This window comes from Arachis ipaensis, chromosome B5 (assembly GCF_059453495.1).
Source record: "Arachis ipaensis isolate K30076 ecotype BB chromosome B5, ASM5945349v1, whole genome shotgun sequence".
Taxonomy (NCBI): domain Eukaryota; kingdom Viridiplantae; phylum Streptophyta; class Magnoliopsida; order Fabales; family Fabaceae; genus Arachis; species Arachis ipaensis.
This window is the reverse complement of record NC_142440.1, coordinates 67985956-68058044: the sequence shown is the minus strand read 5'-3', so window position 1 is coordinate 68058044 and position 72089 is coordinate 67985956. Positions and strand designations below refer to the sequence as shown.

The following is a 72089-nucleotide window of genomic DNA, read 5'->3' as shown; positions in this document are numbered from 1 at the left end:
TCTTCCATTGTTAGCCAATTTGAGCCTACGATTAACCTACTTTGTTCTTAATTTAGCACAATACAAGCCTTAAAGCGAAAAACAATAAAAGTCCCTATTTGGATCTTTGATTAGCTTAGGCTAGTGTGTGTATCATTCAAGTGTGGGAACCTTGGGACATTGGGGGAATAAAAGGGTAGTTTTGTATTTTTGTTGTAAATATTAGGAATTGGGTACATGCTCATGTATTGATTAAATGTATAGACCTTATGCATTGATGTTCTTGTGAATAGTTTGAAAGAAACAAAAAAAAATGAGAAAAACAAAAGAAAAAAAAAAGAAAAAAAAGAAAAAAATAATATGGAAAAGAAAAAAAATAGAAAAAGAAATAAAAAGGAAAAGAAAAAGGAAAGAAATAAAAAGGAGACGAAATGCCCCAAAGCAAAGCTCAATAAGGGTCAATGCATAAGTGTTGTGAAATGAAAAGAAAATGCATGAGTATGTTAAAAAGTGAAGAATGGGTAGTTAGATTGGTTTTAAATTGTATAGGATGTCATATGTTAGGTGGGAAGTTTAAGCTTATCAAAGATTCAAATTTCAAGCTCACTTAACCAAATATGCATCTTTACCTTGACTCTAGCCCCATTACAACCAATGAAAAGACCTCATGATATGTGTATGCATGCATGAAATATATGTTGATTGTTAGAAAAAAAATAAATCTTAGAAAGCATGATTAGGGGAGAATTGAGTGAATCAACCCTAAACACTTGAGCGAATAGAGTGCAAACACATCCGGTGAGGGTTTGATGCTCAATTACATGTTTTCACCTACAATCATCACTTTTCATGCAAGTTTATAAAAATATTTAATAACTCGATTCAATTGTAGATTAGACTTGCTAGTCCTTAGCCCTTGTGCATATATGCTTCTTGGGAATTGATTTATTTTGACCAAGCAATTGCATTCATTTGGATAGTTGCATATAGGTAGATTGCATTTAATTAGTTTGCATTGAATAAATGTCGATACCATTTGTTTCTCTCTTTGATCAAGCATGAGGACATGCTTGGTTTAAGTGTGGGGAGGTTGATAAACCCCATTTGTAGGGTTTATCTTGTGTTGAATTTAGAGCATTTTGATAACCTTTCCTCACATTTATTCAATGAAATAGCATGATTTTGTGATTGTCTCCCAACTTGTGCTTAAGTGTGAAAACATGCTTTCTAGGCCCTTAATTAGTCAATTTTAATTCACCTTTGATTCCACTAGATTCCTTGATTTATTTGTTAAGTGATTTCAGGTTGAAAAGGGCTAGGAATGGATCAAAGGAGTGAAGAGGAAAGCATGCAAAGTGGAGAAAATCATGAAAAGCCAAAGATTTGGAAAACGCCCATGGACGCGCGCGCGCACCATGCGCTTAAGCGTGCATTGCGAAAAGCTCCATGGACGCGTACACGTACCGTGCACGTACGCGTCGGTGGCCGCACATGATTTTTAAGTATAAAACGTGCCTAGCGATTTCTGAGAAGCTGTGGGGCCTAGTTGCAACCAACTTTGGCGCCAAAAGTGCTTTAAAAGACCAAGGATTGAAGGGAATTAACAACTTTTCATTCTTTTGTTCATTCATACACATTAGGATTAGGATTAGTTAGTTTTAGAGAGAGAAGCTCTCACTTCTCTCTAGAATTAGAATTAGGATTATGTTTAGTTCTTAGATCTAGGTTTCAATTTATGCTCTCTTCTACTTCTACTTCTTAATTCTTTGTTGTTGCAATCATCATTCTTCTACTCTTTTGTTGTAATTTTCTTTATGTTGTTCTTATACTTTGTTGTAGATCTACTCTTGTCTCTTCTACTTTCTTCCAATTCAATTAGAGGTAATTCATAATAATTGTGTTCCTTTTGCTTGTTGTTATTGATTTCTTACATTCAATTGTTGTTAGATTCTACTCTTGTTATCAATTTACTATGCTTTTCTTTTGTGCCTTCCAAGTGTTTGATGAAATGTTTGGTTGGACTTTAGTGTAGATTTTATTCCTCTTGGCCTAGGTAGAGTAATTAGTGACGCTTGAGTTATCTAATTCCTTTGTTGATTGATAATTAGAAGTTGCTAATTGATTTGGATACCACTAAAGCTAGTCTTTCCCTTGGGAGTTGGCTAGGACTTGTGGAATCAAGTTGATTCATCCACTTGACTTTCCTCCATAGTTAGAGGTTAACTAAGTGGTAGCAATAGACAATTGTGGTCACATTTGAGGAGGATAACTAGGATAGAACTTTTAATTCTCACAACCTTGCCAAGAGCTTTCTAGTTGTTAGTTTATTTTCATTGCCATTTACCTTTCATGTCTAATATCTCAAAAACCCCAAACATAGCTCCATAACCAATAACAAGGCACTTTATTGCAATTCTTAGGGAGAACGACCCGAGGTTCTAATACTTCGGTTTATAAATTTAGGGGTTTGTACTTGTGACAAACAAATTTTTGTATGAAAGGATTGTTTGTTGGTTTAGAAACTATACTTGCAACGAGAATTTATTGTGAAGTCTAAACCGTCAAAAGTCATCTCATCAGCGACGCATGCCAAAGGTGTGCACCACTCATCCATAGCCCAGCCGAGCTACTGCATGCTTCAGACGTTAGTTGGCCTTTTCATAAATGCGGGATGGATATACTCAGCCCATTCCCGGTAGCACTAGGACAAGTAAAATTCCTATTAGTAGCAATTGATTACTTCACAAGGTGGATAAAAGCATAGCCACTTTCGAAAATAACCTCAGACAAGGTACAAACGTTCATATGAAAATCTATTATATGTAGATATGGTCTGCATATGGAAATTGTTTTCGATAATGGTCGGCAATTTACTAATAAGAAAATAGCCTCATTTTTAACTGACCTTCATATCAAACATCGTTTTTTCTCTGTCAAGCACCCACAAAATAATTGGCTCGCAGAGCTAGCTAACAAAGTCATTTTGCAGGCTTTAAAGAAAAAGTTAACATACGCTAAGAGATGCTGGGCCGAACTCATACCAGAAATCTTGTGGAGCTATAACACAACACCACAATCCACAACAAAAGAAAGCCCGTTCTGATTAGTATACGGCACGGACTGCATGATTCCCGTAGAAGTCAGTCAGGGGTCAACTCGGACCGAATACTTTGACGAACGCGCCAATATTGAAGCCAAATCAGCCTAGCTTGATACAATAAGTAAAGACTGATGCCTAACCGAGCTCAGACAAAGATCCATGCAATTGGCTATGCAAAGGCAGTATAATAAGAAAGTACGACCGAGAACTCTAAAACAAGGAGACTTGGTGTTAAGGCAAATAGAAGAAGTTCGGAAACCACTAGGGCATGGAAAATTAGCTGCTAATTGGGAGGGCCCCTTCCGAATATCCAAAGTCATTGGAAAAGGAGCTTATTGTCTCAAAATGCTAGATGGAACAGCCCTCCCCAATACTTGGAACATTTCATCTCTGAAGATCTATTATAGCTAACTTCTCTTTGTAAATAAAGTGGAGTGGACATGTACTCTTTTCCCTGATCACGAGATTTTTTTCCCTAAAGGGGGTTTTACTCGGACAGGTTTTAACGAGGCCGACCATTCCATGCCTTTTAGAACAAAGAGGTCATCTACATATCAATAAAAATGCACAACCTTTTCTCTTTTCCATTCATTGTATTGACATTAATGGTCAATCATCCAAAACCAACAAAAAACGCAACTTAATAGCAATATCCACAGGCATGCATTCAAAAGTCGAAACTCACAGTCAAACCGACATATAAGTAGGATTAGCAGTCTACAAAACAAAACCAATTTAAATTCGGTTACCAAAGTTTACAATTCAAAAAACAACAAATCTCGAAAATTACAAATATTTCAAATTCTTCGGGGGGGGGGGGGACATTTTCATTATGCTCCTCGCCAGCCTCGTCCTCAACAAGCTTCCCATCGATCATGATTTTTGTCACATCTAGTTGACCAACATCAAATTCAGGTGAAAATAAGGAGACCTGACTAACAGCACGGTCAAACCCTGTAGCAAACATTTCAAGCCCCTCTTCTTCCAGTTCATGAATTCGAGATGTCATCTCACCCTTCATCTTGTCATTTTCCTTAATCTTGGCTTGGAGAAGATGGATCTGATCCTGAAGCTTCACAAATTCTTCCTCCCCACTTTTCATCGTTGTAGTCACGTCAACAATAACGTCGTCCCTCTCCTTCATGGATCGCTCTAAACTAACCACCTTGTCCACAACAACCTGTTGCTCTGCTCCCAACAACTCGATCGCATGCCCAACACATAACAAGCGCGAAGCCACAATCTACATAAAAACTAATCAATGACGAGTACATATCAAAAACAAAATTATAAAGCAAAAAGCTCACTATGGATGAATTTCCCCATTCTTTCTACACCAGTTCGGCGAGTCAGCCGCATATCCCCAGGATAATGGGAAACCCAGTTAGCAAGCTCATCAATGGGAAATTGATCGCTCCAAAGAGACTGGGAATTCACTCCCTCAATAAATCTGTGAAGTCTTTTCTGCCTGTCGAAAACCGATTTATCACCAACTATGGAACCCTTAACTTCTTCGGATATGGCTTCCAAAGACTTATCCAACTCGTCTCTCTTCCTCTTTAAAGAAACAAAAGGTTGAGCAGAAGAATGAGTGGCATCTCCACCAGTTTTCTTCACCACTCCAGAACCACTACAAACTTTTTTCCTTTTCCAACTCAAAAAGGATTGGAGTCGAGAAGTGTTCAGGTGAAGCACTCATCCACCTACAAGAAACAACAACAATACGTGAACAATCAGAAATCATTAAAATTAAAACACAAGTTCATGTTACTTATATATGCTTTCAACCATTCTTTATCATTTTCCTTCTCAAAACGTAACAAATCGGGAATAGACAAGCATTCACCAGCAGCAAAATTTTCTATTAAAAAAATCTAAAAAGAGGTCTTCCTCGTCACTCCTCTCAGCAGCTTTAAGAATGTGCATTGGCTCCGAACACCAATACAGAGGATATTTCTCTATCAGTTCACTATCTAAATAAGAAGGGTATTTGGTCTCTAACAATCTGACCTTTATAAACAAGGATTTAAAGTTTTAAAGGAAGACTTATACAAAAGAAAAAGGGAGCGTCTAGGAAAACTACTGAGAAAAATCCAAAGGCCATTTCACACCCGCTTTCGATTGAAATAAAGAAAAGAAAATATTTAGAGAAGAGGAAAATTCCAGAAAATACATCAAACATTCATACGCACGCAGAAACGCCCAGGAATTAGGGTGTAATTGCGAGGGAGCACAATTAAGCTGAGTCAAGACTTTACATTCAAAATCAGAAAAAGAGAATTTCACATGCAACTCAATAAAACAAGGAGTATACATGTAAAAATACTCCCAATCTCCTCTCCTTTCGCAGACTCTCTCCTCACTGGTACAGGGGAGAAGTTCAGCACAAACCCCCGACCATTCCCTAGCAAGCTTCAGAACTTTCAGCTCATGAAGCGACTCAGCATCACAGTACGATGACGCGCGAGTCTTCAAATCAACATGGACCCAATGGTAGGGATTTTTCTTGTTCACTTCAACTACTTTGACTTTGTCTTTTACTTTTTCTCTTACCATTTTTCGACGAAGAATGAAACAAAGAAAGGGACAAGAAGGTGAGAAGACAAACCTTTCGAAGACATGTCCTTTTCCCCACTTAAGCAAAAGTGACTTGAGTTGTGAGTTGTGTTTCTTCCCAATGAGGAAATAGTAATAAAGTTTAATTGCAATCCACTAATTTAGTGAGAAGTTAAAAACTGAAACTTTCTACATCCCCAATACAAACGGTCCGTATCCCAATTGGCCAAACAAAATTTATTGCAGTCCAGTTAACAAGGTAAACCATTATTAAATCTCATTTTTTTTTCTTTTTAAACCGTTACATATCTAAAAAATAATGAACAAAAATAAAACCCAAGTTTGAAACTGCAGCAACGTGCGTTGAGCTTGGGGGCTACGATACTTCCCCTTAAGCATTGAGGTATAACCGCATAGGGTAAGCTCAACTTGCTAAACTACGTTTTCTAAGTCAAGCTTGTGGGCTATGTACTGTATCCCTAATACATCAGATGAACCGAGTTATACCTCGGCACGTTTACCTCATTCAAAAATTAACAACTCTAGCCTAACAAACTTCTCCCCATAATCTCGCCCCAAAGTCAGTTACGAAGATCTCGGCTTAAGTCGATGACTCATTCAGTTCCAACCAGTCTATAAATCAGGAACAAGGCAGACGATGGGCATCAGAAGCATTCAACACCATCTCACTGATTATATACTCATTTTCTTAAGTGATTTTTCACTGACTTGAGCGTTAGAGTCCTTTTTGTAGGTACCACGCTTGGGTCTGAGTTCACAAGAATACGCCAAGTCCAGATTGAATTGTTATATGCTTTAAATTAACGCAAGACCGACGTATAGTTCAGAAAGAATATTCTTTCCAGAACACACATATATATAATATTTAATATTTAGTTTCTTTATTATATTTTTAAGAGTAAAACCCCTCTCCGGTCCCTAACCATTCACGAAATTGACCTGGCGCCCCCTTACCATTAGAAATTAACAACGCGGTTCTTAACCATTTTCTCCGTGTGACCAAAAGGACCCTCTTACTAGTACTTCCGGTTAAGAGGGTCTTTTCGGTCACACGGAGAGAATGGATAAGGACCGTGTTGTTATTTTCTAATGGTGAGGGGACATGGGAGGGATTTTATTTAAAATTGGAAAGTAAATAAAAAAAACATTGTTTTAAGTTTTGCATCTAATGCATTCTGCCATATTTTACATGTGGACGGAGAGCAAACAACGTTAAACTTAATAGATAGCACGAAATTATTAACAACGAGACTTAACACAAAAGTAATAATTATTTGGGTTGATTAAGCATTATTATGTCTTGCAGTCTTGGATTCAGGGTTTTAAGAACGACATGTATGTTCTATATTGTTGAACCTAAAAAAAAAGTTAGTTCAAGATTATTATTCCATATACCTTTTTTTAGAAAAATTAAACTGCTTTTCTTATTAGTGGAATTAAATTCATCAACCATAATTTTAATAGTAGGGTTACACGTAGAGACTAAATATTCTTTTTAGATTTTTAGAAGTGATATTTGTTTCATTCAAATGTTCGTGATATGACGAATTAATTTTAATTTAATTTTACATATTTTAATTTTGTTTATTCAGTTACTAATTTGAATTTTATGTCAGAGGATTTAGAGTTTTCTTTATTTAACCTAAAGTTGAGTGAGTTTCTTCGATTTAAATAATTTCCAAACTAGTGAACAAATTAGATTGAGGTGTTTCTCTCTTGTTGCATCAAGAAATTGAATAAAAAATAAACTAATTCTCTTTGTATTCAATTTCTTGTTGCAACAAGAAAGAAATACCTCAATCTAATTTGTTCACTGGTTTGGAAATTATTTAAATCGAAGAAACTCACTCAACTTTAGTTTAAATAAAGAAAACTCTGAATCCTCTGACATAAAATTCAAATTAGTAACTAAATAAACAAAATTAAAATACGTAAAATTAAATTAAAATTAATTCGTCATATCACGAACATTTGAATGAAACAAATATCAGTTCTAAAAATCTAAAAAGAATATTTAGTTTCTACGTGTAATCCTACTATTAAAATATTTAGTTCCTAACCATCTAGAAAAAGATCTGGCGTCCCCTAACCATTAGAAAATAACAACACGATTCTTATTCATTTTCTCATGTGACCGAAAGGACACTCTTATCGGTTTTTAGGTAAAAAGTAACCGAAAGTACCAGTAAGAGGGTCCTTTTGGTCACACGAAGAGAATGGTTAAGGACCATGTTGTTAATTTCTAATGATAAGGAGACGCCAGATCAATTTCGTAAATGGTTAAGGATCGGGGAGGAATTTCGCTCTATTTTTAATTTTTTTTGAGCTTATTTATAGTTAATATCTTTTAGAATTTTTGAGTACTATTTTAGTAGTTTAATGTTAAATTTGAATAGAGTGCTTATTGTGCATGAGAATTTTTGTAGAGAAATCACTCATATCAGCCGTCCTAAGCCGAAGCATAACAGTTACAGGAAGAAAAGGCAAAATTGTGAGGTTATCGATTTCATTTCCATTTCATCTTCCTCAGAAAAAAGAGAAACCCTAACTCTGCCTTGTTCGATTACAGCCTTCATAAGTCATAACTCAGAATCAGAGCCTCCATTCCAGCCCCAGGACACCGCGTCTCCCCCACGGTATCGTCTCCTCGGTAGCTTACCCAATAAATTGTTCTAAACTCGTTTTCTTTGTTAATGTGTGTGTGTGAGAGAGATATGATAAGGAAATGGCTTTTGTTTGGGGTTGTGAATTGGTGATATAATAGTTCAAGGTAAAGAAATGTATGAGGTCTAGATTTGTGCACTGGTATATGTTGAAATAGTTATTGCCTTTGTCTTTGGATAGAAGCTGATGCTGGAGAATCTTTGTATTGTCTAAGCCAGGGATCAACATTGATGGTGCTGTTGTTGTGTTTCTAGCATCTTAGGCTAGAAAGAAAAGAAAGAACTTAGACCAGTTTTACAGTGTTGGTGTATTTGAGATCTGAAACTGTGTTGTGACTGATCTACCTGCCTTTGAGCGGTTTTGTTAGGGGAAGAAAATTCAAGGCGACAAGAAATGGCTTCATGTTGAATGCTATTTAGTTGCCATTTAGAGTTGTTAAATTTAAAATATTCGATTTTTGAGAAATTTTTAATGCCAAGAAGGCAATTAAAAATATATAAAACAGGAAAGTTCAATGAAGTTCTTATTTTCATTTTATTTTCCTCAGATTTCCTCAAGACTTAATTGGTGGAAGGAATTTTACATTTTGCAGATTCCTTGATTGAAGGTTTCAACCGCTATTATGGTAAGGCTTGTTTTTCACCGAAACCTTGAGCAATTATGTTCTTAAAACAAGCCCTGATTCAGTTAGTGTCTACAATTGTGAATGAGATTTTGTTGTTGTGGAAGCAGTTGTTTCAGTAATTCATGTGTAGAGAATAACGAGCTTGATTTTATTTATAATATAAGAAATTTAAGGTTTGTTAGCAAAGAAAATCTGTTTCCAGGTGGAGAGTTGGCGACCTTTTTTTTTTTTAACTTGGAACAGGCTACACCCTTTTTGGCAGGGCTTGCTGTAGCTGCTGCTGCCTATGCTGGTAGATATGGCATTCAGGCTTGGCAAGCATTCAAGGCAAGACCACCTAGGATGCGTAAATTTTATGAAGGTGGTTTCCAGGTTACCATGACCAGGAGGGAAGCGGCTCTCATACTCGGTGTTAGGTACTGCCATTTGTTGTTCTATTGTGATGATGATCGTCAGATGGTATCTCATTGCAACAATCACTTAAAAGAGGAAAAAATCTCTAATATCAACTAGGTTGCAACACTGTTCTCAGGTTGATTTCATTCAATTGTGAAAGGTTAATTAATCAGAGAGCTTTGAAGAGGCTTTAATAGTATCTGCTTCCATATTTTTTTATGTTTTCCTCCTTGTTTTTCCTTGTCTTGTTGATTTTCAATTGTTATGATGACAGAGAACACACTCCGACGGATAAGGTTAAAGAAGCACATAGGAGGGTGATGATCGCGAATCATCCTGATGCAGGTGGCAGCCATTACCTGGCATCCAAAATCAATGAGGCAAAGGATGTGTTGCTTGGAAAGACAAAGGGTGGTGGATCAGCATTTTGAAAATAATTAGTCACGCTACAGTTTAGACAGTTGTTCTTGCTGATACAAGTATGAGAGAGTGGACATGGGATAATGCACCAAAATAATCTAATGGTATAGATCTTAGCATAATTTTACATCAATATTCTTTTTATTACATCTATACTGGGATTATCATGGTGCATCGTGTCACTTGGTACATAATGATGTTCAAATTGTAATAATGTTGGACTTTAGACTGGATGGTGCGTTTTATGTTTAAAGTTTAAACAATATGATTTGAATTTTCATGTCAGTTTCATAAATTTGGTGAGATGTGATTTATAGATGTGAATTTAATGTTTATTTCTCTTCATTTTGTTAGTATTTGGCAAAGCAAGATAATATGAGTGTATCTCAGATGAACAAGGTCTTTTAGCGTTTGTTTTGAAGTAATGAGATAGAGATTGAGAGATTGAGACTCAATATCATGTTTGTTGGTTCAGAGACTAGTACTAAAATTTCTGTCTCTGTCCTTAAAATTTTAGTATTTCAGTACCTCTAAAAAGTAGGGACACAGGAGACTAAAATTTTTAGAGATAGAGACTGAAACATTAATAATATTTTATACTTAAAATATTCTCATTTCAATTAGTTAATTTTAATTTTACTCTTTGTACAAATTAAATTAGAGTTTTAATTCTTATTTCAATTTCTGTCTCCCACTTTGCACCAAATAGAATACTGAAATTTATTTCAATTTCTGTCTTTTAGTCTCTGTCTTTTAGTTCCAATCTTTCTGTTTCTGTCTCTCTACCAAACAAGGCACAGAATGTTTGAACTGCCTGTAAATTTTAATGTTTGAAACAAGGCACATAATTCAAATTTTAATGTTTGAAACAAGGCACAGAATTCAATGCGGGTAAGGCAACCTTGACGAGGCTTTGCAAATAAATAAACATTGGCCACGGGAGTGGATCCTCTCCAGTGAATAAAAAACTGGATGGTGTGCAGTGTTTAATCTAACCATTCACCACATTCTCTCTCTTATTTATTTCTGGTCCCACTATTAAAATCAAAGGTGAGAGATTGCACTGTATTTTGTCAAGTGTTGAAAAAACTGGAGAGGATCCATTTCCCATTGGCCACCGCTTCCAATTTTCGTTATTTGTTTGAAGCTAGTGCTGCTGGTCATTGCTAATTGTAGGTAGAAAACTAGAAATCTTCTGGTTAATCACAACTTGACAAAATCGACATAAATGACATTTTATGTGAAATCGAAAAAGTAAATTAAGTACGTAAAGATTTAAATTGTAAAATTTTTAAAATTAGTATAAATTTTATAAAATTAATTGATTTATTTAAAGTCATAAAATTGAAAAATTTTAAGAGTTAAATTGAGATTTTAACTACTATATTCACAGGCGAAAGTTTTTAAAATTAGTATAAATTTTATAAAATTAATTTATTCATTTAAAGTCATAAAATCGAAAGATTTTAAAAGTTAAATTGAGATTCTAACTACTATATTCACAGGTTTACGAAAGTCGAGAGGTTGATTTAATAGTCTAACGGTAGTCGAATAAATTTAATTAAATATAAAATAAAATTATTAAAATAATAAAAATTTTCAAATATTTAAATTTAATAGTTCATATAAAAATAAAATTAATATTTTACAATTTCATTAATAATTTATCTATATTTTAGCATTAAAAATTTACATTCAACTTCAAATATCAAAATGTTTTAAATAAAAAAAATCAAAATGTACATGTATTATCGTATAAATTCCAAGGTTCTTAAAATAAGTTCGAACCGGTCGATCCGAATGATCGAACTGGGACAGTGAGACAAGCGATTTAGGCAGATGGCAAAATCGTCTGAGCCAAAAAATCGGATTTAGTCCAAAGAACCGATCGGATTTGCACAATTAAATCGAATTGAAACCCGGCTGAATTTTATTAAAGAATAGAAAACCATGTCGTTTCGATGAAAAAAAAGCAATAATGCTCTACATCTATGTAAAAAATGCATCCAAGTTATCCAAGTCTTTTTTGACAGACCCGCCTCCCCCACCCCCCGTCACTCGTTTGTCATACACGCGCTACATATAACGTAAACCTTTTGTGCATTGCAACCTAAACCTTTGCTCAACGTAAACCTTCTGCTGCAACCTAAACCTTCTTTTCTGCTTGCGTCTTCTTCTTTATTGATCTGCATTGCCTTCAACGTAATAAGCTACGTCGTTCTCCTCTAGCTGGGTTCATCGTCTTCGTTTTTTCTTTAGATCTGCTTACATTGCATTTATCTTCTTCCTATTCTTCTTTGTTTCTTCTTCAATTTGCACTTCTGAATCAAAACAATGAATGACTCAACTTCAAATCAGTTGAATTAGAGCAATTTGGATTATTCTTCTGAAATGAATCAAACTAACGGGGTTTGAATTATTCAATTTTGAATTGAATTGAATGGAATGGAATTGCTAATTTAAATTGAATTGAATTGAATGGACGCAGGTGTTCTGAATTGAATTGAATTGAATTGATAATCTGTAAATTTTAGACAGAGCTGTTTGAATTTGATTTTATATAATGGATTATGTTTTGTTCATTCAGTACTATACAATTGTTTCACCATGAATAGGTGTTCGGTTCATTATGCAGAAAGCTGTTTGAATTTGATTTTATATAATGGATTATGTTTCGATCATTCAGTACTATACAATTGTTTCACCATTTGTACATGTTCGGTTCATTCTGTAGAAAGCTGTTTGAATTTTATTTTAGTACTATACAATTGTTTCACCATAATGATGTGTTCGGTTCATTACGCAGAAAGCTGTTTGAATTTGATTTTATATAATGGATAATGCTCCATTCATTTAGTTCTATACAATTACTTCACCATAACATGTTCGGTTCATTCTGTAGACCAGGTGTGATGTGGATGAACAATTTGTCCCAAAGGCTAGGATGATTTTCAAGACATTAGAAGAAGCCAAAAAGTTCTACAAAAATTATTCCAAACTTGCCGGTTTTTCTACCAAAATAAGGAACATGACTTGGGATGGAGACAAGATTAAGTATCAACTAATCGTATGCAGCAGAGAGGGGAGGTGAAAATCCAAGATATCTCCTACTCTGAAAACAAATCCCTCAGCCGGCATAAACTGTCGAGCCAGGATATACGTACACATATTGAAGGACATTGGTCTCTGGACAATTTCCAATGTCATTTTGAATCACTCATACCCCTGCTGTCCAGATCAGATAGAGATGCTCAAACAACACAGGGAGCTAAGCATGTTCGTGCGTCACACCATTGAAACCAATGAGGAAGCCAGAATCAGACCGAGCAAAACTTACCAATCATTCGTAGCAGCAACCGGCAGTCACCGTGAACTAAGTTTTATAGAAAAAGACGTGAGAAATTACGTCACACGGGAAGTACGGAATGTGTCCGAACAAGACGATGCCAAGGAATTCGGGAAGTACCTATTAAGAATGAAAGAGAAGAACCAAAATTTTTTTTCGAGCTCAACCTCGAAGGCGAACACTCCATCAAACATGCATTCTGGGCCGACACAAGTAGCAGGATGGCATGCGAGTATTTTGGAGATGTCATTTTATTCGACACCACGTACAACATACACAGGTATTCGGTTCACCCAAATTAAGTCTTTACGTTCACCATATGTACACATTTCGGTTCACCACTTTGTGAGAGTGTCCATTTATGTAGGTACAATCTGGTTTTTGGTTCTTTTGTGGGCTTGAATTACCACAGTCAGTCGACACTTTTTGGATGCATGCTGATGAAAAACAAGGACATCCAATCCTTCAAATGGCTATTTGAGTGTTGGCTCCGTTGCATGGGAGCCAAGGAACCAAAAGGCATTCTCACCGACCAATGTGCATTAATGTAAAGGGCCATCGAGATGTTCATGCCAACAACAATTTACCGCTGGTGCATCTGGCACATCATGAAGAAGATCCCAAACAAACTAAACGGCTACAAGCAACACAAAGAAATCGAACAAGAGATGAGCCACGTCATTTGGAACTCGTTCACAAAAGAGGCATTCGACAGAAATTGGAATGATTTTCTCACAAAGTATGGCCTTGGAGGAAACAAGTGGCTCTCAGGTAACCGAGGTTTTAATTCGAATTATTTTCATGCCATTGCCTTTTGGGTCAAAATGTGCACGAATTTCAGTTTAGTACAACTCATCGGTTCGGTTCATTCTGCAGAGCTATACGAGGATCGACATATATGGATTTCAGTTTACTTGGATCACCACTTCTGGGCCGGGATGAGATGCACACAAAGGAGCGAGAGCATGCACGCATTTTTCAACAAGTTCATCACACACAACAGCTCCCTTAGTCAATTCGTGAAGCAATACGACAATTGTCTAGCAAGCAGAGAACAAAGAGAAAAAGAATTTGACGCTGCAGATTTTTACACCATCATACCGTGTGCAACAAAATCAGAAATAGAGCTGCAGTTTCAACGCGTGTATATGCACGAGAAGTTCAAGCACAATTCAGAGGAAAGGTGAACTGCATCACAAGATCATTGCATTCCACTCGAGGTTTCACAACATACGAAGTCGTAGAGCAGATTTCCAACTCTACATTCAACAAGTTTTTAGTCACCTACGACGCAGTATCACGAGAGGTAAAGTGTCAGTGCTTGTTGTTCGAGTCAAGGAGCATACTGTGCCACCATTCCCTAAGCGTCCTAAGCTTCGAGTGAGTGGATAACGTGGCACCGAAATACATACCAGAGCGCTGGATCAAGAACATAAAGAGGAGGCACACACACATCAAGAGCAGCCAAGACGAGCCTTTATTGGAGCTGAGAAGCAAGAGATTTGACGATTTGGTATTTCGGTCGCACAATATATGTGAATTTGCATTCGAGTCTGAGGAGCTGACCAGAATTCTGTACCGGGCGTTTGACAATGTCATGGTCGAGATGTAAGAATATCAAGCGAGAAGCAAAAGAAAAAGTTTGTTATCCCACGACGAAGCGACATTGAGCAACGTGAACGACCTTCAAACCCTGCCACGTGTGAAAACAAGAGGCCTCCCCAAGAACAGACTTGGATCAAACCTGAAAAAAATATCTCAAACGCCACGAAAAAAAAGAAAAAGCCAGCTCCAAGCGAGGTAAAATTGATTTGCTTTTGATTAGGCAAACATTCATTTGTGCATTTTGCTAATATACGATTTATTTTCTCTTTTTGCACTTGAATCTTTTAGACACCGGACCAATGATTCAGCCAAGTTCAAGCTTTTACAATGCACCGAATACGAATTATCTCGGAGAGGATTATACGAGTTTTTATTAACATAAATTTTCTTTCATCTATGAGCACATTTCGGTTCACTGAAGTTATAGGAGGGTTATTTTCTGACTGTTGTTAGTCTTTATTGAATAATCACTTTTTTGTTGTTGATATTAGCTTTGTGAAATTATTTATTCAATAATCACTTTTTTTTATTGAATAGTCAATTTATTGTGCTATGTCAGAGAGTTCAGGTGCTTCTGAAACTGAATACAGATATATACATTTTTTTCAAATGATCTCTCTGCTATATTGATATATGCACGTTTTCGGTTCACTAGGTATATTAATTTTGGTTCATTTGTTTATTTGGGGTTCGTAATGTTTGATAAACACCCTGATTCCATTCACTGTGATTTTGGAACAAAACAGCAGCCAGACAGTTCCAACAGATATATGCATCTTGAGTCAGATATAAATATTAACGTTAGATATATACATTAACATTAACATTAGATATATACATTAAGATTTACATTAATATTAAGATATATACATTGAAAGAATGCTTTTTTAAACAAAGTAATGTTAATTACAACAAGTCAAACAAAGTATATCCTATTTACTACTTATATATCCCCAGACGTGAATTTACAAAAAGGGGCTGGAGAGGGCAGCAGATAGCTTCGGGAGTCTTATTGCTTCACATGACCGAATCACTTGGTCTCTCATTTTGTTCAGTTTGTGGAAGAGAATATTTGGACCATATTCAAGCCTGAAAGAATCAATCTCTTCCTACATTTCAATTGAAAGGATTTAGTTACATAAGAAATGAAGCCAACTCAATAAGAAATGAAAGAATTTTATTTTACTAATTTAGAAACTACTTACTTCTTTCGAAGCTTTATATTGATACCTCTTCCCACTTTTGATCTTCCGAGGATCAATATTTCAAGCCATTTCATGACGTATATGCCACAATCATAGCTAAGCAAGAATTTAAGTAAAATATGATTAATAGTATATAAAATAAAACACATTAAAAATAACACTATAGATGAAAAAGATTTATACCTTGTACGTTGACTATTTAGCCTGATATACTCGGCTTCTTCTCCGTCTCCGTCCTCTATTAAGGGTTCTACCCCAGCGTAAACCCTCATTTGGGATATTATTAATCCCTGAAAGTGATAAAAATAGTGTCTTAAAATTAGGTGAATCAAAATCAGCAACTTCACTAAATCGAACACAAATCATGACTTGAATTAAACATCATAAACATTGAATCAAAAAGGGAAATATTTAAATAAATTACAACAAATTTGTTGAGTTTAATCCTCAAATCAGGTATTTTATTTTTGTTCTTGTTCACAGGGTCAAGCACATAGAATGCCTTTTTTCGGACATCCGCAATCCACAACCACCAGCTGAAGTTTGGAAAAATGATAGAACATCTCATTCCAAATGATAGCAAAAGAGAGAATTATCAAAGAAGGTTTAGAAATCACGACTTAAAAATGGATGCGATGCGAGTTTTCTTTTGTCAAGAAACTGGCGTTGGTGTGCATATCGATCGACATCGAATCGGTAGGCCTTCTTGGTCTTTGGATCAATGTACTTTTCGCCATGGTTTCCCAACATAAACATCTGCAAAACAAACCTCAGTTAAATAAGAAAAGAACCAGTAAGACACTATTCATGTGCTGAATAAAAGGACATAACTGAAGACACTAACAATTAAGTGAACAAAAATGACAAACTCCACTGAACCGAACGCAATTCATGTGCTGAACAAAACATGATACACATTTTATCATCAAGAAAAACATTTTCTGCATGCAAAATGACATAACTATAGACACAAATAATCAAGTGAACCAAAATGACTAACACCACTGAACTGAACTCAATTCATGTGCTGAATAAAACGTGATACACATCTCAGCCAGCAGGAAATAAAAAAATTGGCTTACCACAATATCTGTCGGCACACAGTATATATCTTTCTCAAACCGGAGACATTTCATGTCATTGAGAATCATGCAATGTGTATTGACCACCTACAGGAAGAAAATTTATGAGATATGCGGTATTAGAGTCTTTAGAAAAATCATTAATGTTAACAAAATAGGCAAAGAATTTACTGTGTTTTCCACATGTTGTTCGGGCATTAGATACATGAAGTGATGTCTAAACCCCTCGAAATTTTCTTGATAGTTCAAGATGAATAAGGGGTCATATTCATCGGTAGTATCTATGGTTTCTTTGACATGTGTCATCAAATGATAACACTTCTCCTTCAACTCCTCCGTGATTTCTTTGTTTTTCTCCGAAGTTTTGTAAAGTTCAATAGCTGTGAAGCTCGGCTCGACACTTGTTGCCTCAGCAAACTTCAATGGTGCCATCACCCCAGCATCTACCACCGCGTCTACCAAGACTTCAAGCTCTAGCACCGTCGGCTCAGAGGGCTGAGTTGGTTGAGTCAGTGTCACTTGAGACGGGGGAGTTAGTTGAGATGATGCGGGACTTATCCCAAGGCTGAAGGAAGGCACACCATCTTCCCATTGCCTAGGATGAGCAGCACTGCAAGATGATAGAGAGAGCAATTGATTTCTGGATTAAATAAAGTAGTGAACCGAAATTAAACAACACAGTGAACCAAAATTATCCAAATTTGAATAAGCAGAAAACTTATAAATCAGGCTGTACTTCTTCTTCCAATTGCCATGCTGCCGGAGCTTCTTGGTATGGTTGCTGTTGTTCTTCGAGAATGCTGCTGCATTAAACAGAAAATAGTTCAATAATGACCCAGAATTATTATCTTGTACCATTAAAACTAGTAAAAAGAATTCTAATTACAACTTAAAGGAACAATGAAAAAGCAATATATAAGACACAAGATTATAAAAAATGATATTAATTAAAACTTACACATTCAACGTAGGTCCTGGCTCTGTCTTCCTCGGGGAAGATTCCTCCGCGGCTTGCTTTTTGGGTTCCACAGGACAGCTGTAAGAAATAGAAGAGAGTCCAAAAGTAAGAAAATATTGAATTCATTTTTGGGTTCAACTGAACCACAATTAAACATTGTAGTGAACCGAAATTATCAAGATTTGTACAAGCAGTAAAACTTGCACATCAACAGGTGCTCGTTGTTCCGATTGCTGTGCCAGTGCTTCTTTGCAGGGCTGCTGTTTTGTTTCCAGAGGGCTGCTGCATTACACAGAAAATAGTTCAATAATTACCCCAAATTATTATCCTATACCATTAAAATTAATAAAAAGAATTTTATGTGCAACTTAATAATTATCAGAAGGGGCATAGATAAAGTCATCTTTCAGTAACTCTTCCTTAAGACAACTCGAAAGAGACACCGCAATAGGATCTCTAAGGAATGTAAAGAAGGAAGAAGTTAATGTTGAATCATTAGAATAGGTTCCGAGAAATCGAATTTTGTACATTGAAAAACTCACTTTTCCAAAGGTTGAGAACGAGTTTCTTCTCTAACCTCAATGATTTGTAGGTCAGAATCAGGTGTAGTGCTACTAACATTTAAACACAATTTCTGTGTGGTTAATTAAACAAAATTTATTACCTAAATCTAAAAGAGCAACATAAATATTTTCAACTTACACTGCTGGAGTTTTAAAACTCTGTTTTTGATGGATTTTCTTTCTTCTAAAATCTTTTGCCAGAGTTTTCGGGGTATTTTTCCTAATAAAAAAGATACCGAATTAAAATCAGCAATCAAGATTAAAAGCAGAGGTCTAGAAACACATGAAATCCATTTCTGGAACCCATTGAACCGAAAGTAAAACCTGCAATGAACGAATTTACCTGGTATTGTCCGGGGCATTCACAGACGGTGTGGAGCTCGCCTGAGTCTGTAAGATAGGTTCGCTACCGAGATTTACAGTCGGTAGTCTAAGCAAGATAAATAAATATTACTCAGTGAATCCAAAGGAATTAGAAGAGGTTCTAGAAAAAGTAAGCAAACAAATAAAAGGAACTCAATATAAGAAACCAACACTTACATCTCAGAGAAATCATTTCGCGCCTCTGTCGAGTCAAACCTATCCGGAGCAACGTTTGCTGTCTGACCTCCATCATTTCTTCTGTTTGATCTCTTTTTTCTTAACATCTGTAACGCATGTCTTCTTCTTTCCGCAGCGCTGTCCTTTTCTTGTTCAGTTTTGAAAATTCATAAAATAAGTATCAATGAACTTAAAATGGAATCATCAATAACCAAAAATATGATTCCATAAATTTACTCCTTCTCAGATTCAGCTTTGCTTTCTAAACTGTCAAAACAAGCTTTCCTGATTTGTTTGTTTTTTGGCCACCCTCTCCGGTTGTTTTCTTTTGACTATGGGTGTTTTTTCGATTTCTTTTTCTCTATAACACGGAAAAACACATCAAATTTATAGTGGAGAGAAATATTAGCAAGAAAAACATTTCTACTTCCAAAAGACCCAACTGAAGACACTAACAACCAAGTGAATGAAAATGACCAACTCCACTGAACCGAACACAATTCATGTGCTGAATAAAATGTGATACACATTTAATCATCAAGAAAAACATTTTCTGCATGCAAAAGGACATAACTGAACACACTAACAATCAAGTGAATGAAAATTACCAAGTCCACTGAACCGAACGCAATTCATGTGATGAATAAAATGTGATATAAATTCAATTATCAAGAAAAATATTTCTGCAAGCAAAAGGACTCAACTAAATACTTGACAATCAAATGAATCAATTTGACCAACTTTACATTTGTGATTTACTTAACAAGCATACATAAACAATTTTCAGCAAAGAAAAGCAAAACAAAACCAAATAAACATCATACAATCCCATAAATGAACATTCCAATACTTACTATCTTTCAGATTGGCTTGTGCTCTCTAAATCCATTGGCACAGGCTTCCTTTATTTGCTTTCTTTTTTAACCACCTTCTGTGGTTGTTTTCTTTTCTTTGTTGCTATTTTTTTAATTTCTTCTTCTTCTCTGCAATACATAAGAACAAGCGCATAAGAACAATTTTAACCAAATACAACCAAGACAAAATCAATATGAACATCAAACCTACTAGTTTTTGGATTCACTTCTACTTTCTAAATCCATGGGACTGCTTTCAGTTTCTCTTGTTTTTTCTGAACCCATCGCAACAATTTTTTGTTTTTTAACCAGCCTCTGTTGTCTTGTTCTCTTGGCTGGTGGTGTCTTGTCGAATTCGGATTTGAATTCAGATTCAAAAAAAGTGTCTTCTTCCGAAGAAGAATCCAGATCAATAATTTTCTTTTGTTCTTTCTTCCCTTTTTCTTTCTCTTTCCCCTTCAATAAAGTTGGTTTCTTCTCTACTTTCTTTCTTTTTGTTTTTTTTCTCCTTTATTTGCTTTCTATACAGAAGTCCCTAAAATACAAACTTACTTAGTTATCAGAGTATTTTAAGAAGCATCTGAAATGAGCAAATACGCTAATAATGAGGTGAATCAAAATGAGCACAAACACTAAACCGAACACCATTCATGTGCTGAATAATACGTGATAAACACTTAATCATCAAGGAAAATATTTCTGCATGAAAAAGGACTTAACTGAACACACTAATAATCAGGTGAATCAAAATTACAAACCCCACTAAACCGAACATTCATGTGCTGAATAAAACGTGATAAACATTTAGTCATCAAGAAAAAACATTTCTGGATGCACAAGGATTCAAATGAACACACTAAGAATCAAGTGAATCAAAATTAGAAACTCCACTGAACAGAAAAAAAATAAAAAACACATTTCATTCCAAGCCTATTTAGTTAGCAGAGTATTTTAGAAGCATCTCAAATGAAATTTTAGGGGAAAATTTTTGTTTAATTTACCATTGTGTCTGTTGCTTCCAGAGAAATCCAGTCAAGCATCATCTTTTTTTTTTTCCAGTGGGCCACCCACGATGGCGGGGGAGTATGAGGTCCATTTCAGCGAGGGAACTTGTTTTCAAGGAAAAAAAACAGCATCAAAACAAAAACACAGTCGTCAACGAACTATTTATTTCCCTTTCTCTTGCTTTCAATTCCCTTCCTCAAGAAGCTGGGCACATAATTTGCCCAATCCCACTGTCGGATGTTGTCCACATGAAAGATAGGCGGCTTATGGATCGGGGAGGCCATGCTTACCGTCGTCGGCAGCAAGAAGCACTTTTGTATGAAGACGACAAAAGTCTTCCAAAATTTTTGCCGGTTCTCCTCCCCTTCAACACTTTTATCCAGGACAGACTTTGTCAAAGACGCCAACGTAACACATTTGACGCTGTCAAATATTGCCTTGTCTGCCTCATTCAATTTGCCATACTCAACCTTTTAAGGAAAACGATTTCCTACAATATTTCAATAGCAACAAATCAGACAAAAAAGGCTTAGATTAATTTTCTGTACCCGAATGAACCGAAATTAAAGGAATCAATGAACCGAAAATAAGCAGAAAGTGAAAAGTGTATTACCGCTGTGGTTTATGCTCAGTGCAACTGCTACCTTGGCAGGTGTTATGTATATTTTACCGTGGAGAGTTTTTAGGCATCCATGGTAGTCATCATAGCAATCAATCAATTCTCTCAAGATGGCATGAGAGACATTCATTTCAGGGACATGTGCCAGCGTACCGAATCCTATTTCTTCAACTATTGCCTTTGTTTGGCATCTGCAATCATGAGTTTTCTGCAAGATTTCAAAATAGAATGGGATAACATATTTATAATACAAAATAGATTTTATTCGAATGAAAGCAGATAAATATATTTAATGCGCTTAAGTTATAGTGCAGCTTGTCCTTCTTTGTCACCATTGTCTTCTTCATTTTTGCTGTAAGGTAAAAAATTTTTAGTCAATACTTCACCTAATACACCGACAAGCATAAGCATGCATATGTTAATCAAGTGAATGAAAATATGCCGGCCCACTGAACCGAACTCCCTTGATGCACTGAATAAAACATGATAAATAATGAAACAGCTAGAAAAGCATTTCTGTATGGAAAAGAAGCTAGCTGAACACACTAACAATCAAGTGGAATCAAAATTAGCAACCCCACTGAACTGAACACAATTCATGTTTTGAATAAAAAGTGATAAACATTCAATCAGCAAGAAAATCATTTTTGCATGCAAAAGGACCCAACTGAACACACTAAGAATGAAGTGAATGAAAATGGCCAACTCTACTGAACTGAACGACATTCATGCGCTGAATAAAACGTAATAGGCATTGAATCATCAAGAAAGACATTTATGCATGCAAAAGGACTGAACTGAACACACTAGCTATCAAGTAAATGAAAATCACTAAGCCCACTGAACAGAACACCATTGATGTGCTGGATAAAATGTGATAAACATTCAATCAGCAAGAAAGACATTTATGCATGTAAAAGGACTGAACTGGACACACTAAAAATCAAGTGAATGAAAATCACCAAGCTCATTGAATAGAACACCATTCAAGTTGTGAATAAAACGTGATAAATATTCAATAAGCAACAAAAGCATTTCTGAATGCAAAATGAGCAAACTGAACATACTAACAATGAAGTGAATGAAAATGGCCAACTCCACTGAATTGAACGCCATTCATGTACGGAATAAAACGTGGTAGACATTCAATGATCAAGAAAATTATTTCTGTATGCAAAAGGACTCAACTGAACACACTAACAATGAAGCGAATGAAAATGAATAACTCCACTGAACCAAGCAACATTCATGTGCTAAATAAAACGTTATAAACATTCATTCATCAAGAATAGTATTTTTGCATGAAAAAGAAGTCAACTAAACATACTAACAATCAAGTGAATCAAAATTAGCAACTCCACTAAACTGAATGAAAATAAGAACACATTTCATTCCAAGCCCTAGTTACATTGTAAAAATGGAATCAGAATACGTCGATCTACTAAACGAAGCAACTCTATCTAGTAAACCTAAAATGCAACTAGGAGAAACGTGATATTACAAGATTTAAAATGAACAGTAGTTTTTCTCATACCTTCGTCAGCCTTTGTTACTGTGGTCATTCATTTTTGTTTCTTACTTCCAAAATCTTCTCGCGATTCTTCTTCAGTAGCAGTTTCTGCAGAGAACATGAGTGAAGTTTGAGTAATTTTGAGGGAGATTTGAAGAGAATGAGCGGTTTCGTGTGTGTTGAAGAAGAAGGAACATTTTTTCATAATGAAGCGCAAATGAAGTAGCGGTTTGTGTGTGTTGGGCACGTGTATTTCACATTTCATTTAATGCTATTGAGTTTTTTTGGTGTTGGGCCAGCTTGGATGGACTTGGATACAAAATTACATGGATGTGTAGCATGACTGAATAAAAAAAACAATGAAAGTGAAAACCCTAGCTTTCCCTAAGCTCCGACCTAAGGTATCATCCCTTACTACCTCAGAAAGCAAAATTTTCCTCTATAGCTCTCCTCCGTCCAGCCACATCCGCATCACCGTCGCCATCTCCTCTACTTGAAGCTACTATCCTCACTGCGCCTATATCACCTCGTTCATTCGTCGCACAACCGTTGTTCCTTCGTCGCAAGTCGTCTAATGTGGTTTCTCCGTCCAACACTCCTCTGCTCTAGTTCCGCCGCGCTCCAGCATCCTCTGCTCTAGTTCGGCTGCACTCTACCCTCCTCAGCTCCAATTCTGCCGTGCTCTACCTTCCTCGGCTCTAGCTCCGCCGTGCTCCAACCCCCTTCTTCTCCAGTTCACCAGTACTCCAAGCCACCTTTTTTCTGGTTCTATTGCATCCACCCGTCCCCTTTGTCGTGCTCTCTCACCTTTCTGCTAAGTTGTTTTTGGTTTTAATTGGTTTATAATTTTATGTTGTTATTACTTGATTTTTCCACTTCAATTATTATTGTTATCTAGTTATTACTGTGATTTTGTTATGTTGATTAATTCTATTGATTCTGTTATATTGATTCATGTTCTTGTTATTTTTATTCTTTAATTTTTTTCATGAAATTCTATTTAAGTAGTTACTGTGATTTTCTATAATTTGATTTTTTTTGTTCTTGTTATTGGGTTGCTGAATTTTCTATTCAGGTCTTGTTTTTAAGCTAAATTGTTGGATTTTTGTATTTTAATTTACTGAATTAAGATTATTCTTGTTTCATGTTATTGGGTTATTGAATTTTTTATTCAGGTCTTACCCTTGTTAATTTGCTAAGTTGTTACATGTGTGATTTTGATATTTAAAATATCCTTATTTTTTGATATGGGGGTTGCTGGTAATTTTTAGGTGTGGATGATAGCATCAATCAAAAAGGATCTAGAAATAATAATGTATCTATTTTGGTTATAATTATGTTTTAGTATGTATTTATATTTTATTTATTATTTTATTATAAAACTATTATTTCGTTGAACTACGATTGAACCAATTAAATTAATAAATTAGTAATTAGAACAGTTCAATAGTCGGTTCAATTTTTAAAACCTTGATAAATTTGAAACTACATTGAAATTTATAATGCTCCACTACTAAAACGAAAAACAATTTTTTTAATTTAAAAAAATATTACTCATCACAAATCATGATCATCATTAGGTGTTCTAATATCTTCATCATAAATAGGTAACCCAAGGTCATTATTATCTTTAGAAATGTTGCCAAAAAAAGCCATATTTAAAGATTCAACTACAATATCAAACGAATCAACATCAACTTTTATGTCTCCTCTATCTAATAGTCAAGAAGAAATGAATGTTAACAATATGTATTTTTATTGAATGAAGCAACTTTTATTATTTCACTCAAAATTAGGATATGAAGACATATAATCACTACATATTAAACTTTTAAGGTATTCAATGTCTATATTAATAAATTTAGTAACATTTTTATCTATCATTATCCAAAAATCGACTATGTCAATGCTTTAAATGTCAATTAAATCATAATTATTCTTCTTTCGACGCAATCTAGATTGAAAGCGTAGATTATAGGTCACATACACAATATCACTAAGTCTATAATGCTCTAATCAGTTCATTATCCTTAAATGGACTTGTTTAAAAAGGCTCTAGTTCCTCTCACATCCAGGTGAAGAATATGTTTGATGATGAAGGTGCATTATCATTTTTTTGCAAATTAGAAGCCCTCCCACCATATAGCCATAAAATATAGAAACTTAGAAATACAATAATTTATTAGGTTCTCCATTCACCTACATAGATATAAATATAAAATATTATCATTTATCACGCACTATTTACAAAGCCATAAAACAAATAGAAACTTAGAAATACAATAACTTACTAGGTTCAAGTCTCTTTGTCGTTTTCAAAGCACTTTTTCGACCAAAACTTTCTTCACAATTTCAATACCAGTGTATCTATTGCATTGCAATAACTGAGTAACTACAAAGGCCTTTTTTATCAAGTGAATAAAGTAAAGATTTCAATATAGGATATTTCTCACTGTAAAAAAAAATTGGATTCAAAAAGTAAGCCTGATAAACCCATATTTTATGATGTATTTTGTGCTCAATTTAAGTGATTTATTCAATCCTTCACTCACTTATTCATGTAAATTACATGGTTTTACTTTTCCTTCCTTATTATGTGATATATGTGAAAAACATGTTTCCTATGCCTTAAAAATATTAATTTTAATTACCCTTTATTACCATTCGATGCCGTGATTTGTGTGTTAAGTATTTTCAGATCTCCTAAGGCAGGAATGGCTTAGAGGACAGAAAGGAAACATACAAAATTGGAAGGAAAGTACAAAAATGGAGTTTTGAAGAAAAGGGCAGCGACGCGAACGCATGGACAACGCAGCCGCGTGCCTAGCGCGAAAAGGTAGCGACGCGAACGCGTGACTGACGCGGACGCATGCCTTGAGTAGAACGCAAACGATGCATACGCATGACTGACGCGACCGCGTAGAAGAGCAGAACTCCAGATGACGCGACCGCGTGACCCACGCGGACGCGTGACAGACGCCACGTGCAGAAACTGCAGAAAACGCCCCTAGCGAATTCTGAAACTCTTTTGGCCCAGATCCAAGTCCAGAAAACACAGATTAGAGGTTACAAAGTGAGGGAATGCATTCATTCATGAGAGAGTCCTCCATTATTCACTTTTCATAATTTAGATGTAGTTTTTAGAGAGAGAGGTTCTCTCCTCTCTCTTAGGATTTAAGATTAGGATTCCTCTTAAAGGAATTAGGATTTCTTATTATTTCAACTTATTATTTCAACTTCTTCTCAGGTTCAATATTCCTTTTATATTTTTATTTATTCTAATGCTTTTATTCGTATCTGACTCATGTTACCAATTTGGCTTATGAATTCTTCGCATTTAGATTTGAATGTTTTATTTAATATAAATTGAGGTAATTCAGATTTGACTTTGCTTTGCTTTATTTATATGAATGCTTTTAATTTAATTTAGATTTTTCTCTTTTGGCTTTGGTTGATTAATTTGTAACTCTTGAGTTATCAAACTCATCGTGATTGATAATTGTTATTTTTGCTAATTGAATTAAATCCCACTAACTCTAGTCCTTTCTTAGGAATTGACTAGGACTTGAGGATCTAACTAATTAGTCCACTTGACTTTCCCTTGCTTTAGTAAAGGTTAACTAAGTGGGATCAAAACTCAATTCTCATCACCATTGATAAGGATAACTAGGATAGGACTTCCAATTTTCATGTTTTATTAGATATTAATTTGTTAATTCCTGCAATTTATTTTCCCTGTTCAAATTCAAAACCCAAAATTCTACATTTTTCATAACCAATAATAAATCATACTTCCTTGCAATTCCTTGAGAAGACGACCCGAGGTTTAAATACTCAGTTATCAATTTTATTGGGTTTGCTTAAGTGAAAACCAAAACATTTGCACGAAAGGATTTTCTGTTGGTTTAGAAGCTATACTTGCAACGCGATAATATATTTGTGAATTTCTTTACCGATAGGAAATCCGGTTCGTCAAAATGGCGCCGTTGCCGGGGAATTGCAAATGTGTGCCTTATTATTGGTTATTGTAAATATTTTTCTTTTACTTGTTTATTCGTTTTTATTTTTCCCCTTTTATTTCTATTAGCTATTATGAATTCTCACCCCTCTCGCTTTGAGTTTGGTTCTAAATTTGTTGAAAGGAGTGGAAGCTATAAAAGGAATATACATCAAGGTCTGAGCAATCAAAGATGGATGGAGCCAAGAGGATCTGATAAACCCTTTAGGCAACAACACCCTCCAAGATATGATGCGCAAAGATCACTCTACAATGCATACCAAGCTGATAGATATGGTGGACCCTCTTGTAATTACCAACAAGCCCCACCCTGTGCTTATAGATCATCCTCTCAACATAGCTTTGAACCACCACACTCACAAGTTCCTTTTCACCATTCATCACCGTATGACCCTTATCCACCACAATTCCAATCCAATTACTCCCAAGAACCACCACATTCTTATTATGAACCCCTCTCCCCCAACCAATGAACCCTTATATCTACCCCAATCTCCAATGGATGACAAACTTCGTGTTCTTCTTCAAAGACAAGTGAAGATGCAAAGGGACGTACTGGAACTCACTACTGCCTTAACCGAGGTATTAAATAAATTAGCTTTCCAACATCTGAGCACTCAAAGTACTCCCATGGCTACATGTGGAGAATCAAAAGAAGAGCGTAGCATGAAAGAGACACTAGAAATTTCGGTGGACAATGAGGAGCATGGCTTTGTATTGGAACAAGTGGAGGAAGCCATGATAGTTGTAGAGGAAGAAGTGGTTGAAGATTTAGGAGATGCTGAACCTCCATGGGAATCGAGAACTACAAAGTATTCCGCTGAAAAGTTCGAATTTGTTGCCAAGGAGGATAGTGCACAACCTCCAAAGCATATACCTTGTGAAAAATTGGACGGAACAGACCAAGAAATTGATTCCTTAGGCAGTGAAAATCATGAATCAAGCTCTCCTAGTCATGAACTTACATCCGCAAAGGAACTCCTTGAGCCTGAAGAACCTTATCTAAGTGAATACGAAGATGATGTCGAGGTAGATTTCTCTCAACCTCTAACGTATGACTTGAGTGACGAAGAAGACATAGAAGACTTTGATCAGGACGCAGTTGTAGCTGAAGAATCTTGCGAAGAAGTGGAGGAATTCACAGAAGAATACAAGGGAGTAAAGCTTACAGAACCACTGGAAACACCTATCCCAAGGCCATTACCACCTAATACAAGCTTCAAGTGGGTACAATCCTTAACCTTTATCTTTATTTTTCCACTTGAATATGGTTTGCTTGAAACAGATGGCCAGCTTAGAGCTCTCTACGGCTTTAAGAGTAAGCGGGAAATGGCTCGTACTCAGAGCTGGTGTGCAAGGTTCAGTAAGGTTCCACGCTTCAATTCGAAGTGCAAGGATTGGTATCAAGTCCAATTGAATGGGTCTCGGAAGGCGCTTGGTCATCTTGGTGAGAATACAATCCCTAAACCGCCCGGATGGAAGAATATAGATCAAGACAAAGGCAGATTTAGAAGCAAAGTTTGGTATCCTGGAATCTATTCTGACATTCGTCACCCCGGGAGCTTGAGAATCTGTTTGAAGCTGCTCAGAAGCTTTACATACCTAGTTTGGGACCCCGGAGGCTGTTGGCATTCCAAACATTGGTGGAGATTTCTGGATGAATTTAAGCACAAGCCACTATAACAGGAAGCTCATCAAATGTCCAACTTAAGGACTTTAACTAAAAGTGCTAGGTGGGAGACAACCCACCATTGTATGATCGTTTCTTTTTCAATTTTATTTCGTTTTGTTTGTTTTTATTCTATTTTATTTTCATTGAACCTGGAAGTATTCATAGCATCTACATTAGCATTGCATATTGCATACTGCATAATTGCCTAAAAAAAAATCACCCCACGCGAGCGCACAGGCCACGCGTGGGCGTGAGAAGGAAATCGGCGCAAAGATCCAACGCCCAGAAAGTTGGGCTGGAATCGTGCGGCTGGTGTGCGTTTAGCACAAAACGGCCCACGCGTTCGCGTCCCTGACGCGAACGTGTCACTTGCAAAACACTCATCCCACACGAAAGCGTGAGCGACGCATCCGCGTCACGTGGATATTATGCCCCCTAAATGGAGACAGAGAGTTGCGTTGAAACGACGCTGGAAGTGTGCGTCTAGCACAATTTTCAGCGACGCGGTCGCGTGCCTCACGCGTCCGCGTCACCCATCCTTTACCCAGCCCGACCGCGTCGAACCCATTTCACCCTAGTCACGCGATCGCGTGCTCCACGCGTTCACGTGGATTCAAAAATACTAACTCCCTTCACGCGAAACCCTACCCGTCGCGCCCCCCATACCCCCCTTCTCCTTCTCTTCTCTGCAACCCCTCCCTCCTCCGCCACCCAACCACCAACACTTCCAGCCACCACCACCGACCACCGCGCCATCCCCACCGCCGACCACTGCGCCATCCCCACCAAAAACCACCCCTTCCCCCTCTCTTCTTTCTTCCCTCCCCTCTCTTCCACCCCTCTCAACCACCACTGCCCCCCCCCACCGCGGCCAGCCCCGACCACCCCGCCACTAATTCCGCCTCCCACTACCACAACCCTCACCCTCTCCTTCCTTTACCCCCTACCTCCTCCAACCCAAACCCCAACCTTCACCCCGCCCCTGCTCCACCACCGCGCCGCCGTGCTCCCTCCCAACGCCGCCGCATCACCACCACCATCTCTCTGCCCTCATCTCTGTTCCATACATTTGTACTTCTACACACCAGGTTCCGCCATACTGTGATTCCTCTTTTCGATTCCTTAGTTAGTCTTTCAATTTTTGTTCAGAATAGGATAGTTAGAGATGCATGTTTGTAGTGGATTTTAGGTGGTTAGGTAGCTAGGCTGTGGTTAGTGGATTTAGGCCTGATAATTGCGCCGTTCTTGCTACTTGTTTTATCTATTTCGCAATTCTAATTTTGCTGTGATAATCATATTGTTCATAGATTGTTCTTCCATGTTTCTTGCTGCTGTTACACTGCTCTTTCATGTTCATGTTATTTGTGTCTATTTGCAGCTTTATTTAAATTTATATGAACTGATTTTTCCTGCTATTTATTACCCGAGAACATCCAATTTTAGCCGGAATGCTGCCCAATTTTATGCAAATTGTTTCATTTTCATTCATGTATTGGTTTTGGCAATTTTGCATTTTTCATTACTTAGCTATAACCAAACCAATTCATGAATGCATGGGATCGCATTCTTATTCCTTTCGATTCCCTGGTTAATAACTTGCATTATTGATGATTTCATTTTAGCTTTAGCTACTCCTGTCTCTATATGAATTATCATCAATAAACTGATATCCTTGCTTGAATATGAGTTGACTGTTCTTTAAATTTCTGAATCTCTTGTTACAATGGAAACCATTAATCATGCCACTTACTTTAACTTTCTTTCTACTAACTCACTGCTTTCACTTTCTACCTTCCTTTTCACCTATTAACCGCTTTTAACTTTCTAACTTCTCTTTTGCTTTTAACCTAACTACTTCAACTTTTTAACTCAGGGCATGATCATAGTTTTTCCTATTTAACTTGAATTCCGCTTATCCCTCCTTTTGGATTGCATTTTTTTTTCTTTTCAAACTTTTTCACTTGATTTCAATCCAAATTGCACATATATTCAACTCATTTCATGCTTCTCTTGCTCTTTTGCCACTATGTGCTTATATTGCTATTATTCTATTTGCCTACTTGTTTTTCTGCTTTTGTTCTTCAATTATATCCTGAAATTTCTGCTTTTCAGGATGTCTGACCCTCAACGCAAAGGAAAAGGCAAAGCAATCACTGGCAAAAGGAAAAGAGGCGAATCATCTATGTCCATCCTGGACATTTTGCATGATGACTCCTGGCGGGAAAAGCACTTTACCCCGTAGGAGAAGGCTGACCAGCTCCTCACTACCACAGACCCAATTAAATTTGTAAACAGATACTGTGAGCTTAAGTATCCAGTGTTTGCCACTTCCAGGAACTTGTACCTGGAGAGAACTCTAAAGATTCCAGAAGAACTACAACAGTACACCTCTGAACAGATAAAACAGAGAGGCTGGTTCTTCTTGGAGAGAAACTTGACAGAGGTCAATGCTTCCTGGGTCAGAGAGTTTTACTGCAACTATTTCAAGACTTCCCTGGATGCAGTGCACCTCAGAGGGAAACAGATTTTGGTCACTAAGGAAGCTATTGAGGACATCCTCCACCTTCAGCCTAAGTCAGATCAGCCTAACGGTTACCAAAAGGCTGAAGAGGATATGCGATTTATGAGATTTGACTGGGATGCTGTCAAGCAGAGAATAGCCCTTGATCCTACTGTCCCATGGGTCATGGGAAAGAACACAGCAATGCCTAAGGGAATCAAGCTGATTTACCTGAATGATGAGGCTCGGCTCTGGCACCAGTTTCTGAGCAACTATGTGATGCCGAGAACTCATGAGACAGAGCTGCCCGCTGCTATGATCACCCTCATCTGGTGTGTGATGGAGGGTAAGGACCTGTATCTGCCACGTTTCACCCGGTATTATATGGCCAAGGTCCATGTCAGAGGTATTCTCCCTTTCCCTTATCTGATCACCGAGCTCGGCCGTCGAGCTGACATGCCTTGGGAGCTTGCTGATGAAAAGCCACCTGCTGCAGACTGCAAGAAGATTATCCCTCACAGCAGGAAGTTTCAAGCTTTAGGTTATAGACCCCATTCGTCACCGCCTCTGATGAGGCAGCCACACCTTCAGCTGCCCCTTCTTCATCCACTGCTGCACCAGCTACCACCACTGCACCTCCACCTGCCTCAGAGCCCGTTTACCACCTCATGCACCACCTTTTTCAGCGGCTAGACCAGATGGAGCGCCGCAACCAACGGTGATATGAGAGATCTGAGCGTCGCAACAAGCGACGCTATGAGCACCTTAAGTTGATGATCCGATCCGGCGGCGACATCCCCTCTGAGCCTGACACACCATCAGAGCCATCTGAGGAGGAGGCAGACGAGCATGAGGAGGAGACTCATGCACAGAGAGAGGCTGAGCAGATAGGACCAGAGCAGGTTGCGCCGCATCATGAGGAGCACCACCAGCTACAGGCTACAGACCTGAAGATTCTGATACAGTCAGAGCCTCCACTGTAGCAGACAGATCCTCTTACACTTATCCAGTCTGCAGACCCTCAGACCACCATAGTGACACCAGCAGCCCATCCTTCCGGTGATGACACTTCTTCACACCCAGCTTGAGTGAGCATCGAGGACGATGCTATATTTTAAGTGTGGGGAGGTAGCCATCTCTGGCTTATCTTTTTTGGTGAACCACTACAGACTCTTCTATCTTATTTTGTTTATTTTTCTGTATTTTTATATTTATTTTTATTCTTCAGTACTTGCACATTATTCTTTTGCTGTATTTTTACTTTATTTCCACATTTTGCACTTTAGTTTATATTTTAGACATTTAGTTTAGTTTGCAATTCTAAACTTATTAGTTATAGAATATGTGGATCAATTAGTATAGTTTACCTTTTAGCATATATTAGTTTGGTTTAATTGAAAATAAAAAGGAGTAAACTAGAAACTTTAGTAAATTAAAACAATCCACACACCTTGTATATATAGCATTACATGTTAGTTAGTTAACAATATTTCATCAAGGAGGAACACTAAGATTTTAAAGGCCACCCTAAGAATTACATTGAGAATAATGGGAACTCTTGATTTCTACTTGCATGACATACATAACTGATATATGATTTTTGAGCTGGAGAACACACAGCCTGTGAGTTTTGAGCTTAATTGTATGGTTACATTCAAACCATAAATTTCATTCCTGTGTGTTCTGCCCTTCTTTTTCGTTCTAATGTTCTTTACTTTGTTTTAATCTATATGTCCAATATAGAATATAGATACATACCAAGAGATGATTGAGGTCATCATTTGATTTTTCTCCTCACTTACCCCAAATTTAGCCTACCTTTTACATCACCCTTGTTAGCCCCCTTGAGCTTTTTAATCCCCTCTTGTTCTATAACCACATTACTAGCCTTAAGCAGAAAAACAAAATAAAAATCCCAAGTTGAATCTTTGGTTAGCTTAAGACAGATATTGTGTACAATTTAAGTGTGAAAAAATTTATGGGAACATGGGATGATAGAAACAAAGTAGGGATTTGAATTAAATAAAGTTATTTCAGAAATTTAGGAAGCATGCTCATGTGAAATCAAAATAACCAAATTACCATGTGCATAAATAAAAAAAATAATAATAATATAATAATTTTATATTTTCAGTATTTAAATAAAGGGATACAAAAATTCCCCAAATGCAAAATAAAAATCAATGCACATGGGACAAAATTTTAAAATTAAAATTAATGCATGAGCTTGTAATACAAAGTGGGAAAATTTGGATAAATAGGTAAAGGAACTTTAAATTATATAAAGTATGTATGTTAGGTGAGATCTTAGACTAATCAAGGATTCACTTTATTAGCTCACTTAGCCTTATACATATACCCTTACCTTTACCTTGGCCCCATTACAACCTTGAAAAAGACCTCATGATTTTTGTATGTCTATATTCCATAGTTGTTGATTGGTTAGATGAAGAATAAAGTTTTAGAAAGCAAGGATAGAAAAAAAAAGAATAGAGTGATTAACCCAATAAACACTGAGTGACTAGAGAGTAAACACAAAATCCAATGAGGGTTCAAGAGCTCATCATCATATATCTCTGCTTAATTGTTAATTGTCTTGCAAGTTTGTGAAATACTTTTACCCATCTCAATTGTAAAAGTGCTTTAACATTATCTAGGGTTTGGCTATGCATATATGATTCCTTGAGGATATGAATTAATTTAACTACATGTAAGTTTATATACAAGTGAATAATAACTAGAATTACATGACTCATTTTGGTAGTTGCATTTAGAATAGAATGCATTGCATGAGATTCCACCACTCTAACTTTACCCTTTCTCTTAGATTTAGCATGAGGACATGCTATTGTTTAAGTGTGGGGAGGTTGATAAACCCATATTTTATGATGTATTTTGTGCTCATTTTAAGTGATTTATTCAATCCTTCACTCACTTATTCATGTAAATTACAAGGTTTTACTTTCCCTTCCTTATTATGTGATATATGTGAAAAACATGTTTCCTATGCCTTAAAAATATTAATTTTAATTACCCTTTATTACCATTCGATGCCGTAATTTGTGTGTTAAGTATTTTCAGATCTCCTAAGGCAGGAATGGCTTAGAGGACAGAAAGAAAACATACAAAATTGGAAGGAAAACACGAAAATAGAGTTTTGAAGAAAAGGGCAGCGACGCAAACGCATGGATGACGCGGCCGCGTGCCTAGCGCGAAAAGGTAGCGACGCGAACGCGTGACTGATGCGAACGCGTGCCTTGAGCAGAACGCAAACGACGTGTACGCGTGACCGACGCGACCGCGTGGAAGAGCAGAACTCCAGATGACACGACCGCATGACCCACGCGGACGCGTGACAGACGCCACGTGCAGAAACTGCCGAAAATGCCCCCAGCAAATTCTGAAACTCTTTTGGCCCAGATCCAAGTCTAGAAAACACAAATTAGAGGTTTTAAAATGGGGAAATGCATTCATTCATGAGAGAGTCCTCCATTATTCACTTTTCATAATTTAGATGTAGTTTTTAGAGAGAGAGGTTCTCTCCTCTCTCTTAGGATTTAGGATTAGGATTCCTCTTAAAGGAATTAGGATTTCTTATTATTTCAACTTATTATCTCAACTTCTTCTCAGGTTCAATATTCCTTTTATATTCTTATTTATTCTAATGCTTTTATTCGTATCTGACTCATGTTACCAATTTGGCTTATGAATTCTTCGCATTTAGATTTGAATGTTTTATTTAATATAAATTGAGGTAATTCAGATTTGACTTTGCTTTGCTTTATTTATATGAATGCTTTTAGTTTAATTTAGATTTTTCCTTTTTGGCTTTGGTTGATTAATTGGTAACTCTTGAGTTATCAAACTCATCGTTATTGACAATTGTTATTTTTGCTAATTGAATTGAATCCTACTAACTCTAGTCCTTTCTTAGGAATTGACTAGGACTTGAGGATCTAACTAATTAGTCCACTTGAATTTCCCTTGCTTTAGTAAAGGTTAACTAAGTGGGATCAAAACTCAATTCTCATCACCATTGATAAGGATAACTAAGATAGGACTTCCAATTTTCATACCTTGCCAAGAGTTTTATTAGATATTAACTTTTAATTCCTGCAATTTATTTTCCCTGTTCAAACCTTTCAAAACCCAAAATTCTACCTTTTCCATAACCAATAATAAATCATACTTCCTTGCAATTCTTTGAGAAGATGACCCGAGGTTTAAATACTCGGTTATCAATTTTATTGGGTTTGCTTAAGTGACAACCAAAACGTTTGCACAAAAGGATTTTCTGTTGGTTTAGAAGCTATACTTGCAACGCGATAATATATTTGTGAATTTCTTTACCGATAGAAAATCCGGTTCGTCAAAGCCGCTACATAGAGACCGCGTTTAAATGCTTATCCTATTATATTTTCAAGATACTTGTATAAAGTTTGTAAGCAGCTTTTCGATTTTTGAACATCGTGTTGATAGCATTTTTTGTTCTTTACATGCCTTTATACACGTATCACAATGAAGATTACTCATTAGCATCAACAATCCTCAACAACTTAATTAGAGGGCCAAGTGTAACGCCCTAAGTTTTTATATCGACATGCTATTTTTTCAAAAATTTATTTTTCGGTAATTGGTTTCATTTTGACGAGCCGATTCCGAATCTTAAAAATGAAATAAATAATAATAAAATATTGTTAATATGTTATTATTATTATTATCGAGTTCGATATCGGTACTCTTTGATAAACTTAGAGTTGCTAATACTTTATCATATATTTTTATTTCTTATATGTAATATATATATATTTATCCCCATATGTATTATTACTTGTGTTTTAATATATTTACTTTCATAATATTCGTTTAAGATATTTATAACTTGAATCGCTGACTCAACAGTCTGAGGTCATGACACACGCCCCCTCCCTTGCCACCACATCATCATCACTTCATTCTTCTTCCCTCATTCAATAAACTAAAAGAAAAAATAGAGAGAGAGAGAGAGTCGTGAGTAAGAGAGAACAAGAACTTCCATGGAACCGTAACCTTTCGAGCTTGATTTCTTGAGCTTCGTAACTCCCGTAAAAAATCTAATTTAATTAAAGTGTTCATATCTTCCTCCTCTTCACGTTGACATCACTTTTGTTTGGGAGAAATCAATAGTGGCGCCGCTGATCATCCATGCATGGTTCGGCCAAGTGGGAGCAAGGTGGAGTAGCTAATTTTTGACGTTTTCTTCTTCAATTTCTTGTTCAGAAGCCTTCTCTAGAGCTTTGGTTGTTGTAATTCTTGTACGGAGGTAGAGTTTGGTAATTTGATAATAATTAAATGTGTCTTGATGTGTGATTATTGGTTTGATGATTATTGCTTGAAGTTGAATGAGTTTATACTTGATTTTTGTTGAAATTTTGATGATTAATGAGCTTTATGGTTCGGTCACCAAGAACAGCCCATGAATGAGTTGTTATTGATGAATTTGGGGTTGATATCAAGTATAATTTAATGAAAATTTTGATAAGATTTGGTGTTTGGAAGGTTAAAGTGAACTCTATGAAAAATCGGTAACTGAAAAGCTCGAAAATGGATTTAAAATCAAGTAATATTTTGAAAGATCACAAGAGAGGGTTTCATTTTTGTGAAGGAGTGTTTGTCACCAACACTAAATTATTTTAGAGTATGAAAATGTATGATAAAATATCGGGGTTTAAAATAGTAATTATATAAGTTTTGAGGGTATTTTGAGTAATAAGTAAAAGTTTAGGAATAAAACGAGTAGTTTATTAAAGTTCAGGATTATTTTTAGAATATAAAGTAAAATTAGTGATTTATAAAATATTGGGTTGAAAAGTAAAATATTTAAAAGTTTGAGATTTAAAACAAAATTTCTAAAAGTTTAAAGATAATTCTTTAATAAACTAGTTTTTTATATCAAAATAAAAATATTAATATTAATAATCTTTTATTATTATTATTATTATACTCATACGAATTTAATTATTTTTTGTTTTACTAAAGATATTATTTTATTGAATAAGAAAAGAGAGGTAAAACAATTATAATTCCTAAAACCAATAGAAAGACAAAGTTAAGTTTAGAATCTTATGATTCTCCTTTCATGAGATATTGAAAGCAAGAAAGTAAAAGAATGAAGAAAGAAAAGCAAATAATTAAGGAGATCTCTAACACAGGAGAGCAGAGAGAAAAGGCCAAAAGAATCTAACAAACCTCTGCCACAGGAGAGCAGATAATAAAAAAAAGAAAAGAATGTATTAACTAAAAGGGTATCTGCCACACGAGAGCAGATCTCTGCCATTGGAGAGTAGATGGCAAAGATAAAAAGACTCTAAAAGACTATCTGCCATATGAGAGTAGTTGCAACCCTGTTTGGGCCGTAGTGCCAAATGTAACGCGAGGACACCCGTAGGTTACATTGCTTTTCCAGATATACATGAGTACGCCAGGCGCTGTGCTTATGAGTCAAAGTTCACTTACAGAGGTTTATGACATGCATACATGGGAACTAAAATTGTTGTGCCTGTAAGACAAGGGTTTCTTACAGAGGTTATGCCATAACGTGCTTAGTTGACTAAGCTCTGGAAAAGCCATATCTGACCAAGGTGTTGGATTACTCAGGAGCGGGTAGAAACCGACAGATAAGCTCATTACCTGCACTAGGAATAAACATGTATCATATTATTTGCGTATATTTTCTGTGAAATGCATTGTCTGTGCTTATGTATGTGCTGTGCTTAATTTCTGTGTTCTCTAAACATTTAGCTGGTTGTGTTGTGTTGATTATTGTTGCTGGTTGTGTTGTGTTGATTATTGTTGCTGGTTGAGTATATAATAAAATGAATCTAACTAGCTACCCCAACTCTACTAAGGACTTTCCAGTTCTTACTCCCTTTTTTCCCTTCCTTTATATGGAGACAAGAGTGATCTTCTATGAGCTTGATTACCCGTATATCTACGAGGACCTGGCGTATCGTAGCTGTAGAGCCTCGAGTACGCTTATATGTGTTATGCGAGCATCTTTTTTAGCACCCTATCGATTCCCCAAACTTCTACCTGGACACACCGTATGAGTTTTTCCTATCGTGGCTTCATCCAGACGCATACCACCATCTTTTCTCGGAAGGACTTGGACATCATGTTCTAGCACAACCAGTGGATCAGGAAATTCCTGAGCCTATAATGTCACGTTTCTTCGGTGCACAGGCAGGGGATCAATTAGGTTCTCCAGCAGAAGGATTATATTAGATACCTACGATCGGACCTGTATTTTCGATCGATATGAATGGACCTGTGTTCTCGATCAGACCTACATGCCTAGAAATTAGTAGTGATACCAGGAGTTCTCAGGAGATTATCATGATTTTTGATGATGATGAAGACCCTAAGGAGGACCCAGAGATGACAGAGATCATATCTTCTGGTAGTGAGGCTTGACCATGGAAAGCTAGAGTTGGCAGCTCGTGTTGACGGCGCTTAAGCTTAGCACCAGTATTTTGGGTTTAGACTCTCACTTTTTGTTAGACCCATAGAAAGACTAGTATTTTGTTAGATTTTCTGGGTTAGTTCAGGGAGCCAGACTACGGGTTCTTCTATGGGCCAAGCTCTGAAATGTCAAGTGTTTATATATGTATATATTTTGGATAATGCATGTATTAACTGACCTCTTTTTGATGACGTCTTTGTGACTACCTTGCTTATTCTTGTATTTTATTTTCTATACTGTTGTTCATATATGTTGATTTAGTTTTACGTATCCTTTTGTATAAGAAAAGGATTTTTTGAAAAATCGATTACGCACTAACAAGGTTACAGGCTTACTATTAAATAATAGTTATATCTAGGAAACAAGTTGGTAACACTTAGTTTTTGGTATGATCATGACATACTGGAAATTGAATCGTTACAATTGGTATCAGAGTAGTTCATTCCTATTAGAGCCTGGAAAATGGACTGAATCATGCTTTACTGCATGCTCTGCTTGTGTGTCTCATGTTGTCAAGGTATCTTTGAGATACATTTGGCATGAATGTCTATGAATGCTTATTTTGGGAATGTCGTGCTTAACTTGAGATATTAAGACTGGTCACCATAATGTTGATTGTTTGGTGCGGATAAGACCTCAATGGTTGTGAATAGGCATAGAAATTGAGTAAGGAATTTGAGAGGATGAATCATATGAGGCACAACTATCTTTATAGCTATTATGATCTCCATGGCTATGGCTATGTGAGATATCGGTGCCATAAGGAAAGGACCGATCTCTTCATCAGGATGGCTGGAAAGAAATAGATCGTTGGAAGATGGATCATCCTGGTAGGCTTTGTCAATTTGGATTAAATGTCTGCTAAAATTGCAGTGAACTTGGGCATATAGAGAAAAATTATCTGAAAAAGTTTACTCAGGAACCAGCTAGATCCCAGTAATAAGGACGGGTATTTTCCCTGACTACTGATGATGCTGTGTACTAAGACTCCCTGATCCACTGTCAGTTTTATGTCAAGACTCGTTTCCTAATTGTACTGTATGACTCAGGTGCATTGCATTCCTTTACCTCTTTAATTGTTGCACGTGAGTTGGGATTGGATTTCTCAAAGTTGAATTTTGATCTAGTTGTTCATACACCTACATCTCAAAATACCTTGATTAGCTTAGTATGCCAACATTTAACATTTGATTCAAGGGTAGAACCTTTATAAATGATTTGGTCTGTTTGCCTTTGCATGGTCTAGATATTATCTCAGGGTTAGATTGGCTACCCAAGAATCATGTTTTTCTTGACTGCTTTAAGGAAACTAAAATTATTCTACCTGATGACGTGCATATTGGACTAGTATTATCTAATGTTTTTTATTTAAATTATTTAAGAGTCACCTTTAATGGGAGTGAGAGTGAGGGGTACGTTCTATTAACAGCTAGCTCAAGTAGTCGTGAACCAAGGTTGAAATGGATTCGAGTGGTAAGAGAGTTTCTGGACATCTTCTTGGAAGATGTACCTGAGTTTCTTCCTCAGCGAGACAGAGTTCAGCATTGATTCGATAGCACCTTATCGGATGTCACCACTGGAACTAGCAGAACTAAAGAAGCAGTTAGATGAGCTACTTGGGAAGACGTTTACTCGTCCAAGTGCATCACTGTGGGGAGCTCCAGTACTATTGGTAAAAAGAAGAATGGAGAAATGAGGTTGTGCATAAATTATCAGTAGTTGATTAAAGTCATTATTAAGAATAAAGTATCCACTTCCTTGGATATACGATCTGATGGATCAACTGAAAGGCGTGGCAGTATTTTTTAAGATTGATTTGCAATGAGATTATCACCATATTCCGGTAAAAGAGGCAGATATACCGAATACTGCATTTAGGACCAAATACGGACATTATGAGTATACAGTTATAACTTTTGGACCGACTAATCCTCCTGCGGTATTTATGGACTATATGAACCATTATCTTTTGTTCGTATCTAGATTAGTTAATGGTAGTCTTTATAGATGGGATTCCCATCTATTCTAAGAAAGAAGAGGAACATGAAGAGCATTTGAGGATTGTACTGCAAATATTAAGGATACGAAAGCTGTATGCAAAGTTATCGAAGTTTGAGTTTTGGGCAATCAAAGTGGCATTTTTAGGACATGTGATTTCACATGGAGGAATAGCAGTAAATCCCTCACAGATTGAAACAGTTATTGAAGTTTGGAGTTTTCTGAGATTGGTTGGATACTACTAACGGTTCATTAGAGGATTTTCGTAGATAGCCTTGCCTTTGACACGACTTACCCGAAAGAAAGTTCCATTCAAGTAGACAGAGGAATTTGGGAAGAGTTTTAAGACTCTAAAGGAGAAGCTGACGACAGCACCAGTTTTAGCATTACCAGATCCACAAAATATTTTGAAGTTTATTGTGATTCTTCTTTTAAAGGTTTAGGATTTGTGCTGATGGAACATAAGAACATGGTAGCTTATGCTTCACACCAGCTGAGACCACATGAGAGGAATTACCTGATGCATGACTTGGAATTAGCTGCGGAGGTTTTTGCACTCAAGATATGAAGGCATTATCTGTATAGAGCACAGTTTGAAGTTTTCTTTTATCAGAAGAGTTTAAAGTACATCTTTGATCAGAAGGACCTCAACATGAGACAGAGGTAATGGATGGAGTTGTTAAAAGACTATGAGTTTAAGCTGAGTTATCATCTTGAAAAAGCGAACGTAGTTGCAGACACTTTGAGTCGGAAGAGTTTAGGTGTTTCTTGGATAATAGTGGACAGATTAACCAAGTCAGCATATTTTCTTCCAACCGAGTTGATTATACTTTGGAAAAACTTGCCCGATTGTATATTGAAGAGATAGTACGACTGCATGGGGTACCTTCATCAATTATTTCTGATCGGGATCAAAGGTTTACATCTAGGTTCTGGGGAGCTTTTCAGAAGGCATTTGGAATAAAATTGCACATGAGTACAATGTGTCACTCTCAGATAGACAGGCAGTCAGAGCGGACACTCTAGACTTTATAAGATATGTTTAGATCTTGTGTAATGGAATTTCAAGGGAACTGGGACAAGTATCTGCCCTTGATTGAATTCATGTACAATAATAGTTACCAGCAAAGTATCGGGATGGCGCCTGTAACGGCCTATCCCCGAAAGGCGCTTTTTCGGGATCAAACGAAAGTTTTATGGAATTTTTAGAGATTTTATTACATAAGCACCTCTGCTGCACAGGTGCTGTGTCATCAAGCTACTGAGTTAGCAGCTGACTACACCAGACATCTTTCCTAATATAAGTAGGCATGTCGCCTGAGTCATAGAAACCTGCATTTTTGAGCCACTTTGGGTCCGGCTCTCAAAATTCTAATTTTCATAGTTAGACTTGTTTTGACGAGCCAGTTTTGAATTTTGAAAAAAATATATATATTAATATAATATTCAGATATTATTATTCTTTTAGAAATATTATATTATTATTTCATCAGTTCACCCCACAGTCACTTAATCACTTCACCCATTAAGACATCACAAGCTATTCTTCAACCCGCTCCAATCAAGAGAACCCTTTGTGCATAATTCTTTTCTTGCTTGGGGACAAGCAAGATGTTAAGTTTGGTGTTATGATGCATGCGCATTTTTAATTATTTTTAGTTATTATTTCTTTAAGTAAAGGTAGTGATCTAGTATTTTCATTAAGATTTTCATGCTTTTAATCAATATTCTTCGTGTTTCTTTTCTTGAATAAAGTTTGAGATTTTCCTTTTTTTTATTGAGATTTATTGGTGTTTTGATCAATGCTTCTTGGAGTTATTTTGTGCTTTGATAAGTGTAGGAAATGAAATAAGGATCAAAAGAACAAAGGAGGAAGCCAAGGACACGCTTTGGAACGAAGGACACACTTTGAAGGCTTAGGATACACTTTTCCAAAACCGAAATTGAGCCTGGAAGCTTTGCCGTCCAACATGGTGGAAGTGGCATCCAACGGCATGTGTACGCACGTTTTGGCACGAAAAGGGGTGTTGCACGTACGCATGCCTCATGCGTATGCGCAAGTGGTGAAATAAGCAAAATCGGTCATGCGTATGCATGACCCCCGTTTCACGTCCCACGCCAATTTTGTGACGTCCTATGCTGAAGCAAAACAAAGCATATTTTGAGCCAAGAATTGAAGCATAGTTGCAGGTGTCCCACGTCTTTCATTTGGCATGGCACGACAAAGCAAAATAAAAGCCAATTTGGGACATTCCTTGAAGAAAAAGTGTGGCGTCCAATGTGGTTTGCATGCTTCTCCACGTCCAACCTCCAGTGTTCCAATTTCTCATTCATTACTCAATTTGTCCAAGTTTTCAAGCCCACGAAATCAATCTCAATTTAGTTGAAAATAATATAATCTGAATTTAATTTGAATTGGCATTTAGAATAGGATATAAATAGAGGATGAGAGGACTTCTCATGGGACCTCTTCTGCTCACTTTATCCCACTTCTTTCATTTCATTTTTTGTAAGCCATGAGTGGCTAATTCTCCTTTCATTGGGGAAAGAAGCTTTTTTGAATTTAATGAATCAATTGTGATTTACTCTTCATCTTCAATTTATCTTTCATTTGTTTCTTTAGAAAGAATCTTCGTTCTTCATTTCAAGGATTCAAATGTCTTGGAAAAAATTTTGAATCTAACTTAAATTCCATGAGAACTTGGAAAAGGGATCATATGAATTGTGCTTGAAGATCTTTCTTCCAATTCTTGTGAATTTGGGTTTGGGATTGATAACGTGACATTTAATCAACCCATATCTTGATTCATGAAATTGTGTGGCTCTAAATTAGAGACCAATCTTCATCTCTTCTCATGAACAACTAGATCAAAGAATTGGCAATTGATCAAGTTAAGAGAGATTGAATTACTAAGGAATATGATTTGTCAAGAGATCAATGATTGTATGATTGAAGATTGAGATAAATACCAATTGATCCAGAGAATTCAATATCTCTGTACTCTAATGATATTTCCTTATTCTCTTATTTCCTTTATTAATTGCTTTCAATTAATGTTTATTTAGATTACTTCTTCTACATTCTTGCAATTTACTCTTCTTGCAATTTACTTTTCCAGCATTTACATTCTAGCATTTTAAATTTTCAGTAATTTAAATTTACATTCTTTACTTTCAAGTCATTTATTACTTCCATTTACTTATTGCTCAAGTCATTTAAATTTTATACTTATATTATCAATTGTTCCTCATCAAATTGTGAATTGTCTGACTAGAATACTCAATCAATCATTGCTTGTTTAATTTCTTAATCCTCGTGAGAACGATGACCCACTCACCGTGGTATTACTTGATGCGATCCGGTGCACTTGCCGATAGTTATGCGAAAAATCCTTTTTATAGTCGTAGGCGGTGAGCCAGTAACCATTTATAGGGTGATTCCACCTTTGATGGTGGGTAATTACTCTCTTTTGTTAGGGAGGTTGTTGAGATCTCCTTCTTAAATTAGTAGAAGAGATTATAGGAGTTGGTTGTTTATTTAAACAAGTCGAGATGAACTCATGCTGTTGTGCCTGACCTTTGTGAGGTCGAGTAGATTGTGGCGTGGATCTGGACTCTTGTCCTATAAATTGTTGAATAGACTTTATTCATTTTAGTCCTGACTTTGAGTTTTTGAGTCAGAGTATGAACATATATATTATTAGATATATTTATATATTAACAAATAAGAAAGTATAAAAAATTTGTCAAAATGAATTATAAGAATATAAGATAACATGGCATAACGCAACATAAACTATACACTATCATTTGTTAATTAGTATCAATTAATATATAAATACATAACTTATTTTAATTGAAGAAATAAATTTAGGAAAGAGTAAAGTATCATTCTTGTCCCTAACGTTTGAGGTAAGTTTTAAAGTTGTCCCTAACGTTTGAATCGTCCTATTTAAGTCCCTAACGTTTTAAAATTGACTCAATTTTGTTCTGCCGTTAAGAATCTATTAATGGAATTGATAGCGGGACAAAATTGAGACGATTTTGAAACATTAGGGACTTAAATAGGATGAAAATGTTGGTGACAAAAACGATACATAGAAATAAATTTTAATTTTATCCTTCATTAATATCAATCTTTTACTGTACATAATTATTCAATTATTTTTTAATCACATTTAAGTAAATTACACTTAATCACATTACTTTGGTTCTAAATAAATTTATTTTTTGATAATTTTATTATTAAAGATTTTTACTTATCATGAAATATTTGTAAAATGACTAGAATCACATTATTTTATGGGCAATGTACTATATAAAATAAAAGAGAGAAAGCTTTACCTGAATGCAACATTTGCAAAGTCTTTACGTGAGTGTTCTTTTTTGTTTACTATGTAAACCGTGGGAGCTAACCACGGTTTCTAATTTGTGCATAAACCGTGGGAGGCTTGGACGGTTTTCACTTAGGAAACTTTGAGCATAAACCATGACTACTCACCACGGATTATGAAGGAAAATCGCTACCTAGAAACCGTGCTTGGTCACCACGGTTTATGAAGAAAAAGCTGTGAGCATAAAATCCTGTTGGCTACAACGGTTTATGCTTAGAGTAGTATAAATACATAATTCGTGGATAGTCGTCACGGTTATCATTTATGCCAAACCAAATTTTGTTGAAGCTGGGAGGTTGAGAGAGTTTGAGGGAGAGGCTTTAAGGTTTTGGTGCCATTTGGGGGGTGGAGCCATGGAGGACGAAGCTCGCATGTACCGACTAAATGGCGTTGCGCACGTGGCTGGATACATCGAACAAGAGGTTAGTTAGTTAGTTAGTTATTATTATTATTATTATTATTATTATTATTATTATTATTATTATTATTATTATTATTATTATTCTGAGATGCTAGTAGTAGTATTATTATTAGCCGTTATTATTACTATTATGATAATTGTTATTATTATTAATTTTATTTTTATTAGTATTGGGAGTTGTTAGTATTATTATTATTGTTATTGTTAGTACAATTATTCTTGTTGGTATTGTTATTATTGTTATTGTTTTTATTATTGTTGTTGTTGTTATTATTAGTGTTAGTGTTACTGTTATTATTATTCATATTGATGTTATTGTTATCCTTGTTAGTAACTGTTGTTATTGTCGTTATTATTATTGTTATTTTTTTAATTATTGTTATTACTATCATTAGAGAAAATAGAAAACCAATGTGGGTGTATAATAATTTTTTTAAATTATATTTGCTGTTATTAGTATTGGTCGTATGTTAAGGATTTTCTTACCCACATGTTGCAGCCTACTAGGGTTATTAGCGGTGTCAGGAGACAACAGAATATGCCTTTACACGACCGGATTATACTGTATCTGGAGATCACTAGCTTGTATCACCTCGCTAGGCTGAACAGTCAGTGGTTCTGGGTTGATGAGCCTCTACTTAGTGCATTCGTTGAGAGGCGGCATCCTGAAACCCACATCTTTCACATGCCGTTTGGGTAGTGCACCATCACTTTGCAAGATGTGGCATATCAGCTGGGTTTGCCCATTGATGGGGAGGCCGTCAGTGGGTGCGTAACTGACTTTGAGAATCTGATGGAGAACGAAAGACCAGCATGGGTGTGGTTTTGTGAGTTGTTTGGCGAGTTACCGCCGCAGAATAAAGTCAAGCTGATGACGGTGTGCTACACATGGTTCCATGAGAGGTTTTGGGTTCTCCAAGCAGACGTGAATGAAGAGACCGAGCGTATATACGCGCGTGCTTATATTCTGATGTTGTTGTCCTCTCAACTGTTTGCGGACAAGAACACAAACCGGGTTCACCTTCGCTGGTTGCCTTATTTGGCATCGATGGACGACTTGGGTAGATATAGCTGGGGCTCGGCTGCACTGGCCTGGTTGTATAGATGTCTTTGTCGTGGGACAAACAGAAACGTTGTTAACTTGGCCGGGCTACTACAGCTTCTACAGTCTTGGATTTTCTGGAAGTTTCCCAGTTTGAGACCTAGTGGTTTTGATGTGTTTGGGTTTCTGCTTGCATCCAGGTACGGTTTATTATTTTCGGTCCATAACTTGTTCAACTTCATGTGTTGTTGTGCGTTATGACATGCTTTCAATGAAACTTGAAGGTGGGCTACATATCTACCGAGAAACGATGCAGAGGATCAAAGAGTGCTGTCAGCACGCCTTTCTTTGGATAGATTGCGTGTCCGCGATGTGAGTCGTTTAGTTATTTCTCTTACAAGTAGTCGTTCATGTTTACTCTTATGGTCTTACCTAACATTACCTTCTCCAATACAGTTTGTGTAGGATCCTTATTCTTCTCCCAAGGTTGCTGCTGTTGTTCATCCGGAGATACTAGTTGAAGAGCACCGTAGGCTATGGACGACGGTCACTAGCCTGATATATTTTGCTGTGATTGAGTGGCATCAGGTGGATAGGATGGTATCGCAGTTCGGGGGTGTTCAGCATCTCCCTCAGTTGGCTCTGAACATAGATTGGCTCCATGCGAAGGATGAAAGGGGTGGAGATCGATGGTTCCCTAGATATTATCAGGAGTGGCATTTGCATTGGGAGAACTGGGTTGATTCAGTTATACCGGTCGATCGAGTAGCTAACCCCAGTCCATCAGCTGAGTACTTGGACTGGTGGTGCCGTGTGGCCCACAGATTCCTATCCCCAGATGTTGTATTTCATAATTCTAGACCGATTGTTTTGACCGAGGAGGCTCATCACAGAGGATCGTCGCAGGCACCTCCCAGGGTGCAGGTTCCTGACAGACCGAACAACAGGCGAGTGGATCGGCATCAGTGTATAGGCACACGTACCACCGATCGAGAGTGGCGATGGCTCGACGACCGTTTGGATGAGGACCTAGGTGGTGCTGATGATCGAGGTGTTGTGGATCATCGTGTTCCTCCACGTAGAGCCAAACGGTAGGGTGGGCGGGATGGTCGTGGACGGGCTCGAGGTAGAGGACCATTCACTGAGGATGATAGTGCTCAGCACACAGTTCATGAGGATGTTAGAGGTTTGGACACAGGGATGGATCAGCCCACCTACGATGTAGAGGGTAGCTCTCAGCTGTTTGAGAGTGTCGGGCCACAGGGATTCGCTGACTTTACTACCGCGGCCATCGGCATGGACATCGACGATCCTATTAGTCAGTCAAGAGTTCTTTAGGGATATAGCAGACATGCTGAGAGACGACGATGCGACCCATTATAGGCCACAGATGCCTGAGGTTCATTCTCAGTTTGCCGAGTACCAGCCACCGAGTCACGATGTTCAGCCTCAGTTGCCGGTTGACCTCAAGGAGCCTGCAGCTTCTCCATCTGACCCATGGTTCGCGTTAGGAGTGACTCCAGCATCAGCATTCACCGCCGTTCCACCACAGACATCCACAGCAGAGGTGGTTCAGCGACCGAGGAGGATGCGGCGTCCTCCTTTGTGTAGCACCGGAGGTCACCTGCTTGGTCATTTCGACGATGATGATAATGACACCATCGAGGATTCTGATTAGTTATGTGTTGTTTTTACATATGGTGGGAACTATTTTGATTATCTTCTTAGCATCATCTTTAGGGTTTTATGTTTCAGACTGTTGTTGTATATTATTTGATATGTATGTGTCTTATATATGTTTTAGGATCTACGGTTACGAGGTAACTTGTCACAACTATTACACGCATTCATAAGCATACCAACGTGTTTCAATTAAACATCTAAAATAAAAGGAGTTAAACAGACGAACTTAATACACTGAACAAAGGAATGACATTCATTGACTCAATACCTAACATTACTCAAATTAAGAATTTCTAATACAACTTAGACAACAACAACGAGATCATAAACGTCATAATATCTAACCATCCCCGACAGCAGTACGTGTTCGCTGGTCACAGTTCCTCCGTGTATGACCAGGCTAACGGCAGAGGCCACAGCGCTTCGGGTGGTTCTCTTATGTTCCGATCAATAGCCTTCACCAATGCCTGACAAAATTCATGCCTAGATCCAAGTTGTGCCTCTGCCGTCAGTTCGCGGACCACGAATAGCTCAGCAAGCCTCCCGTAAGTTGACTTAACTAACGAAGTGACCGAGAGGTTGCGAGTTCCCTTTAACACGGAATTCACACATTCACTAGTGTTGGTTGTCATGTGCCCAAACCGTCTACCGCTATCCTCGTGTTGGGTCCACTTGTCATACTCCATCCGGTTGGCCCAGTCACACATGGCCGGATTCTTAGTCCGTATGATGTCAAACCAGTAATAAAACTCTGCTTCAGTTTTTGCATAGGCAGCATTCACCAGCATCCTCCTTGCATCTTTACCTTTGAAGCTAAGGCTAAAATTCGCTGCCACATGACGAATACAGTATGCTCGAAAAGCACGTGGAGGCAGCCAACCATTCTCAGGGGCCTCAAGTGCAGCCTTGATGCCATTATGTCTGTCAAAGATAACAAAGATACCCTCCTGTGGTGTCACATACGCTCGTAGGTTGGACAAGAAGAATGATCATGACTCCGCATTTTCTCCCTCCACAAGGGCGAAGGCTATCGGGAGGATGTTCGAGTTCCCATCCTGCGCTATCACCAATAGTAACGTGCCTCCATACTTGCCATATAGGTGGGTACTGTCAATACTCACGAGGGGCTTGCAATGCCGGAAGGCCTCGATGCAGGGTGGAAATGTCCAAAAAAGGCGATGAAAGTACACCGTTGACTCATCGACCTGATCCCCAAGTCGAACAGGAGAGGTCTTCAACACAGTGACTATCCCAGCCATGGTCGACTGTACCCCTAGCATCCAACGTGGTAACTCGGCATACGACTCTTCCCAATCTCCATATATTTATGTTACTGCCTTCTGTTTTGCCATCCAAACCTTCCTGTAACTAGGCCTGAACCCGTAATCAGCTTCTGTTGCTTGTTGCAAGACCTTTACCGTAACCGCAGCATCCGCCCTAACCAATGAAAAAATCCTCGCACAGATAACGTGGTAATCAAGCTGATGGTGATCACTGAAAATAGAGGTGGCCAAGCAAGTGTGTGGACCGTTGTACCTCCTAACCTCCCAAGTGCCCTTTCGTGCACAAAGCGATATGCGAATCAACCAACTGCAACCCTTGCCGAACTCCTTGCATTTGCCATGATACTTCAGATGATCCGATTCCAAGACTCTGTACTCAACACATCGACGGATGCTATAGTCCTTCACACTCAGAACAGCTTCATCTTTATTCTGGAATGATTGCCCAATCTGAAATTCTGTAGAAGAACCCCCAATTGTAGCACCTCCGTCCACTTGTTGACCCAGAGCCTCCAAATTTAGAGTGGAGAAGTGTGGAGGGTACTGCTGTGTGCCAGAACTTGAAGGCCCGTGCTGTGTATGTGGATTGGCACATGTGTCATCATCACTGTCCCCAATGATATCTACAGGCTCCTGGTCAGAGTCATCGTCCCGCATTGCATTCTTTACTCGATCAGGTTCCCCAAAGCCTTGAACATCATGAATCATGCCACCACCGGTATCCGCCTCAAATGCCTGCTGCCAGACCCCAGAATTCTCCAACGGTACAGAACCAACTGCCTCTGTTCGATCTAAATCAGCCGCGAAGGAAGGGGATGCGACCTGCGGAAAAGATGGTCCGGCCGCAGGCATCGAACTAGACGCACCGCTTGCGGCAGTCGAGCTATGAACTAGAGCTGATGCCTCAGAACTATCGACACCAACCTCCAACTTCGCATACAGCTCATGTATTCTGACCTTCGGAAAGCTCCTAACACAATGAAACAGAACCCTAATATCTTCATCAGCTGCTAGCACAAACGTATCATACTTAACACTGGTCGAGACAACTGCGATGGGAATCTTGTAGAATAGCTTCTTCACCCACTTGCTCCTAAGTACCCCCAAACTTCTGCAAGATGCTGTTCTTTACATCTGACAAAGTGCTTGATGAACTGATGAATACACTCAATGGTTCTCTGTCAGTGAACTTCACACCATATTTTTTGCTTCTTTTAATTTTCTCAGAGCAATGCACTAAGACAAGAAAACTCTCTTCCCCACTTGCCATTGTGTGATAATGATCTCTTCAGCAGCTTGAATCTCGCTCATATATATATATATATATATATATATATATATATATATATATATATATATATATATATATATATATAATTCTTCTCCTCATAAACCGTGGCAGCCTACAAGGGATTATGCATTTAAAAAACCCTTCATAAACCGTGCCAGGTTACAGGGTTTTATGGTCATATTTCTTTCTCCCTAAACCGTGGTTACCTACCACAGTTTATGTTCATTTTGATTCACTCATAAACCGTGCCAGGTTGCAACAGTTTACATGCAAATTTGAAACCGTGGTTAGCTCCCACGGTTTACATAATAATAAAAAAGGACATCAACGTAAGGACTTTGCAAATGTTGCATTCAGGTAAAGCTTTCTCTCTTTTATTTTATATAAGTACATTGCCCTTATTTTATTGTATATGTATCATTTTTTTCCCCACAAGTTTATGTAATAGTCATTCTACAAACATTTTATGATGAATAAAAATTTTTAAGAGTAAAATTATAAAAAAATAAATTTATTTAGAATAAAATTAAAGTGATTAACTGTAATTTACTTAGATGTGATTAAAAAATAATTGAATAATTATGTACCGTAAAAAATTGATATTATTGAAAGATAAAATTAAAATTTATTTCTATGTATCGTTTTTGTCCCTAACGTGTTTGTCCTAATTAAGTTCCTAACGTTTTAAAATCGTCTCAATTTTGTCTCGCTGTCAATTCTGTTAACAAATTCCTAACGGCAGGACAACATTGAGTCAATTTTAAAAAGTTGGGGACGTTGGGAACTTAAATAGGACGATTCAAATGTTAGAGACAACTTTAACATTTTTTATAAAAACAATACTTTATTTTTTAGGAAAAAATATATGATAGACCAGTTGCGAACGTGTAAATTTTTTAATTCAACTTAATTTCGTACGAAGTAAATGGCATGCTATTTTCGTGGGACCTTCCTCTATATAATATAAAGAATACTTAAAACTTCTTAATAAATCCGGACATTTTGTAAAATACATTTAACATATATTATACGAAATATATATGTGCGTGTGTGTGTAATAATAATATATTCTGTGTAATACGATCGTAATATATACTGATACCAAATATTACAATTAAATATTTATTCATATATTTATATGATTTTATATGGATATATGAATATGACTATATAAATTAATAACTCAAAATACGTACAGTGATGCCATATTCAGCATTAAAAATTGGCTACATTTCCATCAATGACGTTGTATCCAACTAACACACTGACTCCAATTCGAAACAAGAAAAACTGTATCAAATATTTGAATTAGACATCTTTAACACACAAGAATCGTGTTCAACAATTTAGCGGTTGAAAAATTAGAAAGCAAAATCAATAAAAGAAATTTATGAGTGCACCCTGTCAGAACATGGAAGAACAATCCAAACAACGGGGCATTAACAGCTGGAGTAAAAGTGGGGCAAAACCCCAATTTTAAGATATGAAGTAGTAAGACTTTTTGAATTTGACCTTTCTTGATCCCACAATTTGAAGGGTCAAAAAATATTTTGTATGGTAAGAAGGGTATACTTTTGTGTCTCCTGAGGTAAGCCATTCATAGTTTCATACCACTAAAAGAAGTTCCTTTATCTAAATGTATTTTAGAAGTATAAAAACTTCGGCATCTTCATTCTGCAGAATGTTAGGCAGATATTAGGATCAGCATTTCAACTAAAAAGAATCACAGATGAACGGACTTGGCCCTTTGGGTTCTTAATCAATGTTTTCGTTTCGTGTTTAATCATTATAAGACCAAAAGATGCAACGTTTCGTACTGGATAAATACCAATCTTTGCCCTGTTTCACATGATTACATCATTGCATTGCATTGTTCCTTTACAATTGTTCACGAGACTAAACATAAATGATCCAGAATTTACAATTGTTCAGAAGAGACTAAAGATGAATGATCTGGAATTATCCTCGGTAAGCATCAAAAACTCCGCTCTGGTAATGATTTCTCAGCTGGAAGTTGTAGTAATTCTCGAATCCCTTCAAGAACCTACGTTGAAATAGTGGAAGAAAAAGTTCTCATAACCCTAAACAAAGTAAAATTAATATTTGGATAGAATTACAACTTTGCTAAAATAATTTCAAAATAAATTCAACTCTGGCTCAAGTCTGCAACTATTATGCCATACAACACTAGCCAACATTGCCAATATTTCACAAAATATAATGGGACCAAGTACCATCCCTCTAGTGGGAAGAATGGCCAGAGCGAATAGGGACTAGGAGAGCAGGGTTTTGTAATAATAATAATAATAATAATAACAACAGATAAACCTTCAACAAAACATACCAGCTTGATCTGCGCTTTAATTGATGCAATTGACTGATTGTACTCATCTATTTGCCTGAAATAAATAAGCCATGTCCTAAATTTGAATTTGCAACATTATTATTAAAACCAATTAGCATTATTTTCAAACTTTAAACAGAAAAGCAAATAAGAGAAACTCATTGCCCCCGTCTAGACAAAAAGAGAATAAATGGGCAAAGATTTGTTCACAATGGATTGCCAGAGTAGAACAAAGAAGTTAAAATCTTCACAGATTCAATTACATTACTAAAAGTCACAAGTATCTGCATTACTGCATATATATATAAATGTTCCCAGGCCAAAAGGACGAGACATAGTTTCAAAATTTTGATCCACGCGCTAAGTAGATACCATCCTAACATCCTTTTATAACACCAAAATGCTCAAGCTATATTTTCTTTATTTTTGCTACTCTAGCCTTTTTAATCACTCTTTTAATGAGGACTTGGTAAGTGACCAAGGGCCAGTTTGGCTAAACTTCATAAATAAGTTCTTTTGAAAAAGGAACTTAAAATATAAGGACTTTTATTAATAGTAACTTTTAAATAAGTTATTTTGTATTTGGAAAGTTATTATAGAAGTACTTGTTTTAAAGTTGTGTATTAAATAGGAGTGATAAAATAGCTTTTGAAAATAGGAGAAGTCAAATTTTTTAACTTCTTCAAAAGCTCTTAAATAACTTTTTGGGAAGTTAAAAGCATATCTAAAAAATTGTACCAAACACTATTAATGTAACTTTTTATAAGTCAAAAGCTAAAAAAATAGCTTTTGAAGTTTTCCAAACGGACCCTAAGTGTTCCAACTTACAAGCCAGAGTAATTCTATACACTGATCAATGATCAGCTTCGACCTTTCAGTCTAACCACATACAAAAATCATGCAAGATGAAAAGAAAAGATGCACAAAATTTGTCATAAGTAAATTCCCTCAGCATACTCAACATAAGAACTGCACTTAAATCTTGAATATGATCATTTACCACACCTCCAAGCCATAGTACTAATGTCAATGTCTAACGAAAATCAAGTAGTTCAGTTCATGTTTATCACTTAATTTGAGATGTATAATAAAACATTCATGGTGGTTATTGATGCAGACAATGTTCAGCACAGAAAACATGAGGATCTTGGGCTACAATTTTACTATAGTTTTTGTTCCAATCCATTGTCCTTTAAACCACTCCATTTAAGTAAGGCATATATTGTTGCTTAAAATTTCAAAAGCAGACCTGGAAAGGCATAATAAGGCAGATTGATGTTGATGTTTCAGCTATACAAAGTATGTTAAGTGAAAATATCTTACTTAGTTATCCTTTCTTCCCTTTTCTGTATGTAGTTCAAAGCTTCAGACCAAGTAAATTCAACATTGAATCCCAACCCTACATCCACAAAAATATATTGTGTATTGGGCCTGCAAAGTTTCATCAACATTTAACATAGATTAAAAATGGGAATTTCACCAGATTAAAGAGAGAACAAGAAGGTCTATATTTATTGGTGCAAAAGTGAAAAGATAAAGGAGTGGGCTACGTGGGGAGAGGTTTCTTAGAGTAACTCCAATCCAGTGCTTTAGAGTTTCAAATCTGTCGTGTACATGAAGTGAAATGGTTCGAAATGTCACCCTACATTGGAGATAATTGATGAAATGAAATCGGTCTCACTTTAGAGAGACAGTTTCACTTTGGTGGAGAACCAATTAAATTTTGTCACTTCATATAAAGTTTTAAATGAATTAAAACCAAACATTAGAGTCAAAAATCTCATATTTAGTCTCAAATAACTATTTATGAGATGTGGTTGGACAAATGCTAATGTGACATTTTGTGGGATCCAAAATGAAATTGAAATAAAACCAAGCATTGGAAATGCTCTTAGTTTGCAAGGTTGTAGGTTCACAAAAGAAAGATAAAGCAGATATGAAAGTTTAAACCATGTAGCATATATCTTTGATGAGAATATGGTAGTGAGTAATGACTAAAAAGTAGATACATATATCTTTATAACACATAACATATGCTTCGTAATAAGGATTGATGATAAAACACATGTATGCCAAGAACAAAGTCAAAAGAAATAAAGAAAATATGTAATTTAAAGAATCAAAAAATGCAATTGGTCACCAAATCTGAGAAAAGAAAAACAGCAGTGAAATAAAGTGAAAATATGATATGATGACGACTTACACTTCTGCTTGCAGGTACACCTCGGATCCAAGATTGACCAGAGTTCTTAGACTGGTAACACTATTCTTCTCTAGGTTTTCAATGTTTCTTCGCAAATCAGCACTGAGAACAAAAAGTCAAGTGAATCCATTTATAACACGAGGAACTTTATAGAGTGCAACATTGAATTCATTGATGGTATGTAATATACCAAGTTTCACATGAATATATAAATAATTAGATACCTAAATATTTTTTTTCTCTTTGGAAATTCCTAAAACTATGTAGTATGTAATAATGATGAACAGTTTAGTTTGAAGAGTCAGTCTTGGAATGCAAATTGCAAACTAATCCCTAAATCAGCTTATTGGCATGATCCACATGATAGGGGGCTTTGATTTAACCACGGATTTTACAAGCCATGGATGATAAAAAAATATGGTGGTGGTCCTAATTGATCTGTCACCAGAATACATAAAACTGAAAAAGGATACAAAATTTTCTGTTGTTCAAAGACCTTGTCCCTGCAAAAAGAAGAACAAAGGAAATAGGTAAGAAAAACTGTGGAAACACATGCAACAGACGAGAAACATTCATACTTATGTATGCACATATAAACAGCATCTATAAATCCATTTCAAGGGAAATTACAAAATTAATCCTAAATTCATATAGTAGCACAATACCTAAACAATGCCATGTCAACAAGAATGAAACTATGTAACTCCTTTGATTTCCAACTCATAATAAATCCAATGGCATCATATATATCCTACTAGAGCTTATGCTAATTGCAGAAAACCAACATTATTATTCAATAAGGTATATATACACATCTATTTGAACCAGAAAACAAACAAAATGAACAAATATAAGACAAATACCGCTCATCAATAGCACGTTGAAGATCAGGTTTCAAGCGACGATCAACGAATTCTTCGTATCTTTGAACCTTCTGTTGGGTAAAGCTTTCCATATGGTGAGTCCTCCTCCCTCCAACTAATTTACTAAAAGGATGAAGACAAAAAATAAATAATCAGGAACCTTTGCATATTACATACATAAATGCATAGAGCAATGTAAAACACAAGCATAAATAAATAATTAAATAGAGAGAAAAGAGTAATATGTTAATGTGAATGATTTAATAAAGGGGTCTATGTTGATTGTATTGTCCAGACATAGAGAAAAATGTAATAATAAGACTTGACAGTTTTCTTTAAATATTCACAATTCTAAATTCTGATTAAGGTCCAATTTAGTGGAACAGTTTATCAAAGGAAAGCAAGGAGCTTCAAGGGAATAACCTATAAAGATGCAGCGAATCCTTTTCAACAGTCACATATTACAAGTTTTTAGGCAAATGTATGTCCAAGATCCAAAAAGGAACAAACATAAATCAAGATCGGCAACCAATCACATGCAAGCCACTTATTTCATCGTGTTTAATGAAGATGAGTAGTGAACCTAAATTGCAAGCAAAGCAGAAGCAAACTAAGCCCTTCCTCCTTCCATTTGTATTTAATCACAATAATCTCTAACTAACTATTAGTTCCTAGCTAATCATATTTGACACAGTTTCTTCACAAGGGAAATAACAAAATAACAAAATAACAAAATCCAACAAGGTCAGCAAACAAAATAACAATAAGATTAACAATAAGAATCACTCACCAACGAGCAAGAAGACCGAGCAGCCACGCACCAGCAGGGACGAAGGAGCAGCAAACGGCAGAGACGAAAGAGCAGAGCAGCGACGCACCGGCAGGGACGAACAAGCAGGTAACGGTGAGGAGGACGGCGAGGAGAACGGCGACGGACGAAACGGCACGGCAGAGGCGATCGGCGACCGGCGAAGAGGCGCGACGGAGGCGAGGTTAACGGTGCGGCGACGGCAAGTGAAGTGAGGGCACTGGTAAGGGTTGGGGTTCGGTGACCACAGCTGAGAGCGTGTCCGAAGAGAAGGGAGTGATTGGGGGCTGCGCGAGAAGTTTAGGGCGTAGGGGTTTAGACTGCATGCTTATCAAAATCGAATCGTAATCGATTAGGCTAAATTACCGAACCAAGTCACCGAGGTAATGGTTCAATTAGTGGATTATTGGTCCAACTATTTAATCCAATAGAATTTTGTTAAGGAGTCAATAAAGTATTTATATAATGTGTATAATGAATTATTTATTTAGTTTAATATGAATTAAAAAATAAATATTTAAGATAAAATATTACTAATTTTTTAAACACAATACACTTATACTATTCAGAATAACTATCTGAATACCATAGATAATAAACATCTGATATCTTACTGAATTAAACATCTCTAAATTTTTATTGTACAGATACTCCATTAATTTTCTATACTTTCTCAATCTGATAATAATTAAATAAAAAAATTAAAATATAATAAAATTAAAAAAATACATATATAAAATTAAAATAAAATTTAATTTAAATAATACAAATAAATAAATACAATATTTTTTTAGTGATTCAATAAATAGATTATTATAATTAAAAATAAAATAATATTTTATATTATTTATATTTAAATAAATTATATATAAATTTCATTGTTATATATATACACATATGTTATTAGCTTTCAAAAGTGTGTTATGTCAAAAAAGAGAAAATCTAGTGTGTGGCTTTTGACTTGTATACCATAGTTCTAAAAATCGAATTAGATTGATCGGTTGGATCAATTTAGTTACGAACCAAATAGTAATATGGTTTGGTTTTGGAGTTAGAAATTGGTAATTTTAAAACCGTTTGTAAATCACTGAAATAATAAGAAATTAGTCGGTTAAACCGAATCAAAATTTGACCAAGTCAACCAAAACGTCGTCGTTTGATGCTAGGGAAAAAAGAAAGCGTGCTTCAATGATCATCCTTCAATGATCATCCTTCGAGCTAGGTTCTTCTACTCTCAACAAGGTTTTAGTCATTCTCCATTCCCAAAACACAATCTTAGGTTACAGTGGTCTCCCCATCGCTGTAAGAAATGTATTATTTATAACAATTTAAATTTTTAAAAATTAAATAATGAGTTATTCATGATTTATTATTTTATTTAAAAAAATTATTTTTTAAAAATAATTAAATTAAATTTTATAATATTTTAAAATTAAAATTCATTTAAATTTTTAAATTATTTTTATTATAATAAAATATTTTAAAAAAAATAAAAAAAAATATTATTATTATTATTATTATTTAGGGTTGGTAAGGGAACAAAGAAAGAATATTTGGCCCTCTAAGAGAATAAAGAAATAAAATTTGAAACGTGGCTTTTTATGCATAAATGTATATATAAAACGATGACACATGCCTTTCCTCATTTAATGACCACTGACCCTTGATTATGCATCATCACTTATCAACTCCATTTTGATCCTCCTGCATGATCGAATTACTTTGGGAAAAAAGAGAGAGAGAGAGAGAGCGAACTTGCATGTGGAGAGAATCGTAACTTCTTTTGATCTTCCTGTTTCGATTTTTTGCAATTTGTAACTCTAATAAAAAATTTAATTTAATAAAAGTGTTTATATTTTCCTTCTCTATATGTTGGTGTTATTTTTATTCGGTAAAAATTGATGGTGACGTAGTTCTCTTTTTTTTGGAGTTCGGCCAATTAGAATTTTAAAAGGTACAGACAATTTTTAACGTTTTTTCTTCAGCAGCTCGATCAAAAAGTTTTTTTAAAATTTCCGTTGTTTAATTTTTACAGGAAAGTAGAGTTTCAGTAAATTTCTCAATGAATAAATATGTATTAAATAAGTGATTTGATGTTGTGATTGATTATTGTTTGAGTTTGATTACGTTTATATTGAATTATTGATGAATTATTGTTGTTTACTTGAGAGTTATGTATTTTGGGGGGTGAAAGTTAATTAAAAGAAAGTTTGGAGGTTAAAACGAAATTTTTTTAAAAGTTTAGTGATTAAAGTGTAATTTCTAAAAAGTTTGGGGTCAAAATGAATTTTTAAAAAGCTTTAAGAATTATATTAATTGATTTTAAATTATTAAAGAAATTATTTTTGCTGTTGGAATTAGTTGATTTATTAGAAGCGATTTGAAAAGTGATTTTTTCTTGGTTTTTGGAGTTAAGTTGATATTAAATGAGCTAAGAAAGTGTAGAAGGATGAGTATAAGATGTACGAGGCTGAAATGATGCCGATTAATTGAAATGATGAATTGCTATTGAAATATGATTGATATGATTAAATGATTATGATTAATTGAGAAAATGCGAAAATGTTGCGGGTATGCCAGATATACATATATGAGTTAATGAATGAATATGGTAAATGAAGTATGAATGAGGATGATCAGTGATGAGTATGTGTAAATTTTCTCTCTGTTGTAAAGTGTATTAGACACTATATCCCATGAGTGTGATGGGTACTATATCCCGAGAGCATGGCAAGCGCTATATCCCAAGAGTGTGGGAACACTTTATCCCAAGAGATGCAACGGGCACTATATCCCATGAGTGTGGCGGGCACTATATCCCGAGAGTGTGATGGGCACTATATCTCAAGAGTGTGGAGGCATGTCAGAGAGACGATATTTGGGTTAGCTGCTAGATGTGTCGGGTTCTGGCGATATAACCGACACATGAGCTCACAGCCAGTAAGACATATGCATTGTTTGTCTTGCTTATGTGTGCAAATTTCTTTATGATATGTGTTTTCTGTGATTGTGTGTGTGCGCTTCTTGACTTGTAATTTTTTCTGTATCTTTGGTTTGTTAAAGTTGTTTGTATTATGAGGTTTGCTGTTATTGGCCTTCTGTTGAAGATTGTAAGTATTCTGTTGTGGAGTTCCTGTGTAACAAATAATAAAACGGACTTAACTAACTACCCCGATCCTACTAAGAACTTTCCAGTTCTTACCCCCTTTTCCACCCCCTTTCAACTACAGGTGCGAAGGTTTAGTGCGGAGCTATAGGAGCATAGAAGATTATGTTTACGAGTTAAGTTGTTAGATTTTATTTTTCCCTCGTCGTTTATTGTTTTGGTTTTTAAAGGGGTAGGACTGGTATTTGAGAAAATTTGAACAAGTCTATTTATATAATGCTACGTGAAAATATATATATATTTGCTTAAATGGTTTAAAGTACCGATTCTTCGTTTTCTTGGTTAAAACTTTGGTTCGTATTCACAAAGCTCAATATTAAATAAAGATAGTATATAACAAAAAGGTTTAGAGGTAAGTAACGCTTGAGCTTTTGGTACGATCATGAGGTGCTAAAAGTTAGGGTATTGCACTATCATCCATTACTTTCAGGCTTTTCAAGGACAACTTAGTGCTTGTCTGGTCATCAACGCTTCTACATCATTGAACAATTAGTGCGTCACTGTGTCTTTCTCGAGATCTACATCAGTGATCTTTGTAACACCTTTACTATCAAAATTTCACGCTTTCGACTGTGTCACTCTGATAGTGAGGAGTATTACGACGACTTCCACATACATAATAATAAAATATGAGCCTTTGAAAAACTCAAAACCGTATAAACTATTCTTTTAAAAATTGAAAATACTTTTTAATTGAAAATGCAGATACATACATACATACATACATACATACATACATACATACATACATACATACATACATACATACATACATACATAGAAATCAATCACAACCACTTAAATATATATACACACACATACAATAACTAGTTTATTTATACAATAACTTACAAACATAACCATATAGCTCTTCACCCTCTTTACAAGATACAATATTAATGGCGAGGAATAAACAAATAACAACTAAACTAATGTAATTAAATCATATAAGCAAAACGCAATTAAACTCTTCATAAACTTCTTCATCCAATTCCTGAAAAGAGAAAGCTATAAGGGGGTGAGAACCTAACCACATGGTCTCACCATGGATTTTTCAAAATTGTCATAAGAAGATATCTAAAAAAAAAACTATTTTCAGACATAGTGATCATCGCTTGTCTTGTGAATCTTTTGAAAATCAACGGTTTAATATTCAAAAATTCAAAACCTTTCTTTTCTTATAAGAAAAAACTTAAAAGTTTTCTAGACTGTATGAATGACCAATCTATTCCAAGCATAGGTTCATTAAGTCTATGCTGAACCAGCTTGATTTTTCATACTTAACTAAACCTCAATCAGAAACCAATCACGCAATCAATCAACACTATCATCAATTCAGCACCAAAACTCAATCTCAAAAGTACCACACCAGAAAAACACACAGGCAAAATAGACAAGAAAAACTCTGGTATAGATAGCAGTTACAACAAATAACTTAGATAGCAGTTAATAACAATTAAGCAATTAGACAAACCAAAACAAATTCAAACCCAAACAAAGCATGCAAATGCATATGATGCATGTCTGCCTTATGCCCGATGAGTCTCATCTATCGGTTATATAGCCAAACCCGACATGTTCGATAGCAAACCCTGGACAGAACACCAAATACGGAGCAAGTGGGAGCAAACCGCAACCCTTGCATCTTACCCGCATACCCGGAGCAGGGGGACAACCTCACCCCTCGCCTTTTACCCCAGGAGGTGTTAGAATTCTCAACCCGGAGCAAACGATGACAGAGCTCAGCCCTTGCCTCTTACTCGAAGTCTCGAATCTTATCCAGAGCAAGTGACCAACACCACTGCCTCTTACCCATAATCTCAACCTTATCCAGAGCAAGTGACTAACGCCATTTCCTCTTACCCCGAATCTCAACTTATACCTGGAGCAAGTGGACAATGCCACTGCCTCTTACCCGGTCACATATATCTCAATCAAATTCAATTTCATTTTCAAATCCATCCTCAATATCATTCAATTCATTCAACAATTAGACTTTAAAATCAATCCTCATCATCCTTCATTCTAATTATCACACCTCCCATTTCGTTCATAAAAAATTCATACTCAAAACATAATTCATTCTTTTCTAAATAAAGCAAACTCAAGACATAATCATTTTCTTAAAATCAAATCTTTCCAAATAACCACTTCAAACGAAACTTTCAATTTTTAAACTAATGCCGATATCACAAGTTCAATATCAAACCATTTTCAATTTCAACCATTTTCAATATAAATTCATTTTTTCAATATCAATTCCAATATTAAACATTTTTCCAACACTAACCAACTCCAATAGCAAATCATTTACAAAATCAAACCAATCCTAATATTAAATCTTTTTCAAAATCAAACTAACTCAAAATCAAACCGCTTCCAAAATCAAATCATTTTCATATCTCAATTTATTTCTAATTCTCAAAATCATTTCCGATAAATTAACAAAACCAAATTTCAATATCTCAGATCATTTCCAATGCCGCTTCATTTTCTTTATCAAATTAACTCCAAAACCAAGAAAACCACCTTTCATAATATTTAACCAAATCAACTTTCAAAAATCATTTTTATCAACAACCACACACCATTCAAGCAATCAATAATTCAATCCGGTAAATTGATTAGCCTTTTAATTCAATGAACTTCTATTTAAATTGATGAGCTCAAAGGTTATTAATACATTTTATGATTTGCAATTTCACTTATGGATGATAGTAATCATAATATCGATCAAGAAGTACTTGTTGATAATAATGTATTTGTGGATAATAATTTGGCTATTAATTCTCCCAATTCGAATGATAATGCTAATCCTAATTCTCTTGATTCCAATGTTAGTCGGTCACAAACTTCTAATATACGAGCAAAAATAAATTCAACGTGAAAATATATTGCTTTACAAGTAGTGAATGGAAAGTCAAATATCAATCTTTATTTGTCTACAAACTTTTGGAGGTGGGGGATTCACAGAATAAAAATACATTTGGCAAAGATAACTGGAAACGTTAAAAAATGTCCTAAAGTTTCTTATAACAAATTTGTAAACTATTAATCTTTCATATATTGTATTTAATTTTTTAGGAAAGAAAAGAAAAAAAAAGCAAAAGATTCAATATGATCTAATTGATTACGAAAGTATTAATTTGGTTGACATTTGGGTGATGGAAGAGGTTGTAGAGAAAGAACCTGATCTTCCTTCTAATGTTAAAAACTTACAACGCAATTATTATAGTTTATTTTCTCATGATTTATTAGAATGTTAGTTTTTAACATATTAATAAGATGTGTATTTTACTATTTTCTATTTTGTTAGGTGATTTTGATGTTGATTTTCATCAAAGTGGCAGTGATAGTAAAAGTCTTTATGCTCTATCTTTTGATTCTTTTGATCAAGATGGTGAAAATGAAGATGAAGTTGATTTCAACACAATGAATCTATTGGCATTTCATATTTTGATTTTTTTTTTGTTATTTGACTTTTGAGTTTGTACTTTGATAAGATTATTAGACTTTGGTTAATGTATTATTTTAAATTTAAATGACATTTTAAGGTTTATATCAGATTATATTATGTTTTAGTGTGTTTATTTATATTTTATTTATTATTTTATTATAAAAGAGTGTTATTTATATTTTCAACGGATTTGACCTTCGTAATCGAACCTGACAAACTATCGGTTTCCCAGTTTTTTGTCGAACTAACCAGTTCGGTTCGATTTTTATAACTATGGTTTAGAGTAAGGATGATTTTAAAAAGAAGAGAATTTTGTGGGAAACAAATGAGGAGGGCACAAATTTTCAAAAAAAAAAAAAATTAATAAAAATAAGATTTAATTTTTTTAAATAAGTATTTAATTTTCTATAAGACTAATTTTTTTTTATCATTTTTTCTCTTCATCTATTTTAATATTATACATTTCGGTTGTCCTTTGCTTTTGTTTTATTCTTTTTTTTTTTTGCTTTTTCTTCTCATGTCAAATGTCAAATCTCTCTTCTTATATAAGAACCCGATTTTTCGTAATATAATTTTTTAGGGTTTTTGCAAAAATTTGTGAAATTTGAGAATCAGAATTCCTTTCAATTTAACAAGGTGGACCTATATAAAATATATAAAAAAAGATCCTATTAAAATAATAATTTTTATATAAGACAAAAAGTACTCTTTAATTATGACATTTAATTACCGAATTCAAATTCATCAAGTAAAACTCTTTTATTAGTATTTCTTGATTAGTTAAGCTTTACCATAATATTTTAGAAATATTTTGGAGCTAAGATAATATACGATACTAATATTTTTATACTGGTATAATTTTCTGTTTATCGATCTAGTATAGTAAAAATAAGTGATCTAATACTTACCAATTTTGGTAATTATCCTCCAAGAACTATCCTAGCCACATGTTTTACCACTCATATATACATTCTTTTTTTGCCATTTCTTAATCACCACAAATTAAATTCACCATGTGGTGAATTTAATTAAATATAAGCATGTTTAAGTAATTATATTACATCATATAACATCCAATTTAACCCAAACTTTGTTACATAAGTTTGGCCACCTTTTCTCTCTTTATTATCCATCACATGTTAAATTAAATAGTCTTTTAAATTAATTTCACACATAGAGGTGGCAAACAAAAACTCAAACCCGCGGAAATTATCCACGACAGGGAGCAAAATAGGGACCCATGAAATTCCCATAGTAACAAGGACTCATCCCCACGAACAAATAGGGATGGGGATGGGGATTAAAGTACCCGCCCTATGAAGACTTGCTAAATTTCCGTTAGAGTGAAATTACATAAATGATCTTTATATATATAAGACATAAAACCTTAATTTTGAATCCTCCATACTCAGCAGTCATAGCATAACCCTCTCTTTCTCTTTCACTCTCTCATATATGGATCTACCCCTCTTTTTCATGCTCGGGCCTTTCTCCCCCTTCTCCTTCACATCTTTCATTGACACCATCGCCATCTTTTGTCGCAATAATCCTGTACTGATGTCTTTGGAACTAAAAGAAAATTTACTTCTGATGTGTGGAATCATTTTAAAAGAGAAAAAATTAATGGCAAGTGAAAAGAAATTTGTAATTATTGTAAGTCAAAGCTCTTAGGTGACCATAACCGAGGGATGTTGCATGGTGCGGATTATCTATATCCACAAACTAACCGACAAGTACACCGAGTTGTACCAAGTAATACCTCAGGTGAGTGAGGATCGATCCCATGAGGATTGATGGACTGAGCAACAATGGTCGAATGACTCACTTAGTCAAGGCAAGCAGAAAGTTGTGTTTTGAGGGTTATAAAATGCATAAAACAGTAATTCAGAGAGTAAGAGAGCAAATAAAGTGTTTGATGTAAAATCTATAAGAGAAAGCAGTTAAGGTTTCGGAGTTGTTTATTCATCCAGATTAAGTTTTCTTACCAACTATTTTATTCATGCAAGATTCATTTCATGGCAAACTGTAATTGACTGATGTATGAGCATCTTATACCCTTTTTCATAGCATTTTCATAGCGTTTTTAGTTAGATTTTATTGAATTTTACTATGTTTTAGTGCAAAATTCATCTTTAGATGCTACTTTAAATTTTTGTGTTATTTTTATGATTTTAGGTGAATTTCGGACAAGTTTGGCAGAATCTTATTCAGAGACGAAGAAAGGATAGTAGATGCTATCAATCCTGACCTCCATGCATTTCAATGAGCATATCTTGAGCTATAGAGGTTCAATTGACACGATCTCAACGACGTTAGAAAGCTAACCTTTAGAGATTTCTAACGATATATGATAGTTTATACTTCTTTTCCTGAATGACTGCCAAAATTGGCGCTAAATGCCTACACCTGGCGTTTAATGCCCAAGAAGTACTAACCTCCCAAGTTGAACGCCCAAAAGTGGCGTTCAATGCCAGCCAGGGAGCAGAAGCCAGCAAATTCACCCCCTTTTTTAGCATTCAACACCAAGAATCCAAGTTGAATGCCAGGCTTGACCGAAGCACATAACCAAAGTGGGCCCAAAGTGGATTTTAACACTCCTTAGCTTATCTAGTCTTATCTTTGTAACTTTTAAATTTAAAATTAACATCTTTTAGGGTTAGATTTTACTATTTAAAGAGGAGATCACTTAGGTTTATAGATACACATACATACAGATAGACAAATATATAGATCCAGACAGATCCTCTTTACTTTTATTTCATTTTCTCTGTAACGAATGAGTAACTAAACCTCCTGGTTAAGGTTAGGAGCTCTGCTTATTCCTATGGATTAATATTATTACCTTTTTATTTTAATATATGTTTGATTCCATTCTATGATGTATTTTCGTTCTTCATCTAAATGAATTAGGGATGGAATGGAAGTATAACCCCTTTTTCTACATGCGTTCTTGTGATCCTCTTACCAAGGTCACTTGAGCTACAGCTTGAGAATACATCTCCTAAACTGCAATCTATCTGAGCTAATTAGATATGTGACATAAAATCTGGTTAGCTTTGGGTAATTGAGGTTTTTGTAGCGCTAAACTAGAATACTGAGCTTCACCCTCGTTTGAATTGAATGACCACTAACCCTGGCTTTTAATGAGAATCAACGGAGATTAAATTGCCAAGGAATTGGAGTTTAATTACTTACAGTTTGCCATAGAACGAATCATTCATTATTAAAATAGTCAGTAAGAAGTATTGATCCAAAAAGATAAACATCTCCGAAACCTTAACTGCTTCCATATATTATCTCTTTACCAATCTTTAATTACTTTTCTTTATTTTCTTGTTTTATGCGCCTACTACTACAACAACAACAACTGTCTTTACTGTTCACCTGACTAAGTTCAGCAAGGTAACCATTGCTTGTTCAATCCAACAATCCTCTTGGGATCGACCCTCACTCACCTGAGGTATTACTTGGACGACCCGGTGCACTTGCCAGTGAAGTTTTGCGATTTCAAATTTCGCACACCAAGTTTTTGGCGCCGTTGCCGGGACTGTTCGTAATTGACAACTACCGGTTGTCTTATTGCTTAGATTAGGTACTTTTACTGGCTTTTGTTTAATTATTTTTCTTTTTAATTTTCGGTCCTTATTTTTTCTATTTTTCTTAATCTTTGATCTTCAATTTTTAAGTTTGGTGTCTTTTTGGTATTTTTCTTCTTCTTATTTTTCGAAAAAGTTTAAAAATTTTCCCTTGAATTTTTAAAAATTTCTTTTGCATCTTCATCTTATTTTTATTTAATTTCAAATTTTAAAGTTTGGTGTTATCTTTTTTTTTCTTTTATGAATTTCAAAAATTTTTAAAAGCCTTCCTTTGAATTTTCGAAATTTTTTTTATCTTTTTCTTATCTTGATTTCAAATTTTAAGTTTGGTGTCTCATAAGTGATCTTTTTGATTAATTTTCTTTAATCATATCTTGTTATCTTTCTTGATCTTTGATCTTTATCTTTTCTTTAAAGTTTCAAACTTTGTTATCTTATCTTATCTATATTTTAAATTCAAATTTTAAAAGTTTAGAGTTTCTTTGGTTTTTTTCTTTAATTTTAAACTTCAATATTCTATCTCATTTGATATCTTTATTAGAGTATTCTAACAGGGAGTCCTCTATACTCTAACATAGAGACTCCTATCTTTCCCTTTTATTGTTTTGTTTCTTCTTGTTTATGAGCAGGAATAGGGATAAGAAAACTCTTCTTGATCCTGATCCGGAACCTGAGAGGACTTTAAGGCGGCAATTGCAACAAGCTCAAGCTTGCAGAGCCGGTGGGAATCTCACGAAATCTCTTGAGCAAGAAGCTGAAGACACAACCATGGCAGCTAATCCAAACACTGGAGGAGACACAAGGAAGGTCCTTGGCTCATACACTGTACCCATATTAGACTTCTATGGGCGCAACATCTCCATACTTACCATTGGTGCCAACAACTTTGTGCTTAAGCCTGAACTGGTCACGCTAGTGCAACAGAATTGCCGGTTTCATGGACTCCTGTAGGAAGACCGCAACAAATTTATATCTGACTTCCTGCAGATCTGTGATACTGTCAAGGCTAATGGAGTGGACCCTAAGGTCTACAAGCTCATGCTCTTCCCCTTTGCTGTAAGGGACATAGTAAAGCTATGACTAGATTCTCAGCCTAAGGAGAGCCTGGACATAAGGGAGAAGGTGGTCAATGAATTTTTGATCAAGTTCTTTCCATGTCAGAAGCTGAGTAAGCTTAGGTTGGAAGTCTAGACTTTTAGACAGAAGGAGAGAGAGTCTCTCTATGAAGCTTTGGAGAGGTACAAATAGCTGATCAGGAGATGCCCTCCTGACATGATCTCAGAGAGGACCATGTTGGAGATCTTCTACGATGGCCTCCTTGAGATGTCTAAGATGTCACTGGATCACTCTACTAGCGCTTCACTCCACATGAAGAAGAAACCTAAGGAGGCGCAGGAGCTTATAGAGATGGATGCCAATAACCAATATATGTACACTTCTGAGAGAAACCTGGTGAATACTGGGACTACTCAGAAGAGAGGAGTCCTGGAGGTGGACACATTAGACGCCATCTTGGCTCAGAACAAACTCATATTGTAACACCCTAATTACCCTAAGCCTTACCTCATGCTATAAAGCAAATGTTAATAAGAGGTCACAACAATGCTAAGACTTATACATTAATATATATAGAAGGAAATAATAATTCTAGAAGCCCGATGAAGAAATAAGCTCAAAAGCAGAGTTTTGAAAGCACAAAACATTCATACAAAACTAAAAGCATAAGGTACAAGGTAAAGATACAAGATAATAGCATATATATAAATATTAGAGTATAATAGTCATAAAGAACTAGCCGTAGCTCGCGGAGTTTAAACTGACTAGTTATATACAGACAAATACAGTGTTTTGAAAGTAAAACCAGCATGTACAATATGTCTCTTTCAAAGTAAGCCTCTAAGGCAAAAGTAAATATAAAAGTGAGAGAAACTAAGCAGAATATCCAAAAACGACTCCAAAATGGGATAAAGATCCTCCGTTCTATCACCATCACATAACTCACTGAGGTGGGTGACGACCTTCAACTGAAAAATAACAACAAAATATGGAATGAGAACCGGATGTTCTCAGTATGGTAACAATATCCAATAATGTAAGATGTAAGACCCTGGGATGCCAAAGGCAATCTTAGAGCTTCATACCAAACAAATATCCAAGCTTAGCAAAATAAATAACTTAAACCATAAACAATAAACAGGGTTATCTAAACTTAGGGGATTTCTAACTAGTACTAATCAAACCGCTGTATCCCACAGCCTTCACCAACCTAACCTCCATGCGATCCCATCGCCACCGCCTACCGAGCCTCTTCAATCCTAGTAGAAAACACAAGTAATGCAGACAAGTAAAGCACAAGTAAAGTACATATACAACAATTATAACAATTAGCAAGTAAACATGTGTTTCATTTAGGCATAACAGAAATTAAGCAAAGCAAACACAAACAGGTAGAAGTTGCATATGATGAATGCCTTTCCTATTGGCTCGTGATATCATTTGTCGGTCTATAAATGCCAAATTGACACATCCTTCCGGATGTAGCCTTCCTGCCAAGCCCAGAGATATAGGCTCTGCACACTCATGCAGTAGAAAAATTTGCCACACTGGGGATATAGGCCCCGCACACTCATGCAGCAGGGAGTCTGCTACGCCAGAGATATAGCCTTTGTACACTTATGCAGTAGAGAAGGTTATGCGAGCGGGATACAACCTCCGCCCTCACATCTCAATGTAAGCAGGATTAACCACCATTCTTATACCGGCACCGCCACCTCGACAAGCGGGAGACTGCCACAACCCTTGCCCGAGGCGCATAGCGACTCAATAGTTTCAGCATAAAACAATATATCAGTGGCTTTCACAAATCATTTTCAGTACTCAGTAAAGTCATCTTTCCACTCCCAGTCCTAGACTCGTCTCAAACACCATCATTCCGTAACTCCACAACTCATTACCTTAAACATCATTACAATACTCTGCCATCTCACTCGACTAATCTGTTCTCAGTATTCTAGAAACCTAAGTCTCCATCTTCTAACCTTTTTACTAGAAAATATCTAGTTAAACCCACTTATAGTATTACATATGTTCCAAAGCCTAAAAACAAGTTAAGGCATCCTAGATAAGCGTTACGGAAGTTTACAAGCTTGCCGGGAAGGTAAAACAGTTAAAAACAAGGTAGTGTACGTACGCACTCCCAGAAGAGTTTTCTCAAAGTGTACATACGCATAAAGGTGTGCGTACACACAGAAGGTAAAATTTTCCATTTTGAGTGCACACATAGATACGTGCGAACGCCCCCAACAGAAGGCACTTCTCAGCGTGTGCGTACGAATGATGTTGTGCGTACGCACAACTTGCAAAATTCGTAGGTGTATGTGCACACCAAAGTGTGCGAACGCCCTCAACAGTATGCATCTCCATGTGTGCATGTGCACCAGAGGGTGCGTACGCACACTTTCAAAACTTGACAGAGTGTGCATGCACACAAGTGTGTGCGTATGCACAAGTCGAAACATAGCCCCTGCTAAGAGCACGTGCACAATAGTATGCATGCGCACACAAACCGGAACTCACATTTTCTGCAACATCACAGAAATCAGATTTTAGACACCAACTTCCAATGATCATATCTTTTTCTACAAAATTTCGATTTTCACAAACTCTATACCGTTTTAAAGCTCGTTAAATTATCTTTAATTTTATACAAAATTTAATTAATTTCAAAAACCGTAGCTCAAGATATGATCCATCAAAATTTATCAAAAACTAGTTTTTACCAAAAGTTCACTAGGTTCTCAAACCTTCAAAATTCACAACCAAACCAATTCCATGCCTATTCAATTTCACCATAAAATGTAACCAAATGCTATACTTTAACTTTTCATCACAAGTCAACCAACTCAATACCTATATCAATCAATTCCTCCTTCATAAACTTAACAACTCCACAATTTGTACATCAATATTCCAATATCACCAACTTTAATATAATCTCACTACTCATAAGCATCATTTATCCTATCTCAACATCAACACACATAATAATTCATTATCATCCTACATAATCATCATTATCATCATACATCACAATTATCAACAATCAATTTTAATTCTATCCTATGGTCTACTAGCCTAAGCGTCCAGAAATATTACATATTACATAGAGGAAACCGAAATCATACCTTGGCCGATCCCCAATATGCACAACACACCAAAACTTGGATCCCACAAGCTTCTAAAATCCAAGGCAACTCCAAAAAGCACCAAAGCTCAAACTAACATCATATATATGTCAATATCAAAACCTAAGATTCACAAAAACAACTAAACACAAGGATTTTGTGAGACTTTACCTTACCCAATGAGATTAGGGGCAAAATCCAATAATATACCAATGCTAGATCACCCTTAAACAAAAAAAAAATCACAAAATATATTCAAAACCTATAACCAAAAATGCACAAAAGCTAGGGCAGGAAACGGGAGCTTGAGTTTTGACTCTTACCAACAATTTATAGCTAGAAATGAAGAGCTTAACAAGAGCTTCACGTGGCCCCAAACAGCTCGTCAATCAGAGCTCCGTAGCTCAAGTTATGGCTCTCAGAAGATGGCGATGAATAGTACCACCCTCCCCTCTCAATCCGCGTTTCTCTCTCTTTGGTGCTGAAATGAGGATGCAAATCCTCATTAAAGGTCTTATATAAGTTGGGCTTGGGCCAAACTTGGGTTCGGTCCAACCCGTTAGTGTTTTAGGTCCGTTTGGCCCACTTTGGGCTAAAACCTTTAAGATTAATGCCCG

The 72089-nt window shown here is 36.0% G+C and overlaps 4 protein-coding genes and 1 pseudogene across 7 annotated transcripts; 2 read left to right on the top strand and 3 right to left on the bottom strand.

The window, feature by feature from the left end:
- Window positions 1-8014: 8014 nt before the first annotated feature.
- LOC107643650 (mitochondrial import inner membrane translocase subunit TIM14-1) lies at window positions 8015-10106 on the top strand. Of its 4 annotated transcripts, none has more exons than XM_088486165.1 (5): window positions 8022-8147; window positions 8226-8292; window positions 8868-8945; window positions 9189-9361; window positions 9616-10106. In XM_088486165.1, the coding sequence occupies exons 3-5, from the start codon at window positions 8943-8945 to the stop codon at window positions 9770-9772; spliced, it is 333 nt and encodes a 110-aa protein (XP_088342291.1). In that variant the 5' UTR covers window positions 8022-8147; window positions 8226-8292; window positions 8868-8942; the 3' UTR covers window positions 9773-10106. The 4 variants fall into 4 exon arrangements, 3 of the variants coding, with proteins under 3 accessions (XP_016202840.2, XP_088342291.1, XP_088342292.1); XM_088486166.1 differs by having other exon boundaries at window positions 8051-8147; window positions 8913-8945; XM_016347354.3 differs by having other exon boundaries at window positions 8015-8292.
- Window positions 10107-47890: 37784 nt separating this feature from the next.
- On the top strand, window positions 47891-48272 carry LOC148564524 (uncharacterized; annotated as a pseudogene).
- Window positions 48273-48651: 379 nt separating this feature from the next.
- On the bottom strand, window positions 48652-49536 carry LOC148564523 (uncharacterized). The gene is made up of 2 exons (XM_088487050.1): window positions 49274-49536; window positions 48652-49198 (listed from the first exon to the last, which is right to left on the bottom strand). The coding sequence occupies exons 1-2, from the start codon at window positions 49534-49536 to the stop codon at window positions 48652-48654; spliced, it is 810 nt and encodes a 269-aa protein (XP_088343176.1).
- Window positions 49537-49602: 66 nt separating this feature from the next.
- LOC107640639 (uncharacterized) lies at window positions 49603-50830 on the bottom strand. Its single transcript, XM_016344148.1, has 2 exons — window positions 50662-50830; window positions 49603-50570 (listed from the first exon to the last, which is right to left on the bottom strand). Exons 1-2 carry the CDS (start codon window positions 50828-50830, stop codon window positions 49603-49605), a joined length of 1137 nt encoding a protein of 378 aa, XP_016199634.1.
- A 1821-nt stretch (window positions 50831-52651) lies between these two features.
- LOC107643651 (Prefoldin chaperone subunit family protein) lies at window positions 52652-57457 on the bottom strand. Its single transcript, XM_016347356.3, has 7 exons — window positions 57052-57457; window positions 56262-56384; window positions 55872-55901; window positions 55399-55500; window positions 54519-54626; window positions 53196-53250; window positions 52652-52895 (listed from the first exon to the last, which is right to left on the bottom strand). The coding sequence occupies exons 2-7, from the start codon at window positions 56351-56353 to the stop codon at window positions 52827-52829; spliced, it is 456 nt and encodes a 151-aa protein (XP_016202842.1). The 5' UTR covers window positions 56354-56384; window positions 57052-57457; the 3' UTR covers window positions 52652-52826.
- Window positions 57458-72089: the final 14632 nt, after the last annotated feature.

Coding starts and splice junctions, on each gene's coding strand:
- LOC107643650 (XM_016347354.3), top strand. Junction 9,362..9,615: donor GCTCTCATACTCGGTGTTAG/GTACTGCCATTT, acceptor TTATGATGACAG/AGAACACACTCCGACGGATA.
- LOC148564523 (XM_088487050.1), bottom strand. CDS start 49,536: ATGGCTGGGATAGTCACTGTGTTGAAGACCTCTCCTGTTCGACTTGGG. Junction 49,199..49,273: donor GTGGAGGGAGAAAATGCGGA/GTCATGATCATT, acceptor TATCTTTGACAG/ACATAATGGCATCAAGGCTG.
- LOC107640639 (XM_016344148.1), bottom strand. CDS start 50,830: ATGGCAAGTGGGGAAGAGAGTTTTCTTGTCTTAGTGCATTGCTCTGAG. Junction 50,571..50,661: donor CATCTTGCAGAAGTTTGGGG/GTACTTAGGAGC, acceptor CGTTTGTGCTAG/CAGCTGATGAAGATATTAGG.
- LOC107643651 (XM_016347356.3), bottom strand. CDS start 56,353: ATGGAAAGCTTTACCCAACAGAAGGTTCAAAGATACGAAGAATTCGTT. Junction 54,627..55,398: donor GTGTACCTGCAAGCAGAAGT/GTAAGTCGTCAT, acceptor GAAACTTTGCAG/GCCCAATACACAATATATTT. Junction 52,896..53,195: donor TTAAAGCGCAGATCAAGCTG/GTATGTTTTGTT, acceptor ATTTCAACGTAG/GTTCTTGAAGGGATTCGAGA.